This window comes from Larus michahellis, chromosome 2 (genome assembly GCF_964199755.1).
Source record: "Larus michahellis chromosome 2, bLarMic1.1, whole genome shotgun sequence".
NCBI lineage: Eukaryota > Metazoa > Chordata > Aves > Charadriiformes > Laridae > Larus > Larus michahellis.
In genome coordinates this window covers 139,961,320-140,033,408 of record NC_133897.1, presented here as the reverse complement: position 1 = coordinate 140,033,408, position 72,089 = coordinate 139,961,320, and the positions used below count along the sequence as shown (strand labels likewise).

The window sequence follows — 72,089 nt, the reverse complement described above, 5'->3', positions numbered from 1 at the left end:
AGTCTCATAGAATATACAGTATTAGATTTTGTGTGTGTTTTAAAAATACAGTGAGAGTGGGTTAAAATTTCACTATAACCATGTCTTGTTCTGGTGCCCTGGGAATTTTGCATCAGTTCAAGATGACTTCTCTTCTGCTTAAGCTTTACAGTCTCCATAAAGAGACTGTATTTGTTGTGGAAGGGAACCCTGTTACTAATTACTAGCAAAAAAATACTAGCAAAATCTTGCAATCACAATTGCAAACACTAGCAATGTTGCAATCACAACATATGTAATGATCCCCTAAGCCCCAGACAGGAGAACGGCAATGTGCTGAAGAGTTTCTCTCTTACTAACTTGCTCCTTACTTACCTGTTTCATTAACATTTGTTGAACTATCTGCCCCCAGGTGCCAGTACTTTTTAATGTTTAATAAGATTCCATTAAAACCACCATTAAACGAGTGGTGAGGCTGCAAGGTAAAGCACTCACTAGTATGTGGTGTCAAAGGCAAGTTTGCCCGTACAAAGCTTTGCGCTTTGCATTTGAGAGGCTGGACTACAGTCCTCCACAGCAGGACATAATCACACGCCAGGTTTCATTCACAGCATCTAGCCAGAACAAACACAAGGGCAAAACTGTTTGTGCTCAGTGACCAAAGTGGTCTCCAGCAGTCACTTTCATCCCCTTTGTCCAATACCCAGTGACATGGCTCTCAAGCATGTGCAGACTCAGGAAAATTGGGGAAAGCTGGGGAAAATCCCAAGCGAGCTGGATGGGGAGTACCACTTCATTTATCTGCTAGGGCCCACGCTAAGCACAATGAGCCCCTGTCAGGGCATCAGCCAGGGCAAACCACCCACCATTCGTGGTGCTGGTGAGGCAGAAATGCTGATATACCAGTTTCACTCCCTCCACACTCTCCAGTGGACTGTCTGAGCTAATTAACGCTCCGGAGAAGTGTCCCTTAGGCCTGACACGCTGAAGAAAGTGGCAGTCCATATATTTGTGGATGGCTCACTGTTTTATATCTTCAGCCTCCCAACCCAAGAGCTGCTGGTGTGCCCAGCTCCCCAGAGCCGGGGAAGAGGAGGGGGATGTGTGCTTTGGGAGAGCGCTGGGGCTGGGGCTGTGTGGTGCTCCTCCTTCTCTTGTAGAGCAGCATCCTTCTGCAGGCTGCACAGGAAGAGTTTGGGACTGCAAAGACAGCATAGGACACACTTTGGGAATACCATTGCTATAGTGCTGTGTATTTATTATTATCCAAAACATGCGATGATGAAGTAGCATCATCCTGCATTTCATAATTGACAAGGGTTTCCAGTAATTCCTCTCTTTTCAGAGTCAAAGGATGGTAACCCTCACCACAGGTGGCTGCAAGTTTAAACCATTTATTTGTACTACACTTGGGAGATATTTGAATCTGACTTCAGACACTCTGACCCTCCTGATCAAAATTCTGAATCTAACTATTATGAAGTGTAGGGTCCAGATAGTCAGTTGTACTGGTTTTGACTGTGATGGCGTGAATTTCTTCATAGCAGCTGGTATGGTGTTATGCTTTGGATTTGTGTTGATAGCACAGGGATGTTGTAGCTAGGGATGAGCAGTGCTGTCCAGGTGTCTGTGCAACACACCACTTACTAATACACCATTGGGGGCTGCCAAGCAACAGTTTTCGGACTAGCAGAGACAGCACCAGGATACACCCAGTGGTTCCCCCTGTCTCCGTGTGTAAGGAAGGGACACTGGATCCCATCTGCATGACTGTCCTTCCAGCCAGCTCAGAGAGCTGAGCCTGCTCTACTTCTCTGCTGGCTTTTCCTTTGAAATTTTGAATATAGCAGGCAGATGAGAACTATTATGCTTTCTTTCTCCTACTCCATTTTCCGATCCAGCTGCAGCAGATCCCTGATGATCATCCAAGGGAGTTCAGTCCTGCAACTTACATGTTGTTATAATTATCTGAGTTTGAATCTCCCTGCCTCCCTCCAAGTCTTCCTCCATCTCAGGATAAAGGATCTATAAATTAGAGAGGAAGGCAGGTGTAGCTGTTGCTTAATAGTTCGCTGTGTATCTGTGATTCTAAATAAGTAAATACAATTATTATAAAAGATACTAGAGACTTTAAAAATTCAGCAATTTCAATGAGAATACCTATGACCTTTAATGTGCATGTTTGTGTTTATATATATGTGTATTTACTTTTTTAATTGCAATCCACGTGGCCCACATGAAGTGAGATGACAAATGTGGCCATGCCAATGCGGTAATTCTGCTGGCAATAACCTGATCTCCCATTGCTATGTTGATAAGTGTCTGAGAAGAAAATTTATGTCTGGGGTTTGTTATGCCATGCACTATATAAATCACTGTACATGTCAGTACCAGGTGAAAAAAAAGACAGAATTATAGTTAAACACTTATTTGATCTCATTCTTTTCCATCTGGTGATCACAGAAATGCTTTTCTACATATATATATTTTTTTTTTAAATGAATGCAAGCAATATATAACCGGCACCATACATTTGTTACCCCTACTGTTATACCTGCCCCTATCCTCTGGAGCACGGATCTTTGTATTCTGTCTATTGGTGAACCTTTGCATCCCCTGTTTCTGGTCGTTCCATAGTGACACTGAATATATGCAAGTCCTTACACATTTTTAGGAACAAGTATCTAGCTTCTCCATATTATTTTCAGAAAGCTTATAAATTGCTTATAGCAAAGGAAAGTATATAAGTATTCCATAAGGAAAGTTAACCATTTTTAGGTACTGCATATTACAGAAACTCTCTAAGCCCATGTCCCCAGTTTTTGCCTAGGAATCTTTTATCTGAAAATTCACCTTCTCCCAGCAGTGCAGATTGGCTTTCTCATGTTTTGCAGATTGCACCTATCAGCATTTTCTAACATAAAAGAAAACTAATGGGAGAAGAGGTGAAATGGGCTGTGTGGAGCAGAAACACATCAGAACAGTATGGGGTGGAGTGATCTAGAGCTAAACAGTCTGGCCAGAAGGTGATAGTGTCCACTTAAAACACTGGAAGTCAAGTACTGAGGAGCCCTGAGGTACTTGTGGATGTTCCTCCACTTTTTTACTTTATGTACAGCCTCTGCCTATGGATGAGTCTCTGGGTGCTTTACCATGAAAGCAAAGAATGCAAACTAGGCAAAACATTTCCTCAAAGATAGACTTTGTGAAATGCTTGATATACACTTAGTAAGACCTAAGGAACGTTTACAGATGTTGAGGGGAAAAAAAACAGACAGTGTGTCAGTAATCCCCAACCTTTCTATAAGAAGTGTTGCACTTCATTTGTAATTGCTTCCTTTAAAACAAAAGCCTGCAGAGCTTGTGCACAGTGTGTACTCTCTCTTTCCTTAGGTGATTATTGCCATGCTCTCTTATGGACTCTCTTGAATGCTGCGCTTGCTGAAACTCCAGGCTCCAGTCAAGAATGACAACCTGATCAGAGCTGTCTGGGCAAATATGTTCTGGCACAGCCTGCTTGGAGCAAGCCAGGAATGAAAGTTTGACCTAAGCTTGTTTGTTTTTATCAACTCCTGACTCAGTCACTGTGAAATTCCTTCGGATTGGTGAGTCTCCTCTCTCAAGGCAAAGCTTAAGTTTGACAGATACTGACCTTCAGTTGTAGTCTGAAGGGAATACAGAGTCACACTGCAACAGCTCGAAGAAGGGAAATAGAAAATGAGGGATGCAAAGAACTGGGATGAAACTTCAAGGCCAGGAGTGCAAGCAAGGCTGTCACTCCTTCACAGTCCTTAGCACCAACTTAATTGTCAAATCAGGCTTAAGATCATGATGCTTACTGAGACTAATAGAAAAATAGCTTTTTCTAAACTTAAGAAATGATCACAAATACTAATCTATTCCTATGATTTACCAGTATCTGTATTTTCTGTCAGAGGGAGTGTATCTGGTAATTTTCAGAGCGACGCCTGTTAGGAGGCATATAGAATTTATATGCAAACGTAAAAGTAACCTTTTTTAGAATAGTATGCCAATTCCTGTGTCCTCCCTACCTTTTTGAATGCGGAAGGCTGAAATATACCAGAACTGAGACAGTTCTAGAATAGCTGGTAGTAAGAAAGTGAATCCACATTCCCTACTTGCTATGGAAAACCACTCAATGTAATGCGCTCCTGAAGAGCCTAAGAACAGAAGAGCAAAAACCCAGCATTTCTACAGGTGAAACTATCCACTGTATGTGTTATCGTTACAGAGAAGCCATTTTAGACAAGTTATCACAGTGTGGATATGCTTGAAATTCATTGCACATTCAGAGTTTGCCACTGGAGCATGGAGGAGAACACTCCCAGAAACCCTGAAATGGCCTGAAATGGCTATTCTGCTTAAAGGCCTTCTCTTGGACTGTGCTCAGGAAACAGGGGTTGTAGGCCACTAAGCAACTGGGTGCTAATATCTAGATTTTATTCATCTTCATGGTGCAAACAATTATAAATGCACATCTCACCTAGACACAGAGGCCGTAAGATCCATAAACTAAGAGCTTGTTGTAGCTTGAAACAAATACAATTGCAATTCCAGTGAGTAAGGAGAGATCGTTTCCAGTCAGCTCAAAGATAAATTTTCTTCTCATATACTTGTTCTATATACCTAAACACCACAGAAAACTGAGTCAAACATAGGTGCCTAAGTAGAAAATTTAAATAAAAAGAATGCTGCAAAGCAAATAGAGAGGCCTTCATATCTGGACTGACAGTTACCTTGACACCTAAAATTTCAAGAGAGTGCAAATGAATATACATATTCCAGGCTCAGAATTTTGCCATATTTCTTGCTTGACCCAAGAAGAAGCCACATAGTAAGCATTGTGCACCTAATAAAAAGTGCAGAACAAAACCTTCTCCAAATGCAGATTTTGCCGCTGTCCTTTAAAAGGATTGCTGGGACACTGTGCACGTATGAGACCTCGCGGTTGTCCAGCCAGAGGGTGTCCAGACTAAGAACTTTCATCAGCCAAGGTTAATATGCTAATAACTTGGTCCTGGGAGATTCTTTGTCCTCCAAGAATTGAAGCTGCTGAGTTCCTGAAGAAAAATTTGAAGTAGAGAGAGAGGGGAGAAAAGGAAGCTCAACTCCCCCATGAGGACAAGTAGCTCACCTGTTGGGAATTTCACATGGATATGAGGAGACCCATGTCGCAGTTCCCAGGGATGCTGCGTTCATTATGCTCAATGGCTGCTTATCATAAGTCATTCCTTGGGCCAAGCGTTGGCATGACTCTAGATGCCTTCTCCTGGGAGAAGTTTCTGTGTTCCAGCTTCCAGATGAAAAGAAGAACCTGCCAAAGGCCATGAAGTACCTTAGTGGCTTGAGCCATTGGACTCTACTGTTAGGGTGAATAATTTTGCAATGCAAGACTGATATCAATGTTAGGCTGAGGACTATGTTACACTCCGTAACGATACTGTAGGAAACGCATCCTGGCCTGGCTGGACAGAGCGAGACATTGAAGTATCTGAGGTGAAACTCATCTGTATCTCTTCCTAGGTCTGCCAGAATAAACAAAGGAATATATGTCAATTATGTGGCTTGTATGTAGAGCAAATATACACTTAATCTTCTAGTGAATCACCTTTTTCACACAAAGATCAGAAGTGATCCCTAGCAGAACAGCTGCTCAGACACATTCGGCTCTGGCCTCAGAAACCTCCCACACCAATGTCATGAGTAAAAAGCTATAAAAGAGCTGGTCTGACAGACTGGAGGGTCAGATAGCAGCCTGTAAGTGCTTGTAAAAGGGGAGAGCGTGGCTACTGATATTCATTCCTCTTTCTTAATGGCCTTACGCAGAAGTAAATAGTTAGGAGAAAAATTTTTATGAGAAAGTAAAAAATAGGTGACCTTCACAAGAAACAAATCATTTCCATCACACTTGCTCTTTCATATCGCTGTAGTATGTGCCTCAGCTAAGAATTTGCCTTGATTTTATTATTATTTGTTATGAAAACAATATATATTGGAAAGTGTCAGTTCCCAAAACACTGATCTAGAAATATCTGCCTATTATCAGAGGCTCTTCTAAAGAATCTCATTATTTTTATTTCCTTACAAGAGAACCAAGCAGGGGGTAAATGAGAGTGATTTAAAAATCTCAATAGCAAATAACAGGAACTTACCAGTTTCAAACAAGAATCACTAACTAAAACAAGCTCACTCTTTATTATAAGCCATTGACTAAATGCATTATTTTGTGCTTTGTCTTCAGCTTATATCTACAGAAGTCATATAATTACAATTTGAATTCATAAATTTTAGCAAAACAGTAAGCCCACAGAAGTAGTGACTTTATCACCTTATAAGAGATAGAAGCATTTTTGCGATCATGAAATTTCATGGGGACTGGCTCATATTTCTCTGTTCTTATAATGGCCATTTTGATCTTTAAGGCCTGACAAATGAAGTTGCTTTGTTTACCAAAACAAAATGTCCTTGTGCATATCCATATGTGCGTGTATCTGGCAGTCGGCTCCTCCTAGATCTGTTTGAATCTATTGGACAAATTTGATAAAGGAAGAAGTTGTTTCAAAGTTTTTATTTCCTGCAGGTTGCATGGAGCAGTCAAGAAGAAGGGGAGACTCATGTATGTCCCCTCTGGGGAAGGGCTACAAACAGTTCTTGGAGTTCAGGGAATCCACCGAGGGATCGCACCTCCAGGCGCGGCTGTGGAGGACACAAAGCTTCAATGGTTTTGCTGCTCAGTCATTTGTTTCAAAGACAGGCCAGAAGCAGTCATTTCCACCGACAATTCTCACAAGTCACAGAGGCTCCTGAAATTTCTGCATAGTGGATTTTACCCTGATTCACTGCAAAATGAATTATTCATAAATGGCCCAACAGTGTTATCCTTCACCTGAGATGTACAAAAAAGTAATCAGTACCAAAGCAGTAAGGAAGCGTGTAAGAGTGGGTTGGTCACCATGGGGCAGCACTGGCAGAGTGTTTGGCTGTTTGTCTGTTTCTCTGGTTTTGTCTTTATCATTGAATGGGTAAAATAAAGACACGACACTTTTAACTGTATATACAGGTACCTACAGTATTTTTCCTCGGGTATCTCTGCAAGTATCTCTTCAGATACTCTTTCTGAAGCTTATTATAAATTATTTTTGAACTGAGACCTACTTTACCCACTTTTAATGAAGACTATTAGGAATACCGACACACATGCCAAATTGCTGCAGGAGGGAGCTATCATAAGCTGAGTGACCAAACTAGTCAATTTAAGTAGAAACTAGATAGGTCAAGAGGTCACAGTTACTCTGCAGCCCTTTGCTTGTTTCATTAAAACCATCAAGGATTTCAAGCAGCCAGTTTTCTAATAAGGCAACTTCCAGAAGAAACATGATAGCAAAGGTCAGAGCATTTCAAGGAGGAAGAGCATCACTGCTAGAAGGTTTATGAACTTTCAACTAAGTAATTGACTTATCTCCCACTGTTTCAGGTCCAGACACATGACAGTCATTAAAGAAAGTAGCCCCTTCTCAACTAACAGTATTTCTATGTCCTTAGCATTTGAATGGGAAAGAAGGCAGAAATAATTGAGTTGAGATTTGCAAAACTGGCTAAATGAACTTGCAATTTTGAATATTCCTCCTATATGTGATTTGTCTGGGAATACAAACGAAGGCAGTGGAACAGGAAAGACAGAGTAAGGATTTCTGCCTCCAACAGGAGATGATGCTTAAGAACATGATCCCATACAGTAATGCCGAGTGGTAACACCCCAAGAAATGTGGTCTGAAGGTGCGATAAGATTTAGTTTGAGAGAACAACAAAATCTAACCGAAGGACAGGTTGGGACTGTTAGAAGAGAAGCTAAAATTAAAAAAAAAAAAAAAAAAAAGTAAGAAGAGCAATTCTGAAATGAAATGGAGCAAGGAAAACAGCAGCATTGGTATTTAGATCTGAAAACATTGGAAATTTTGATATTCCTTTTCTGCTGTTCGTTTTAAAATGAAAACCCAACATAATAACCATCTGATCACAACCAGGTTAGGTTGAATAAAGGTTAAATATGGAGCTTTACTTCACATAAACTGTATTTGCATAATGATCATAAAGATTTTGATGATATAACATAAAACGTGATTTGAGGAGTCTTTTTTTTTTGCCTGACAGATTTATGTCAAAATATTGTAAATACAAGTGACATGAAAAATCAGGTGATTTATTGCTAATGTGATATCTTGTCTCTGAAGAAATTTCGTTTGGAGATGTTCATCTCCTCTCTGCACGTGCAAGATACCAAAGCAGGTGTGCGTGTCAGGCACATTAAATGCTTGCAGTAGCTCTTGCACTTATCTGCAACACAAAGCAAAGTCCTCCATACACAGGGCAACCATGTGCACCACTTCTGTCACTTTGAAAAGGAAACTGTTTAGCCAGAGTTAAGACTCGCTCATGTCCCCTGCTTCTGTGAATATTCTTGCCTGACATTAGCTTACAAAGAAGGAAATTTGGAACTACTTAGCTTTTCAAGGGTTGTGTTGAGCAAACACACAGCGTCCTCCTCAGATGCTTGATGCTGATCTTGACGGTACTTCTCTGTATATTAGTTCAGATGTAACAAGATAATGTTGTACCACCTCATCTGATCTGTTTATCTCTAAAGATCAGGTAATGTTCTAATGGGATATAACACAGGCAAAAACAGAGGCAATATTTTAAGAATTAATGGGGCATAGCACCTTCCCACATCACAGTTTCGAAATGTCATTAGCCCCGCTGAAGATAATGGGGCTTCGCACTTGAATGAGACAGGGAGGATATGGACTTGTGAATTTTATTTAAACATCTTGGCCCAGAAAAGAATATGAGGGGATGGAAAATTACTACTGTACATATGAGGAAAGCTACAACTTTTTGTTGTTTTAAGATACCTAGCGTTTATATGAGTACGAACGAGGTATGTCGCACTGTGTCAGGCCGCGAACTGCCATCACCAAGGTATCAGGTTATAGCAAAAAACTCACATGCGTGCCAAACTATGGAAAATATCACAGACATGTATGGAAACCCCAGCAACAGCCAAATACTTTCTGGAAGATCTGCCAGAGCAAAAAGAACTCAAGTCTGGTTCTGCAGGGCCTGTCTGCAGAAGCGTTGTTAGCTTTCCACCATAACTACCTGAGAAATATCTGACTGTGTATTTCCTTGCTTTTTTCTCCTTTCTGCGGCACGTTGAAAGGTAACACCCAAACACCCAAAGGTAACACCTAACACCCAAAAACTCTGGAGTGGGCCTCTTAATATTGTAGATCTAACAAGACCTAAAGATGCTGTTAGTATGGATGCTGTGACATTAATATATGTCATTGATGAGACTATTCTCAGTTCAGTTAGGCAAGTGAAAATTCAGATGCTCAGCACTATGTTGTCATGCACCAGATGAACGCTGGTGAGTAAAAATCCTGTACCAGCAGAGAAATTCTGTTATTATCAGAATAAAATAAACACGGCACCAGTGCTGATCTGTCTTCGTCTGTAAAATGAATCAGTTCAACACATTATAGAACTTCCATGTTGTGTGTAACCACATTGGTTACATACAAACAACATTTAATGCCAGGAACTCCAAGACTATTACAGTTTTACTAAAGTAATTCACTTGCTGTGAAATTCAAATCTTTGCCCAGGAATGGGAATCTGAATCTGTATCTCTTTTTAAACATTCAGATACAGTCTAACTGGAAAAAAAATAATCGAGAATAGAAATTTTACTATTTGATTATAAAAATTCAGGTTGCATCTATTGTGAGCTTTCTTCAGACTGATATTTTTTCTCTTGTGAGATATGTTTGATCTTGACCCTGAAAGCCTAGAGCTGATGTTCAGTCTCGGGCCCAGAACACAAGAATATTCAAACACCTGAAGTTAGTTCTAATAAAACCAAAGAAATAGTGTGGTAGGTCCAATAAGATCTAAAGAACCAAAGCTTCTGTCGGAAGACAGTATCAACGTGACAGCAGGAGAAAAGTCTTAACCTGGCAGCACAGCTACAGATGAGGAAATATTTGCCTCTTACCAATGAAAGTCAGTCAAAGATAAGATAAATATGGGATAATGCACAACAGTGAATACTGCCTTAGCTGAGATTTTTAGAAGTTAATTGCTCTGCTTCCTTTTCAAAACCAGTAAGTACTGCGTTGGCAAGAGCAGCAGCGCTCCTTATGGTCTTCTTCCACTGGATATTCTCCTATTCTCCTTTATATTTGCCTGGAAGGAGAAACTATCTCCAAGAAGGCCAGGAAGACATACTTCCTGTGGTACCCACTCCTGCATAAGGCAACTAATGCTATCCATGCATCTGTATGAAATTTTGTCCTTATCCAGTTCCATGTGTCGCTTTTCTTGGAAATTCCAGAAAACTTCAAGAGTCCAGAAGAAGTACTACTGAGAACCACCCCTATTTGAAACATTCACATACTGTCAGGAATAAATACAGAGAAATGCTTGGCCTCTCAATGGACATTCCTGTCTTGTATTTCACACCATCTGACCATTTGATGGGCTCCCACCAGAAACTACCATGCTCTACCATCAACCGTGCACAGATACAGAGAATATACCTTTATTTCGTATGCGGTAAATAAGTATCAAATAAAAGAACACACTGTAATTTTGACTGGCAGTAAAACTATCATAACAGGAGGAAAAAAATTGCAAAGAAGTATGTATACTCCTGTCTATCTCCCACGCTCACATTCAGATTAAAAGTTTGACCAAACAGACTTGTTCTGGGTAAATGGAAGGACATTCAGGCTAGCTATTAGAAAAAAAATCTTTCTCTCTTGATCCTAAGGGAAGCTTTCACAACAAATGTACCAATTTCTCCAGGTATACACAAAAGACCACAGTTCAGAAATGCCATTCTCTGGTGGTAAAATGATTATTAGGAATTAATAAGCATAAATGAACAGTATCACGGAACAGGGTAGATATATACCCTACCAAAAATAAAGCCATCAAACACACATAACGTACCATGAATTAGTATCAGAAAAGACAGTTAATATATTAAGATCATCACATTTTTATTATTTCTGGTGAATTATATACAATGGTCAGACCATTTTGGACATGAAAAAGAATGATAAATTAAAGGTCTTTTACTATCACTTCTGGGTAACGTGGCCGATCTAAGAATTTTTAAGAATTAGATTTTCTTCTGTTGATACACTGAGTATAAAGAAGGTATATATAGTTCTAAAAGCTTTTCTACAAACCTCATGGCTCTTTTTCATGTTTATATTGAACACATTTTCCTTATTTCCTACCTAGCATTTCTTGTGTGTGTTGTTGTCAAGTACTGCTGGCTACTCAGAAAATATATGGCTATAGATTTTTGAAGTACAAACCATCTGTACTTCCCCAAGGAGTTATTCAGATGAAAAAACAGACCAACACGTCTTTTTCATTGCAAAACTGCCAAATAAACAAACAAAAAAAACCCCAGGACTACACAGAAAACCACACGATTTAACTTGTGTTTATTAGTCCTCAGTAAAGAGATCTCCTGTGATTTGTCCCTTGGAAGACGCTCTTTATCTCCTCCAGCCTCTGTAAGGGGCTTCTTGAAACTCTCTAGCCTTTTCCCCTTTCCTTCTCCCTTACACACCTCTCATATATGCAAATCCAATTATTATCTCTAAATATCCATTCAGATGGATAATCTTCATGCAGGCATGTCTTCTGGCCAAACAAAAATCTTGTCCTGTTGCCAGATTTCTGACTACTACCTTCAAGGTCAGCATGGGAAAAATGGTATTTTAACACCATCCTTGGCTTAAGAGGGCTAATACCAGTTACCATTAATAATTCAGGCCTATGATCCAAGGCCTTATCCAAGCTACATGTAAATCTTTCCAGTTCCTTCTGTTAGATACTAGGGCGCAGAGCCTATTCATCCAACCAGCTAAAAATGAATTGAGGCTCCCAGTGTCTCTCACCCCCTTGCTGCAGTGTCCTTTCCTCCAGCGCTGACAAACACAACCTTTCCACAGTTTGCTAAGATTATTTTCTTGTTCTGTCTTTGAGATTGTGTCATCACCTCTTTGAAACCCAAGTGTCTTCTTTGTCACATTAAACACACACTTTGCTTTGATTTTCACGGTCCTTTCCTCTTTCTCCTGACCTGTTAGCTGAAACTGGGAACAAAAGTGCCAGCTCGTGTCTCTGATCAGCATGTGTCCATTTATGTTTTCAGGCAAGCATGAATTTAGGCATCCCTTCATGCCTGGGAGAAGATCTACAAAAACCATTCAGAAAATTCCTTGAAACTGGCCTTAAATGAAGCTTATAGGCTTCTCTTTTCTGATTCTGCAGCCGATTCTGATGGCTAACGCTGTCCGTTGTCTTCTTTCACGTCTTCGCTGTCTCTCATTTTAAATGTACCATGATTCGATAGTTTTTATTTTAGATGAGGAATTATCTTCTCCTTCCCTGTGTTTCTACATAGTTTAACACAACAACTTTCTGGTCTGTGACAGGGCTTTTACGCTATGTCTAGGTTAGAAAGTAGCGTGAACCAGTAGGAGCTGATATGGCCAGTGGAATCTGTAGCTGCCCTCCTGCCAGGCAGGTTCGCTCCAGCTTTCACCTAAAACGACTCCACAATCGCAGCCAAGGAGCAGTAAACGGGAATGGCATGGAGATTCATTTAAAAATGACATTCCTGGTCTGAAGTACACAATTAACGTAGACACATCCTTAATGTCACAGGAAAAAGAAAAAAAGTATGTTACAATCTATGCACGTGGGAAGTTGACTGCTCAGTCATGAAGGCCTATTGTTTTGGGGTGATTATTCTCTCACATATAAATTTGTGTTGCTAAATAATGCATTGAATAAACAGGGAATTTTGGGAAGATAGCAGAAGCTACACTACTCATTAATTCTACAATAAAAAACTTTTGAATAAACTACAGGAAGCATACTCCACTTGCACACAAGTATTGTTCTAATGTCTGGATTATTTGAAGACTACTGCAATCCTCATATTTTTGTGTTTTTTCTGTAGTATCAGCATCTTATTATTTGAATCATGTCTCAGAGCTCCTTCTCTAGCAGACTTTAAACATTTGGGGAACCATAAGCCAGCACATAACTGGAATACATAATAAATGAATAGAGTTTTAACAACTGAAAGTATCATTATCTTCTTTGTAGTAGTTTTTTTTGTAATAATGTCAAATCTCAATGAGTAATAATGACTGTGAATCTCTCTGCTGCTGGTATGCGGAAGTTGACTTGAGGACTTCTAGAGCACTAGAGTTGACTTGAGCACTTGTGTCAGACTTCATAAAGGAAAACCCCACCCAAGCTACAGAGATCCCAAGTGGGATCGTTACCCTAATCAGCGTCAGGCACCTCTGGGAATCCCTAGTTCTGGCTAAGGGAACAATGCTCCCCTCTGACGACAGCATAAATCTGTGGCATATCAGACGTGCTAAACGGTCTCACTCCCTGACATCCAGGGCTTTTGTCAATGCTTTTGAAGCTGTGATTAGTAAGTGCCCTAAGGGGAACTATTTTAATCCTCCCTGCTTCTCTTAACTAAGAATTGTTTTTCAGCAGCCTTTACTACAATAAAGACATAAAAGGAATCATCTTCACATATTTTATCAGAAAGTCCTCCAGAACTATTATCTGAAAGCCAGCAGCAACATTTCACAATAGCAAGGTTGATGGTAAAAAAAAATAAATTAAACGTACAGAATCCTAGAGGTGTTTCTCATTAGGCGGGCTGACAACCTGGTCCTTCTTTCTTTCATACAGTGTTCTCGGCAATTACAACACCATTAAGTTATACAACTGTCTCTTCAATTAACAAAGACTAATATTTCAGTCCACATCCTAGTTAGAGTTATAGATCCTTGAATTTTTGGATATGAGGATTAGCAGCCCTACTACTGATGGGATGGATAGAGAATCTGACCAAATGTGGCGTTGGCTTTTGGGCCATAACCATGTGCTTTCCTTTGCTATCAGGCAGGACCACCGTGGAGACTATCTGCAGCTGCTCATACCTTATTCAAGAATGTATACATACCTTGTATACAAATTGGCTGCACAGCCTTTGAGAATCACCTCCTGGAGAAGGGAAGAAACAAGTTTTAATTTTATTTTGGGGCATGTACCAGTTGTTGCAAGGCCACTTCTGCGTCTTTGGAGTTGAGGCCGTGAATTTCCATCTTGGTGAAAAATTGCTTATCATCCTCTGTTCAGGCATGCATGATCAGGGCTGTTCTTCATTCAGAGGCCAAAAGCTGTCCTTCTATAGTTCTAAAGTCGATGTCAAGTTTCTGATTCATGAGAAGTACAATACTTACTGTAAAATTTAGTGTGAAATGGAGTTAAATGCTCTCCTGAACTTACGTGGCAAGTTTATGGTGTGAGAGGAAGAAGAGTTCTGAAATCAAATGATTAACTTAAAGCCATTGATGAAAACTTCATATCAGTGATAGTTCACAGGTTGTTGGGCAGCATTTGGTTTGTCAGAACTTCAAGTGTGGCCTCTGTCCCAAGGTTCAACACCTAATATATGTGCTGCTGGATAATCTAAAGCCTAGTCTGTGAAAGGAAGTAAAGCAGAAGGCTCTGTTGGGATCGATACACCCATTAACCTCTTATTCTCCAGTATTACGTGTATACCATGGTGCCTAGGCTCAAGAAAGTTGTCCTCCTCTTCTCTCAAGTAAACAATTTCATAGATTGACAGTAACCAAAAAATCAACATAACTTTGCAAAAAACCCTTTTGTCTATTTCCTATTGCATGTCCCAGTTTATTGGCTGTATCCACAGAGATAGCGTATTGTCCTTCAGCATTCTGATACTCACAATGATCACCCATTTTGAAAGTAAAAGCTTTCTTATTTTTGGAAAGCCACAAAAACGATCTAATCATTCACTGTGAACTGCAATAATTGCAAGGCCTCCCTACCATATCCCATAATCCTTGAAATATTGTCCAATGCAGAAAATATGGGGGCTAGAGCTTTCCGAGTGTTTCCAGTGGAGACTCGCTGACGTGGTTCCACAGATCTCCGCTGCCATTCTCTGCATCTTCTTTAGGTAAAGAATCACAAGCTCTAGACAACGCTCAGCCCCGCTACTGAGGAGCAGAACACATATACTGGCATTATGAGAAGGAAACCCAGGAAAAATGACCCTACCTTTTACACACACCTCTTCCCACAGGAATACAAGGCGAAAATGCAGGACTAATTAATCACCTAATGAACAACACTCTCTGCCTCATTATAAAATGTGTATTTCAGCCAGCCACGGGCACTGTGCAACTAGGGGACCACCTCGTCTATTTAGATAAGTATGAGTGTTAATCCAAGCTGCCCTGTGCCTGCACGTGGGACCACAAAGTCTTCATCTTGCTGTGGCATATAAAGAATGAGAGGCGCAGCTTAGCCTGATTTGCTCAGGTTCCCTCAAGTGGTCTTTAATCAGTCCCATGCCATCGGTACAGCCATGCCACCGCCTACCAATGAGGTACATTCCTGCTTTTCAAGAGACAGAATTTGACCGTTTCATGGTTCAGGAATCCTCACCACCTTCACCAAACAGTGAATTCTGCCTTTGCATCAGTTCTGCACATCACACTGGTCACCTGTAACTGTTTGCTATCTGCCCAGTCTTCGCCAGCTCTTCCCTGAGGCCTTCCACCCATGCGGTTCTTCATTGCCCTCCTTCTTGTATGAGCAGCAGGATCTAATTCTGCGTCTTTGCCTGTCCACACAGCTCTTTCAAAGTTAACACTGCAGTTTGTAGGCTGGAAAGCTGACGTGGTAATTAATGGCCCCAGTGACCTCAGAAAGAAGAAAAGCTGCTCCAAGCTGATGAGTTTCTTTTGTTCTTGGAAAAGGAGAGAAAGGGAGTTGTTTCCTCAGCTGCTTTATTCTGGAGGACAGCCAGGTGTGGTGGCAGCCAGCCAGCCAGAGGCAGGTTTGGTAAACGCAAGACTAACTTCACTAGAAGGATGTTTTTTCTCCTATGAGTCTGAAATTAGTTGTAATTTCAGTCAAAATGCTTACCCACAGTAACAGAATGTGTATTTAGACAGCACGTATGTGTTTTGTGTATGTATTGATACATATATATTTACTCCTCTACTCCGCTCTGGTGACACCCCACCTGGAGTACTGCATCCAGCTTTGGAGCCCTCAGCACAAGGAGGACATGGACCTGTTGGAACAGGTCCAGCAGAGGGCCAAGAAGATGATCAGAGGGCTGGAGCACCTCTGCTATGAAGACAGGCTGAGAGAGTTAGTGTTGTTCAGCCTGGAGACGAGAAGGCTCCAGGGAGACCCTATAGTGGCCTTCCAGCACCTAAAGGGGGCTTACAGGAAAGATGGGTAGGGACCCTTTATCAGGGAGTGTAGTGAATGGATGAGGAGCAATGGTTTAAAACTGAAAGGGGGTAGATTTAGATTAGAAATCAGGAAGAAATTTTTCACTACAAGGGTGATGAGACACTGTAACAGGTTGCCCAGGGAGGTTGTGGCTGCCCCATCCCTGGAAGCGTTCAAGGCCAGGCTGGATGTGGCTTTGAGCAGCCTGGTCATGTGGGAGGTGTCCCTGCCCATGGCAGGGGGGGTTGGAACTACATGATCTTTAAGGACCCTTCCAACCCAAACCCGTCTATGATTCTATGATCCTATGATTCTATATAGACAGACAGTAAGCTATAGAAACACAGAGGCACCCGTCTATTCAATGGGAAAAAGGCTTCGAGGCAAGGGAGTGAAACATCCAAAATGAGCCAGACTTCAGCATGTTCCGTTAGAGGCATGATGTGTCCTCTAATGACCACGGCTAGGGATTAGCTGCGTGTCCTTCTCAAGGGATGGCTTTCCCCAGCTGACAGACGGGAGAGTTCAGCCCCAGCGAGGCATCACTGCTGCCACACGGGCAGCAGACAGGACAGAGCGTCTGTGCCAATCTTTTCTTGTGATCCCAAATATTCCCCACAGGATGCAATATTTTCTTGTGATCCCAAATATTCCCCACAGGATGCTTTATTACAAGGAGCAGAAAAATGCATGGCGACCTGATTCTAGCCGTAAGGACTACGGTTTTGATGAAACCTCTCCTTTTTCTTTCAGCAAAACAACACAACCCCCCCCAGAATTTGGGGAGTGAAGTTAGCAAGTCCTATTTTGCAGCATTGCTTCGGACATTACTGTATAGTCACATTTGTTTAAATTGCCAAGATTCCTTCACCGTGAGGAGAAATTGGAACTTTTTTTCTTTTTTCAATTAAATCTGAAATTTGGGCAAAATAATTCAGAATTCTTCTCATGGTCTTAACAGCCATGCGCATAGTTTGCAAAATACTGTCTTATTTAATATAAAAGAAGGGCTCTAAAGATCTGCCCATTTTTGTATAGATGACTGTAATGAAATTTCCAAAGCATAAATTTGAATACAGAATAAATCACATTTAATCAAATGCAGTCCTGATCTAAAGCAGACTTGAGGAGCCTAAATTCTTCAAAAATATCTATCACCTGAATGATTTTGACTCTTCTTCCCTACTAAAATCCACATCTATTCTTATATAAAATTTCAGATTGATACTACATCTAACTCCTCTCGCCTGCCTTAGAGACCTTCGTAAAGCAAGACTCCTAGTTGATCATGCTCAGCTGCACACAGGTAGTTAACCCCAGGATCCCAACAAGCAACATGAGAAAATGGACTTCCCACACATTTACCATGGATATCTTTTAGTCTGACCAAGTTTAGACGGTTTAGATCTTACCTAAAATTGACGGTAATTCATTTTCACTGTTGATGAGCACAATCATGTCTCTAGTGCTATGGCAGCTCCTATTTCATTCCACATGCACCTTCTTTCTCACATCCAAGACTGCCAGTGATGTAGAAACAGGTACAGCCATCCCTTTAAAATGTTTCATGTTTCGGGAGGACTCACAGCACCACAGAGCTAGGCCAAGTTGAATTATTTTTGACATCTGCAGCAGATGAAAAGTAACTTGGAGAAGAGGCTGTCAACGAGCCGTGCAAAGTGGCTGCACGTCTCAGGTCTGCGTTTCTGTTTCAGAGGGACTGCTCCTAATTAGCACTCATATCACCAGGTATAGCCAGGCATACATGGTGTGTAAAGCCAAATATAGTAGTAACTCTTTGTTTGCTACCCCACCCAGATGAAAATTTGATGTCTTCCCTTTTTACCAGGTACTTCTGAAGCCAGGGCTCCCTGCTCTCGCTCTGCGTTGAACACACAGTGGAAATGTGCAGGTAGAAGGGAGGTGTGTGGGATGTTATTACTACAGTGACCTGCAGTGACCTGAATTCAGTCACACCAGTGATTAATTTTTCTTGTACTTAGAGAAAGCTGCAAGCTAAAAGCAAGGGGGAACCTCTGTCAAATAACAATAAACGCAGCCAGAGAGAAAAGAAAATTGCATCAGACACAAACACCTTCTAATGCTGACCCACACCACCCTACACTTTCTCCCCTGCTGCTTTCAAAACGTTCCCTGATCTCCTCACACTTTCAGCTTACAGCTCAATTTACAGTGCCCCTGAAGTGCCCCCCCATTCTTTGCCTCTTTGTTTTCTTTCTACTCCTACACTTTCCATTTTTTTCCAATGCCTGCTGTACCATTTTTTTCTCGAGCCGTCATTGTTGCTTCAGGCAGTCCCTTAAACATTGGAAGGGGGTCTGTAAAACAACAGCCAAAACCCATCTTCACACACTTTCTCCTATCTGCAACTGAGTCAACACAGACCAGACTCTAATTTATTCTACCTTTTCCTAATTCTAAATACAGATATTATGCAACCAACTGCATGAAAAAGTCAAATGTCACTTTCTTTAGAAAGATTACTTCAAGTTTAGAAGTTAATAAACATGGCTCTAGAGGATGAGGCTGAGCTCAGCTTCATTTCCAAACCCCAGACAGCTCCTTTGCAATGTGTGACCGGGAAACCACGATATCGCTAAAAACCCCCTGAGATTACAGCTCCCAGTTTTGCAATATCATAAATTGTAAGAAAGATAAAGCCTGCTCTAAGCTCTACGATATACAATTTATTTTAATAAAGCCCATTATAAAATAACTTACATTGTAATTCTCAGCAAATTACATATTTAAGAAAAATAATTTTTGCTTCAAAATTCCTTTTTCTAATGAAGCAACGTATAAGCAAATAGATATGTACTGCAGAACTGACTGGAGAAAAGCAAGTAGAAAGCAGGAAGGTGTTTATAACATTGTTTTCTTGTATTTTCACACATCAGGAAATTGTCGTTTTCACCTGAAGGCAAGAAGCACTGGGTAGTCTATCGGAACCCCGTCCTGCCTGGTCAATGATGTTCTGTGACTTGCATTCCTGTTCAGAATAACATCAGTTACCAGATACAGAATACTTCCTGATGTTGTTTTGCATACTTACTTAGAAGTTTATGAGATAAAGAAATGTTGATTGATTAAACCTTCCTCTAAAGTATAAAGCACAATCCAGCAGCTTATTCTTATCCCTACAGCTAACACTGCTGGGTACTGACGGTCAAACGCAAAGCTATGCTTTGAACGGTCCTGGAACGACCCATCGGGGAAGAAATTACATTTAATGAAGTATTTTAAAAAATATATGTTTTCAAACATAGGGCTCTGCATAGGCTTTACTGGTGTAAGTCATCCATCTGAGTAAGTGAAAGTATGTACATGTAAGATGATCTGTGCTGAAGTCAGCAATGCGTGACTGCAATGCAAACAGGTGTGAACTCATCTGAATCATTTCACAATGTGGCTACAAACGAAAAGTGCAAACGCAAACAGCACAATGCCATCTGTTTGGGAAATTTAGTTGGGAAATACTAACAATGACTATGTGAAATTTCCCAGGCAAAACACTACCTATTTGAAGGAAGAAAGCAAAGTGAGGACACGGTACAGAACCTGTCACAGTGGGGAACCTGCGGACAGGGAATATACCCTCTGTCTCATCACCAAGCTCAGCAACATCTTCCTGCCCTACAGCATGGTAGAGAAGAGTCCGGTCACTGCTAGAGCAGCAGCTGCTCTGTATTTCCAGAGCCCAATGTAAATTACCATTCAGATTAATTGTTTTAGATTGAATTTCTCCACTGTGCAATCAACTTGGGAAGGAGTTGATTCATGTGACACTACAAGGAAGCCTCTGTCGGAATAGGGTGATCTCACTAAAAGAATAGATGTGGATGTCTCAATGATGTCGCATATTTAAGATGCTATTTCCTTGCTTGCGGTCACATGAAATATTATCAGTATTCTGGTAGTTCAAACATCTGAAAAAGATACCATCCATCATCAGTTTCCATGGAGGTGTATTATAGAGGACATTGACAAGTCTTTCTTTAAAATTCTGTTATTTTTACATGTTTCTACAATTGGAAAAAAAACATACAGAACAAAAATTCTTAAGTAAATGTATTTATTATTGTCAGAGTTTTGATGCAGAAATACTGTTATTTCAAGTATAGACTTAGAATTCCGTTTCATTGTTCTTTATGCCAAAACAAGGGACAAGAACACCCTGGTCAACTGCATTTTGATCAGGAGGGTCAAGTTGTGGTTTCAGATATTTACGCACAAATCTCATTGACGGTAGGATCAATTATTTGCACATGAAGTGAGAATCTGCCTCAAAAAAACCCACTAAAAAGATTAAGAACTCTTGCTGTCTTAACACCTTTTTACACAGAAAAGCCACTTACATACGTGGAGAAAACATATATTCAGGACAGGAGGCAAGTTCTCAAAATCCATGTCATTTTCATTGCTACGATATTAAAATGCAAATCAGTCTTTTAATATGGACAACCATTTGTGACACAAACCGAAGAAACAGCTCTTCCCCCATTCCATAGTTTTAACGTCATATAACTCAGTGAATACAATTTTCAGAATAGACCTCTGTTTCACCTGTCCATTGTTTTGAGAAGCTAAAAGCTTAGTTCTTTATCAATGGTAATGAAGCAAGTTTCTGTCTTTTCATATGTTATGTGAGCATCAAATACCAAAAGAGTGATCTCATTTATTTCCAAGAACGCCTTGTGCATTAACTGGTGCAGCTCAGAGCAGGATATGGATAATGCTGAAAACAACTACTGAAAAATAAGGTTTTATGCTGAAAACAATTACTTCTCTTAACCGCAACCTCTTTAGCATGGGAAAAGGCAAGCATCAAGGGACATGTGGGCAATAGGAAATGGTTTTGTAGTTGTTAGTAGCATCTTCTTTCTTCCTTTGTACTACGAACAAAAGCTAATGTTAAAGAAGTTATGAAGAGAAAAACAGATTACTTCTATTTTAATGATAGGATTTGCCTAAGTAAATGTTATCTTCTGAAAGTGAAATTCCCATTTCACGATTCAAAGTTTCAGCCTCTAGACCTACAGCTTGAGTTCTGTCTAAATGCAACAGAGGACACAAAGCAAAACCATCTCTTAGTTCTAGAGGTCATCGCACTCAAGGACACCCAACCCAAGCCAGGTCCTAGAGGAATGATGCGCTCACCATCCTGAAATACCGAGGCTGAGTCGGGCGCCAGTTATCAACCAGAGGGAGATCAGGTTCATTCTCAGCATTCTTGGATAGGCTGCGGAGCTTCGCCATCTGCAGGAGAGCAAAAATCAAGGTGTCCTGATGGAAATCCCTTGGGATCAAATCCACAGCCCAACAATTAAACCAAGAAGGCTGGTCCAGCTGGGGAGAAAGCCTCCTTCAAAGTTGTCAAGATGTCCTTCACCCCATCACCACCAGAACTGTACTCATGTTCTTTTCCTATCAGTAATATTATTAGAAATAGTCAAGATGGAAAAAATGGGTCCTAGCTGAACAGAATTGTGAAAAGTACTGTCATTTATGTCTACAGAACTGCGTATAGCCACAGAAGCTGTGGGAAGTCCTCAGAAAATGCAAATAGAACAGTCTATGCCCTAATAAACCCCTCCTACTCTAACCCTGCCTTAGTATCTGATTGTTAAGAAGCCTCTGGAATGGCAAGGTGTAAGGATATATTCTGCTGCAGTCACACAAAAAAGTCCATTATTAATAACAGAAATGTAACTCTGGGTAATGACTTGGTCCCGGTTTTAATCTGTTTGTAAACAGGGTCTGCAGCTTGACTCACTTTGGCAATGTTTTTTTAACCAAGGTATGTTTTTTTGATGGATGCCATAAGAAGAGTTCTGCCCATACTCTTAAAAACTGTATAATGTTCTTCCTGTATTGCTTTCTGATTTTCAAAGGATGCAACACATATACCCACTTACAGATACATTATGTTCATTTGTGGTCACTGCCATGCACAACATTAGTCAGAAAGCGTATCCCCTGTGATTCAGACACTTGACATTTCCCTGTTTGAATGGCTTCCCATGAAAAGGATGCACATGTTTTCCCTTGAAAATGTAGCCCCACGCATGGCACTCATCAACTTTGTTCGCAACTAGCTTCAATACACTAATATAACTACCTTTTATGGTACAGAGTTCAAGTCCAACAGAAGCAGAACTTCTGTCAGGGCTGTAAAAGCTGGGTTCACTGTGACCGTACTAATTCCAGTTTACGGACTGAGCTATCTCAGGCTTCTCAACATTGCTCTTCGCTACACAGCACAGAAGAGCCAGCTATCTCGGTCTGCCTGAACAATGATGAGGTCGCATTTATAACCTGTATAGTATGCATCTGAAATTAAATTTCAGTTTTCAGATGAGGAATAATTTGTATGGGAACAGTAGGAAATGAGAATAGTTTGTCAATTTTTTTAATACTGATAAAGTACTGTTAGAGAAGAGATTGCTGGTTTTTATTATTATTTGTGGAAGATCTGCCCTGCTCGGTGAAAAAAAAAAGGGTGCATATATTCAGGCTATAGCTACATAAAGGTGAAAAAATTAGTCTGCAATGGGATAGAGTCACTCCACAGCTAAATTCCTACCATTTCATTAAAAGTAATCTGAGCAGCTAGGCCACCCACTCTACATCTCACTGGGATTTCTGGTGAATTGATTTTTCCTGCAGAGTACTGATTCGCAGTGACTGCACTTATCCTTGTGGCTAACATACTATTACCATCTGGCTGCAAAAGCATCCAAGCGATCCACTGTAAATGCACATGCACTCAAAATAATTACTATTAATGAGGCTGCCATGGTAGTACACTTTCTAGGATTAGAAATAATTGGTAACACAATCCTCTTTTATGAATACACTATTAAGACTGCAGACACTCTGGAGTGAGGAAAGTCTTTCTATTGCATTTGTATAGAGTACCTCACATACGCTGCCAATTCTGCCTGAAAAGCAGTTATCTCAGGATAAGAGCCAATGTCCCATCTATATGTAGTAATTTCTGTTTTACTTTAAATGCTCCATTTTTTCTACAGTAGGGCCAGTTAGAGGACATTGTCCACGCTTCCCAAAACTCACTAACTTTAGATAAGGTGAAAAAAAGGCCATGACCCAAATACAGAAATGATCAAAAAAATCTTTTCATGAAGCTGGTTCAACGATGTGATTAGTTATTCCTTTAAAAACACATTTTAAATCAGACATGCTCAGTAATGACTACACTTTTCCCAACAAAATCTGTAGTCGATCTTCTGTAATATAAACTTCTAAGCAGATTTATGTTGTGGAAACCAGTCAAACCATATTTGCACCAGCTTCAAAATAGCCCACATATTTTAATTTTCAGATGGGCAAGGAAACAGGAAGCAGATCAATTCAATAAGCTGTGAAAATTAAGCTGTAAATTATACGAATACATTACCATATTTCATCTCTTGCCAGCTAAGGTTCCCATCATACCTGAGTTCTATTCTTTAAAAGATAAAGAGCCACATAAATACAATGTACTAGAAGATCAATACAATGAAACACCTTATCACCTTGAGAACCTAAAATGAAAAGTTGTGTTTCTATATATAATATCTACGTAGGATATCAGTCACTTGATTAATGTTCATGTTCTCACTATCCTGGAGTTATGAAATTTGTGATTATCGTATCATTATAGTCTGCTGAGCAGAGGAATAACCTCAGATAAGAAAACTGACTTGTGTAGCACAAGTAGAATCATAGGCTGAAATGTGATGAAAGAGGGCCTTTACATTTTTATAAATGGGACTGGCAGGGAATACGGATTAACACGAAATACTTCTTCGTGGTAAGTGACCAGAGAAGGCTTTCAAATTAACACGAAATTATAGTTATCTTATGCTGCTCCTGTTTGTGAAAATGTTGCTGGTATACCTTCTACAAACATGGGTATCAAGCACCTGACACAACACTTCCATAATTTTCTTGGTTATGTGATGCCACCTAGAAGGTGGGGCAGACAGAATCACCAATCCCACTGAATTTGTGTTCTGCTAAAAGATGTTTTTGAAAAAAGCATACTATAAGAGACACGTTTTCAAAGCAGAATGTTGAAGAGTTGGAAATGACTCCTGCTTCATTCGGTGTGCAATGTAGTTAAGGTATCTGAAGGTCCCACTGCATTTCGTTGCAGGTGGTCACTTTTTCACATCAGCTTTATTTCATAATTTTCCCAGTAATTACTCTCAAACATTCATCATGATAAGCAATGAACACTTTATATGAGGAAGCTTGACACAATATAAATTGTTGTAAAAATCCTACATGATCAAAGTTGTTGGTGCAAACCTAACACAAGCTTTAGCTAAATGTGTCAATGTTCTGATTTAAACGCTTGCAGAAGAATACAAGTTAATGGCTTGCGATTTCCTACATGGGCTCTTGGTGTAATGCAGCGCTTTGAGCTCTGTGTAAAATAAAAGGTATGACCCACATCCAGCTCCATCCTTTCCTACTAGGAAGAGTTAATATCGTGGGAACACAAGGACTGGGAAACAAAAAGAGAACTGCTCTTTCCTTCAGTTGATGTTGCAAGAGGTCTCTTGCCCAAGGGAGCAAGAACTCTTAAATATAGTAACTCCTGCTTGCTGTGTCACACTCCAAACTGCTACGAACTCTTGCCATCTACACTGTGATTTATATGATTTTACTGATTTATAAAGCTCTCTGTTGTCTGTGGATTTGAAACACCATGATGCCTAACATGGGCTAGGAAACAATGAGCAGTTCCACGCAGAGCAGGTCATCAGCCCTGCCCAATTAGTTGATGTAGGAGTCATGCAGAGGCAGATAAAGATGTGTGTCTAATAAGTTGATTGATTGTAGACTGCAGTTCTTTGAAAATTTGTACAGGTTCCCTGTGGAGTCCCAAGGTATTCAGTTATAGTCTAAGGCATTCAGTTCTTCACTGTCCTTTTAATTACGCAATTTCTCACAGAATCCAATGAGCATTTTCCTTGTCAAAAGATAAGATCAGGTTATGGCGTGTAACTAAGAAGAAGTGGGTAAAATAGCATCTATTTGAAGTTTACCTGGTCTGAGCTGACTATGATAGGTTCTCTAAGAATAATCCAGGTGATGCACTCTTCACAAGGTGGAGTAGTGAAAGACCCATGGTATGTCCAGTAGTCACGAGATTTCGGGAAAAGAACTGAAGGATCAAAGTTGGGAAAAGGAGCTGCTTTCCCCTGAAAAAAACCCACAACAAAACTAAACAGAAAACTCTTCAACAGCTGTAGTCAAGATTAAGTAGAGATGTAGCTCTGGTATTTTAAGAAACAGCGAGTGACTCCAGTACTTCAAAGGTACAAACTAAGGAAACTGAGCACATATCTACACAATACATAATGATGCAGTGTAAACATAAGTGGACTGAATGACCCTCACAGATGGGCCCCGAGAAGCACGACAGGGCATACAACGCCATAATGCTACTTCTTGTACCTGACCCTAACTCATGTGAAGTGGCATCCAGTACCAATGTGCTTCACTCACTTCTGTGCAGAAATACTCCTCCTTCTGGCCTCCTTTCTTACGGAAATTCTGCCTATCTATTGAATATTGGATTACGTCACCGTATAATAAAGTGAGACAGGTACTCTAGATTTATAATATTTGTGCTAATAGCAAACAAGACAACCTATGAACTATACATTGATGGTGAGACTCTTATCACGTAATGTTATCTGAGACACAGGTGTCTAGTCAGTGGCATTTCCAAGTTCCATAAAGCAGCAAATTTCAAGACCGAAATGTCCAAAGGTGCCTTTCTTTTATCACTGACCACTGAGGGAATAAGACTCCATGCCTAATTTTTAGATGAGTGAAGTTTGGTGAGATGACTCTCATTTTCACAAAATTGTAAGGCCCTCTACAGCCAAAGAAGGCTCATGTGTAAATGGAAGAAAGGACTTTCCTTGTTAAGGAGAAGCTACCCATGGTTTTATTCACAACTATATTCTGGCAATGTTGCAGAGCAGAATTTGGAAACTGGAAAGTTGCGCCTCTTGATTTTTTCTTGTCTTGAGAATTTGCAGCTATCTCCCTACAATGAAACGCCCAACATCGTTACCTTTGTTTTGATAGCATTTATTTCTTCAAGAATTCTCTTCATCTCTGGTTTGGGAGTTTTCCCTACCTGCAAAGAAGAAAGCATGAGCTTACCAAAGAGTTCTGCTTAATCACGGAATCATGGAATCATGAAATTTTTCAGAGTTGGAAGGGACCTCTAGAGATCATCTAGTCCAACTCCCCTGCTAGAGCAGGATTGCCTAGAGCACATTACTCAGGACTGCATCCAGCTGGGTCTTGAAAATCTCCAGGGAAGGGGACTCCACAACCTCCCTGGGCAGCCTGTTCCTGTGCTCGGTCACCCTCACCGTAAAGAACTTTTTTCTCATATTTGATCGGAACTTCCTATGTTCCAGCTTGTGCCCGTTACCCCTCGTCCTGTTACTGGGAACCACTGAAAAGAGTCTGGCTCCATCCTCCTTAAACCCACCCTTTAGATACTTACAAACATTAATAAGGTCCCACCTCAGCCTTCTCCAGGCTAAAGAGACCCAGCTCTCTCAGCCTTTCCTCATAAGGGAGATGCTCCAATCCCTCAGTCATCTTTGTTGCCCTACGCTGGACTCTCTCCAGTAGTTCCCTGTCTCTCTTGAACTGGGGAGCCCAGAACTGGACACAGTATTCCAGTTGTGGCCTCACCAGTGCAGAGTAGAGGGGGAGAATGACCTCCCTTGACCTGCTGGCCACACTCTTCCCTAGACAGCCCAGAATTCTGTTGGCCTTCTTGGCAACAAGGGCACATTGCTTGCTCATTGATAGTTTACTGTCTACCAAGACCCCCAGATCCTTTTCTTCAGAGCTGCTTTCCAGCAGGTCCACCCCTAACCTATATTGGTGCCTGACATTCTTCCTCCCCAGGTGCAGGACCCTACACTTGCTTTTGTTGAACCTCATTAGGTTCTTCTCTGCCCAGCTCTCCAGCCTGTCCAGGTCACGCTGGATGGCAGCACGGCCCTCTGGGGTGTCAGCCCCCCCACCAATTTTCTTCTTTATCCTATTTTTTTATATGAGCATCTAAATATATATCAACTATAAAACTACAATGCATTAACCCAACCTGTCACCCCTACCAGCTTAGTAAGCTATGTCTTCTGTCTGTACCTTCTGTCTGTACCCCAACAGATATTACGATCCAAATGAGGAAGTTATATCAGTTTAGAAACTCAGCATCACAAGTAATTTCACAATACAACTATTCCTGTTGACATTGAATTTTAGCCTAATAAAGATAAAAAACTCTTCAGACACAAGTACAGAATTTGGAAAAACTTTCATTCTAGTTTAAAATATAGATTTCATGGGCAGATCTACTGTTTGCAATTGCTGATCTCAACACGGATGTCCATCTTTCTGTCTCTAGTGAATATTATTAAACAAGAGAGAGCAAAGGCCAATATTTCAGGCTAAGACTGCATGTCCCCAAAAGAATTTTAAAAAAGAATGAGTTATATATATTGTTGGTGAGTTAGTTTTGCCTGGGAGAAAATTCATGAAAAGCCTAGGAGTGGTATCTGTCCTTGAAATCAGTCCATGATTATCACAGAAGACAGCTGACTGCCATTGGTCAGAGGGCCACTACTGACATCGTGTCCCCAGAACAGGGGCAAATACATCTGGATTTACAGCTTCCACCCACCACATAGTGACACAATGGTTGCTGGGACAAGCGTCTGTAATTTGAAATAACATGACTCATGCTCCATAACTTGAAAAGCATGCATTACTGAAAGTCAAGCCCTTCAATGTGGTATGATCCCTAGAAAACAAATTCAGAGGGTTTTGCTTTTTTAACCCTGTAAGAATAGAAAACTCCATGGTAGCAGTACAAAGAAGGATTGCATGTTTCTACTTACTTGCAAAAATATGGCCAAAACAGCTATTCCATCAGTTCTTCTCACAGCATCAAGGTAATTACTGTAGTTGGGATTCCAGTGTAACAAATGTAGCTGGAAACAAAGAAAAACATGCTAAAAAAAAATCCATTATCGAATAACAAGCCATCAGATGCTGAATTTAGAATTCTGCATATACATGGGAGAGTTTGGGGCAAAAAAGAATAAGGGCTAGGCCTTCAAAAAAAAAAGAAAAAAGGGACAGCAATTCATATATGAGTTACATCAGCCATATACTACCATTTAGACTTGTATTTGCATTAAAATAAACTATAAACATCTTAATATGGAAATTGCAAAAAAGAACAGAAATCTCATCTGAAAGCTGAAGAACACAGATAAGATGCTTAAGTAAGCAGGCAGGACATGCAGTTCAGAAGTCACCTACTGATAAGCGATTCACTTCTGTTTGGCTTTCAAATTACAGCAATTCTAGCAAAGAATCCATATGAATGTAAGCTCTGTATGTTATTAGTCTACAGTTCTCATCTTTCCTTACAATCCTGTAGTGGTAGAAGATCAAGGTACCACATGCTTCCTCCTTTCTGTTGCTACAATTTTATACTTCTGCTATAATGCTATACTTTCACAATACTGTTTTAGTAAGTTTGCACTGCTTCTCAGTAATTCAGGCGTGTTGTCCTAGGTTGCAAGCCACATTGGTTTGAGAACATGGAAACTTTTGTTTCACATACTATTCTTCTATTCTTCTGCTGTGAGAATTACTTCAACCTGATACACATTTGTAAGGATTGATGGGAGTAAGAAGAAAATGTCACAGACAAATAAATAGAAAGAACTCCTTGACAAGTAGACAAATGACAAATTTTGTCCCACCTGAAAATGACTAATGTTTCTTTACACCCTATTTTAAAGTAAAAAGTGGTGAGTCTTACCTCTCCTGCATATCTCACTCCATTCACAACGTGCTCAGAGCCATGGTCGTCAGATGAACCCCAATGAAAGTGAAGCTGACGCAGCCTGTAGACTCCTGGAAGTGGCCCACCTCTCAGCACTGCAATTGATAATCTGCATCAGCATTAGACTCGGGTATCTTCCGATTTTTTACAAAGAAATACATATCTCTCTCTCTCTCTATCTCAAAAATATGTACATACATATTTACATATTTACTGTACAGATGTTCTACGTTCTGAGAGTACTGAGTACCTCTTAGAAATCTGCATTGATTTTAGCAGCACTTCAGGCAATCATCTTCAGCTATATCCACCTACAGGCAGATGAAAATATTTTGTGTCCAGGTTTCCATTATAGTCAATAGAAATCATTGGTTTAATACAGCTGCATAAATGTGTATCTAGTACCTTCTGGGATATGTCAAAGACACATACGCAGGACTGGAATATCTGATACGAGATCTGTAGAACAACTGGATTTTTCTAAAGCAGTATCTGGAGGCAGGGTGAAATACATTAGGTTATCAAAAATGGCATGTTTGGGTAACTGAAGTAAGACCTTAATTAGAACAGTCAAGCCTCGGGTACTTCTGCTTGTCTTAAGGTAGACACTCAACAGATGGTGACCTGAATTGCCCCTTCAACTCCATTGATTAATTATGACTCCATCTCTGTTGACTAGAATGGGAGTTTAGAGACATAATCCACCTACATTTAAAAGTCCACATAAACCACATAAATTTAGGTGTCTTAATCTCTCCCTGAATTCCTTCTAATATCTACCTATATCAAAGCCCACAAAAATAGCCATTATTAAGATGAACTGCGGAAGTGCTGGACGATAAACAAATTCCCACAAAATGCTACAAATTTTGTCTCTTACTGCAGGCTATGACTTATTTGGTTAAAAACCTATGAAATTACTGATGTTGCTTCTGCTATAACAGCTGCTCCCTCTGGCTATGGAAGAGGAGAAAGAAAACAGCAAATGAGCCAGAAAAGCAATCACTGAGAATACAAACTTATTTTCCTAAAAGAAAAGTTCAGCCTGTGATGAACAATACCCTTTATTCTAAATAATCTTAACATTTTTACATTATGTACCGAATGAAGGTGGTGTATTTGAAAGGATCTCACAATAAAAAGGGAAGAACTTTTTCACATTCACCAAATGCTAACTAACATTAAATTCTCATTCACTTTATTTGGAGGTAGAAGTTATAGCATTACTATAAACCATTCAGCAGTTCTCAAGAACAGGTCTTTATACGCTAGAGAAAAATATCCTTAAATCTGAAAAGGAATGAAATCCATGATCATCTCAAGAAATAAAGTACTAATAGTATTCTTTACTGAACATTAAAAGCAAGGTATTACTTTCAACAAATTCCTTGTGCTTGTTTCCACAGACATTCAGTCCTGTGGCCGATGCAGGCACCGTAACAGTAGTAGCTGCCAAGACCACCAATTCTTCATTAAAATAGATCTGTAAGACCAAATAATCCAGTTTAAGGTAAAAATGTGTCATTATTTCCACTGATGGGCCATCAGCAGACATTTTCGACTGGGCGTTAGGTGAAGCTCTGCATCACCTTGTGCCAACACATTCCTACTTCACTCATCTATAAATAGACAGTAGCTTTTACTTAACACACTTCAAGCAGACAGAATGATGCAAAGACTAAGATGACTATAAACCAACACCTCCTGGAGGACAAAAAGGTGTTTTCTTTCTTTTAATTGCAAGTGTGCAGTATAAAACATAGAAATACATAAAATGACAGTGTAAGAAAAGGAAATTTCCCTATGCTTTAAAAAAGTAAAGTAAATGAAACAGTAACAAGAATTAAGTTCTCCAACATCTGAAACATAAAAAATCCCAAACTATGTCCACAAGCTCAAAGTTGGTAAAAAAAAAATAAATCTTTATTTTTTTAAACATGTGGCTTGGAACCTATATTCTAAAGGTATCTTTATCCTTTTGGGTTTTTGTTTTCAGAAAACACTAACACACCTATATACCACTTAGAAAAAGAATATGAGGTAAAAGTTTATAAAAGAAACTATCGTATCTTTAAGTTGTTTTTCAGTGGCGTTAAAATACAGGTTTAATTTTTATATATTTACATATTTATATGTAACAGGGAATTATTCTAACTATTACATAGGAAATGTTCACCTTAAATATATGAAACTCCCGGTTTTGAGGCTGCGATAGCTATTTTCCTACCACAAAACACTTACGAAAGGATGCTTTTTTAGAAGGCCCCATGACTCACTATGAGCTTCTTCCTATGACACTGCATGAAATGAAAAGTGAGAGCTTTAAAAAAGGAGCCTGCGGGCTCACTCCCCGATATATGAGTAGCCAGCCTTTCTCTTAGCCCTCTGAAATACTGCATAATCCCTTTCACATGGCTAGCTGAATGGCTGGACTTACTTCTGATTATTGGAAAAGCGGCATTTCTGTTCTTGTTTCTGCTCTACAGGAAGTAACAGGACAGTCACAGGTGACTTACCAAAATGTAACTCCCTTGAACTTGCTGTCATTAAAGTAACACGGCCCAGCTGCAGGAATATACAAACCAGGCCAGGAACACAAGGGAGAAACGTATTTACTCCTTTTTGGTGCCTTATCATCGCAAACTCTCATCCCATTTCTCAGTGACTGACTCTTTATATGTGTTTGCACATCACCCTCCACCAGCCTGATGCAAGACATAAAAATGTTACGTCAGTCTGAAGCGCTTGCTCAAATTCCGTGTCCCTCCATCCACGTTGAAGAACGGTCTATCACAAAGCAGTCCTGCATGGACACTCACTCAGTTCCAGTAAAAACGCTCACCTTTTTTCTGATCTATCATAAACCGAGCAGCATGAGACAGAACTGGCTAATAAAAGAATGTTTTTTCCCACTCCACTTTACCTTAGTTAGCAGGGTGTCATTAACAACAGAAACGTGACAAGAAGGTTTTGAAACAAGTCCATCCACTCGCTGAGCATCTTAGATAGGGGTCTGGTTGTTAATCTGTGCTAATGTCAATTGTCATCAATCCTCAGTAAAGTAAAACTAACAAAGTTATGCCTACACAAACGCCTACCCCATTTGCTGTGAAGGTATTCTGTGAAAGTCAGGTGGAAAAACACAAGGAGCACTAAACAGACTCATGAGGTGAGCTGTGCTTATAAACACGAGAAGAACTAACTGTTCTCACAAGATTTATGATCCTCACATACTGCCAAATCCATAAAATGAACCGGTAAACCGCAATGAAATTAAATTAGTATGGTATTACTGTATGACAATTGAAAAAGATACATTACCTTTCTTAAGCTGCTTTATAAAAGAATCTAACAGTGCAGTATAAAACCCAAAGCTTTTAATATCAATGCCGCATTTTAGATGTTATAAAAAAGCCTCTGCTCACAAGAGGATGTCTGTACTGAAGCACTCTGGCCAACTGCAGGGATAAAATGTATTTCCTAAAAGCGTTTGGAACATTTTACACAGTTCTCAATGAAATTTTCTTTAGGCAAACACTGACCACATATGAAGAAGAACTACTTTTGTTTGCATTTTGAACTTTGTACTCTTACAGGGCCAGATAGGGAAAAAGACAAGTGTCTGACAAATCAGCGTGCCACCCACCCTCACCTGCACTTCAACACACCTTTTCCAGTTTCATGCCTATTGATCAGAGCCTGTTCATCAGTGAGCTCCCACATCATCTGTGCCTGTGATCTATGCTAGGGCTGAAAATCCCCATCCCATCACTGCTTGATCTAAACAAGTATCTGAGTTGCCGTTCAGGCCAAAAACCATAGCAGTGGTAGGCTGCCAAAGTACCCAAGTTCTGGTATGGGTTTTATTGCGGCCATCACAAGGTGGCACAACTACCTAGGAGGTTTTGATTTCAGCTCCCAGATCTTTCCTGGATTTTGAGACTCTGGCTGCAAGGATTTTACAGTGCTTAAGGTCCTTCTTCCACATAGATATGCTAAGACAGGCAACTGAGTTCACAACAATATGTTAACTTGCACAGAAAGGTAGCTGAGGCATGACACAGCTCCCAAAGCAAGTATCTGTCATCAAAGCCTTCAATCATACAGCAGATTCTTAAAGTCGAGCAGACTTTATAAATAGCTAGAGATAAATTCTCCAATTCCTTCCACTAGACTAACTCCAAAGATAACAGCAATAAGGCCTTTTTCAACGCAATATGTGAATTACATTGGATGGCACTTTTCCTGGAAGCTTCTCTCTAATCATTTGAGTTTAAGAAACTATCCAAATCATGAATATTCAAAGTATTCCTGGCAGAGAAGACGCAATGGAAGTAAAACTCTGAGACATAAAAAGTAATTAATTTTATCACTCACCTTTGCAATTTATTCAGCAATCTATTTCATCTACCACTAATGAAAATCTAGATATAACTACAGATATGGGTATGACTACCCTAACTGAAAAAGTTAGGAAAATACAGGAAGCCTGTAGTTTTCTGGTTAACTCATAAATAATTCAGATAGACAGACAGACTAATAGATAGACAGACAGACAGAATGTCTTTGCTCTAAAGGAACAAAAGCTTCATTCCTATATGATTGCTATTACATAGGTATGTATTATGCAGCAGGTGTTCCTTTACACAAAAAATAAGTCACTGTACATATCCTAAAAAACTTAAAACATGCTCAAGTCAGTAGGATTATGCACAGTGGAATCTGTCCTGCAATTCGCATTATGTTAGAAAAGGAATACCACCCACAGACTCTGCAGGCAATGGTATAACAAAGGAGACATAACAATAAATACTGAATGTTTCTTGCCTTCAAGGAGTTGAGAAATACACCTACTTTTTTTCCAGTGAGTCACTTTTTATTTCTGAGATCAGAATACAACAGTTACTGAGCAGTTCATCTGGAAAAAAATTCAGAACATTCCAAAACTTCCTGCTCTTTGCAGCCACAGTGCTGCATCCATGCTGTAGGTTGCTGTGACCATATACTCCCTCGCATGCAAAATCTGAGTAATTATAACAATAATTACTTTGATACTTATGCAGAAGACACAACCATTGATATGTCTGATGCTGTTCCAACAAATAAGAGAGATGGTAAAAAATGGTAAGTAATGGTTATGGAGGTCTTCTCATATGCCAAAGCTACATCTCCTTACTGATGTATTGTTATCAGACATTAATAATATTTTTATTCAAATAACACTAAAGATTCCCACTTTGCTAGAAAAGTAACCAAACTCTTGACTACATAGTCATTTGTGAGTTCTGGTAGTGTATTAACTAGTCCAGCTTACATACATTTTGATCCTCAGTTTTCATGAAACCCAAGTCATTCATTAAAAATCCATTACGTTAAATACATGCTTGTAGATATTTAAGATCTCAACCTATTAGTAAAATTCCTCCTACTAATTATAGCTGTCAATCCCAGTTATATTGTAATAGAAACTGGAACTTTTAATGCAGTTAAGAAATAAGTCTGTACACTGTGGAAGACAGACTTTTCAGTATTTTACTGAAATTGACATTTCTTTTTCCTTTTCTTACCATCTCATGTACTATAAATAATAACATAATTCTGTTGACCTTGATACAAGAATAAAGAGTGAGGTATGCATTTGATTTTTCCTTTTTATCTCAGTACTAATGCAATTTCAAACTTCTTTCAGTAATGTTTTTTCCTTTGAAATCTAGCCAACAGTATTAACATGAAATGTCAGTGGTTCTGCCAACATAAACTAAATATTTCTAGCACCTGTTACACAAAACAGACATATCTCTTCAAAATATATAACCACACTAACTCTTAAAAGCTATGCATTTTACATGCAGCACATTGTATGCGGTCGTAAATATGAGTGGATAAAAGATTTTGGACATTAAAGCTGAAACAATGGAATTTTTCAGCCCTATAAGCCTCATCAAGACAAAATCTCCCAAATGCCGAAGGGAGTTTTAACTGATTAAATACCATGACTTTGTGGCAACATCTGGTTCATTATTTCATTTATCAGAGATTATATGCATACAGTTTTCAAATATTGTACCTTCAGCCACATACACAGTTAAAGATGTTCTGCTGGGCATCTCAGATAGCCTTGAATGGACGAATGCAGCCCTCACAGACAAAGCCTGGACTCCATGCTCCTGGAAAACACCACAACTGCAATGGCTTTTGCAAGTGCAGAAATTTACCTTACACCTTAATTCATCCTGCACCAAGCTTCTTTGCAGCTCTCTCCATCCCCTAGGATTTTACCTATGGACTTTAGAAGTAGTCACAGGCCTTTCCCCTCAGTTGTGCAGGGCAGTGGAGTCACAGAAACCTGTACATCACATGCAGGCTGTACACAAAGACCTTCTGACAGCCATGAGCTCTCAGAGCCCACTCTGTCTTTCAACAGTCACTGATACATAATGACAGCTTGAGATGAAAACGAAACTAACCTGATCTATCGAAAGAATCATCAAATACAACTCTGCAGGTTTTCCCATTATTGAGGATGGTCTTAGCTGCACCGGGATCATAACTAGCAAACCATGGTAGCAGGGAGGGATCGTAATGCACTTCTTTGTTATTGATTTCAATAGGTGACTGGTGGCGTCCTTTGGCAATCGGGTAATTTTTGTGCCACTGATCCGGTCCTAGAAAACATCCAGAGAAATATATTGAAAACCTTTTCCAGATAGGAGTGAATTATACTTGATTACAATAAATGCAAGCTTAGCTTTGCTTAGCTATAGAACATCAATAAAATGAATTAATAGGTAGGTTACTAATCACCTGGTTGTTAGTCACGACCTATCAAGAGTCTCATTGTATAAAAAGCAATTAGATCATTGTAGTTGGAATATTAGACACTGAAAGTCATTGGGCTGAACCTAACTCTCACAGCAACCCCAGGACTTTACCTAGGAGGAGACTGACACTACACCAAGGAAGGAAACCGGAGGTATATACTCCAAGTCCAGCAACAGCTAGAAATAGGATGCGATATACCCAAATATGCTTTGAGCAGCCTGGTCTAGTGGGAGGTGTCCCTGCCCAGGGCACAGGGCTGGAACTAGGTGATCTTTAAGGTCCCTTCCAACCCAAACCATTCTAATGAATCAACTGTGGCACCATCTACCCATCCGGAGATAGAAAAGGCCACTGACAAAGAAGACGGAATGTGGATTTAATTATCGTCATGGTTTTATCAGGAACTCCACGTGGAAAAAGCCTGGAATAAGAGGCTGTGCTGTTCTGAGGAACAGGCCGCCCGGGCGTCCCACCTCTGCTGCGTCAGAGGCTGGCCTAAAGCTGGATTTTAAAGCTCTGTCACATTTTAAGTTATATTAGCGGCGGGGAAACTGACTTCATTTCACTTGGAGACCTCCGCCACCGCCTCCCCTTCCACCAGCTTCCCCTCTTTCCCACCGGCGAGTGGCCACCACCCGGCCGTGCCACCCGGCCGCGCCGCACCGACCCCGGCCCGCCGGGACCCCGTCTTCCCCTCCGGAAGAGGGGCCTTCCGTTCTGCCTGGGGTTTTGCTCCCGGAGCCGCTGCGGAGGGGGGAGCCGGGCCGGGCTCCACTCACCGTTGTCGCCGTCGTAGCCCCACGGGTAATAGTTGGGGTTGATCATGGTGGTGGAGCCGCCGTTCCCCGCCGCCGCCGCGCCTCAGCCTCTCCCGGCGGCTCTGGCAGGACGGTGGCCTCGTCTCACGGCGGCTTTTTATAGACTCCCGCCAACTCCATGCCGAGAGGGACGGCAGGGCCCCGGCCGCCGGGGGCGGGGAGAGCCGCGCTCCCTCACGCCGCCCGCCGCTGTGAGGCGACCCCGCCGTCGGCCCGCCGCCCCGGCGCCTCCGGCCGCCGGCTGCGGGGAGCTTCTCCTCAGAGGTGCCCGCCGGGGGACGAGGGGTGCGGGGACCCCGCTGTGTGTGTGTGGGGATGCAGGGGGTGATCCCGGTGTGGGAGACCCAGCATGGCTCCCCGGCTGTCCTGGGGCTGCAGGGAATGGAGCCCAGCCGAGACGGTGCTGGGGAGGCCTGGTGAGGCGTGTGGACCAAACTCCCTAAGGCGTACTCGGGTACGTGCTCGATAAATGGCCCTGCGAGTTCATTGAACGCGACCGGACCGAAAGTGCATCGTGCTGTTGTGCATCCGTAATCGTGGCAGTTTAATACAGTGAACGCAACCGGACCTGTAAGTGCCGAATTGAGCATCACTCAGAATCGAAGCCCAGCCGCCCCCAGCCCCTCTGGTACCTGAGGATAAGCTGGAACGCAAGGGGGTTTATTTTCTGCCAAATTCTGTTAACCTTTAACCCAACAGGGGAAAGGGGCTGCTGAAAAGGGGGTATGGAAAAGCATGAATGAACTAGATAGATACATAGAATCATAGAATCATGGAATCTTCATGGTTGGAAAGGACCTTTGAGATCATCATACAGGCGATGCGGGACTATTTTTCAAATTCAAATAAGGTATGTGTACATATACACAGAGATGGATGTACACATAAACCAGGAAGCTTAACCTGGCTGGTTAGGAGTTTAAATTTACAGGTCACAGACAGGGTGGCTGGGCTTTTTATGGTTGTTTAGAGAAAGCCTGATCGCCCTACGACTGCATCGGGTTAGGAGAGGCTGGGGAGTCCACCATGGCAATGTGTTTCCCCCACGATGCCCGGCACAGCCCTGCTCCAGAGGTCAGCTGGGGATGAGGGGATGCATCCAACAGCTTCTGCCTGCGAACGGCTATCACAGGTTCACACCCTTCCCTATGAAATTCCCACATGTGCCCTTGGGCTCCAGCACTGCTCCCTGCTGCGCCGTCTCCCATTGCCTTCATAAACAGCTTCCCTGCAAAAATTCGGTAGCGTTAATTGCCCCAGGCCTTTAAAAAGGTGCTGTTTCCTACTGCAAGGATTCTTGGAAATTGGAAACCATTAAACTAGCTGAAGATCCAGTTCCTGCCAGCTCCAGATAAAATCTTTTTTATCAAATTAAGCATAGGATCTGTTTGTTTTGCTTCAGCTCTAATTCTCCTTTCATTTAGCAGGGTGTTATGCATCGAATTGCACTTAAAATTGTAAGCATACTTGTGATCGTGCACACATTCCTTATGTGGCTCACATGTGATACACAGAAATCAACTGACTTCTAAAATATATTTGTTGTTCTGACACATAGGGCATTATCACGTGAGTTACAGAAGACAGACGTTGGCACCAGTGGTGTAAAACAGATGAAGGACTGACTAAGCAGAAGGCAAGACATTGGACTGAAAGGTGAATTATTGTGATTTGAATTTTAGTAGACTTTCTGAATAAAAAGAAGTGAGATTATTTTATTTGATAGTAATGAAGTGGGGACAAAAGTACAAGATGGTTAAAGAAAAATGCAAATGGCACAGGCTGGAAGTGTGGGGTTGTCAGAAAAGTCCAGTACCCCTGAATGCTGTGTGAACTACAGTGGGTGAAATTTAGTAGCAGAAAGTGCAACATGGTGATCCTGCACCATGGTGTTGTCTGATATATTTTTTCTGATCTGAAGTGGAAGTGAAAGGGAAGGAGGAAGAGTGGGATTCGTTGGTCATAAAATGTCAATAACCATTACCAAGCAGGAACTGCTCACAAAAAAACACACACAAACCATGGGCATGTCACTGGAGCTTGAGAGACTGGTATGACCTCCTCGGAAACAGGTCTGTTGTCCTTGTAAAGCTGAATTAGGATGAATTGGAACAGGTGCAGGGGAGACAAGGGAACTAAAGAGCCTCTTTTACAAGAGGAGACTATAAAAGCTTAGTGTGCTTTGCATAGCGAACAAATGGTAAGAAGCGAAGTGACAGCTGTCTGTACAAACACATCATCAGAGAGGTAAACACCAAAAAACAAGAAGAGTTATTGAAGCTAAAGAGCAATGTCAGCCAAGGAAAAACTACCCAAGGTATTCCAGTAACTTTGCAATATTAAAAGTGGAGACGTCGATAAGGTACACAGGAGCTATGTATTCATGCCCTACAGAGCACATACTATTTCCCACCTCTTCCTCAAATTTCACTGCCATTTCCCACCATCTTCTCACGGACAAATCTCCAGATCCAGAGCATCTCCCTGTGACTCAGTACACTTGCCACTGTTCCAGATGGAGCTATACTGGAAACATGACCGTAGCCTATCTGTAGTAACCCAGGACTATGCACCTCTATTTCCTGTCCCAGCATTTGCTCAGATGGAACCCAGCTCTCTTCACTTTTCCCAGTTTCTCAGTTTATTTTTATAAAAACAGCTTTGTCTTGCTCTTGAAAACCAAATTAGTGTTAAGTCAGGAAAACCATAATGAGAAAAGAAGAAGAGAAGAGGAAAAGAAATAAGAAACAGTTCTAGTCCCTTCTCTGCTCATGCACTGAAGTTGATCAGTTGATCTCGCCTGCCACATATAAAGCTTCACCACTCTCTCCATTTTTCCAATATGTGTCCTGCTCCCACGAAAAGAACCTCCTTGTCTAGCCTGAAGGAGGACGGCAAGAAGACAAACCCCTGGGCAATCTCATCTCATCTCATCTCATCTCATCTCATCTCATCTCATCTCATCTCATCTCATCTCATCTCATCTCATCTCATCATCTTCCATAAAATCAAAGATTTTATGAATATATCACAGAATCATTAAAACTCCCCCAAATCAAATGTGAAGGCACAATTTCACACCCACAGCAGGATAGGAATCATGCCGGTGACACATCAACCACAAGGCAGGTAGTTTATAAGCCTGGCAGGACATAAGCCAGTTTTGTGCATAAAGGTGTCACTTATATGTGCCAAATCCTAGAAGACTCCCATATGGAGGAGAGGCATCAGTACCAACAAGATCTGCAATGGAGGGAATATGGAAACCAGCAAACATCATGGATAAGCAAAGACAGGGATTAGAGCATTTTGAAATAAAAGTAGTAATGATCTGAACTAAGCTGGGGCTCAGCATGGACTATTTTAATATGTTACCTTAGCTACCAAGATTGTTTTCGGTATTGGTGCTAATTCATTTAAAGCTAGTCTCCTTTAACACTCTTTCCACTGTCTGTAATTGCACTCAAAGAAGCAACACTGATAGTTACTTATCCACACTTGAAAATGAATATTTTGATGATAAGAATAATATTAAAGAAAGAAAGAGGGGGGAAAAAAGAAACAAACCCACGATAGATGTTTACTTTCATTGTTTTAGAGCCATTAGTCATTTCTAAGGAACAAGCTATAGCCTCACCCAGTTTTCTTAATGAATAGTCTAATGTAAAGCACTGTATCTTTTACACCTACAAGGACAAATTTGAGGTTGTACTTTACTGCCTGGGTACAAAGAGACTCAGTAGATACTGAAATTCTGGTCCAGAGCTCTAAGACACATAGAGCATTTTTCCGGAGTTACTGTTTGTTTTGAACTCCCTGGCATTTAAATGTCCTAAAAGGGACTGTGGAAGGAAGAAGCAATCTAAGAAGTTTTAACCTTATACACTTTAACAGAGGCCTTTAAATCAAATAAGTAAATTACTTCAGAGTAAAAAAAAAGATATCCTTTGTGTACCTGCTTTCACTGAGCTCTTTTTCTGTGGGACTTGAGAGTCACCAAGAGTACCAAATGAGACATGCAGCCTCCTCCTGTCTTCTTCCTTTATGATCCTCTACCCCTTTCATCTGGATTTCCCTCCTTTCCCCACCTGAGTACACTGTGTCCTTCAACACTTCTCTCCAGGTAAAATGCTCACTCACTTCCTTCTCAGAAAGACCTTTAATAAAAGCACTGGCCTTACCAGTGGGAGATCTCCATGGCCTAAGTTCCCTGCATGTTATAGATAAGAGAAGTGCTTTAAGCAAATATACAGGTGGTGTAGAAGACAACAGTCAAAATTAAATTTGGTCTAAAGTGGAGGTTGAAATAAAAAAGCTTTCACAGACCAAAGTGATATTCGCTATTGGATGACAACATATCTGCCACAAACCACATCACGGTATACTCAGCTATGTTTCCAATTTGGAGACTACTGCATTCAATGAAATACATTTTCAGGCAATATGTCAATAAATGCTTTGAAAGTATGGATAAGATCTGGGAGAAAAATAAGCAAATACATTGTATATATTAACATGTTTTCTGTTTGATCTTTAAGGCACTTGAACAAATGTTTTCCCCTCAAATACTGATTTTTCAATGAGCAAAATGCTCAGATATGTGTCTTCCCTGTGAAATTCTGCGTAGTCATTCAGGTTTCTTATTCCTATACCACAGATTTTCTCTATATGCATTGCTAAGACTAGCATTTCTTCATAATTTTTAAAAAGGACGATGCTTTTTAATTTGACAATAAAATTCCTTTGGATCCCAATGAGGCTCCTAATTTCTTTTGAAAATGTGTATTATCCACACATATACTTATGGGATGTATTACATCGTAGAGTTATTACTGTTGGTAATTGCTCTTTATAATAGTAGCAGTCAGAGCACCTATCCTGCTAGATATTGTACAAATTTTTAATAAGGCCTTCTTCAAAGGCCTGAGAGACAGATGGGAAGCAGGTAGGCAGTCAGAAGCACTGAGAGTAGCTCATAATTATGAAGCAGAATAATAAGACAGTTAGAAATAGGATTCCTGTATACCTGATGATTCATCCCATGCACAAAATCACTAGAACTTTGACTTCCAAAAATTTTTGTTGTCCTAATTTCTTGATGAGATACAGAAATTTATTTCAGGGCAGACTACAGGTGTCAGTTTGGTGGGTCCCATCTGTGTGTTGCAACTAATAAATCTACTGCTGCTTTGGACAATGGCAAAATCAGATTTACAAAAAAACATAAGACGGACTTGGTGTCTAATTTAAAATCAATTTTAAGAATAATAGTTGAGTTCAGAGATGAAAAGCAGTCAAGAAGTAAGGTTAAAATTCACCAGACAACGCCTATCCATTAAAAAAATAAACAGGTAAATTCAACACACAGAATCCTATCAACTTTCTAGTTAGATAGCCATTACCGTGTTACTGTAAGTATTACCCAGGTGGCGTATATGCTGACATGTAAGTCTCCATTCAAGAGTGGAGCAATCTGCTCATGCGTGCTCTGGCACTGAGGCTTAGAACAGTAAGAATTTGACCTCATCTCTTCCTAAAAGCAAAATCTGAGCATGTCTGCTGTGAAATTCCCACAAGTTGGTGGTTCCTCTCCACTAATGTATAGTTTGTATTTATATTTAGTTTACATTGACCTTCAACTAAGTCTAAAGTGAAAAGGATTAGTCAAATGTTAAACAGGTGATTAAGTTTATTGGGATGTTTTTCTAAATCTTATACAAACCCTTTATTCTCAGTCCTTGGTATTAACTGATCTGATAAAATTCTTACTCTTAGGATTCAAATACATATAAGGAAAATCTGGAATGCACACTCTTTATAAACTTAAACAGCCATCCCACTTCCCAGTCTAAAATGCCCCAGCTCTCACTCTTTCTCTGACCGTGTTCACTGTAGCTTGTCTTTATCAGTAGACATTTATGGTTCAAATGCCTTTAAATATTCTATTAAATGGTTTAGATGTAAGACTAACCTAAGCAGTTTTAGAATTATGGTCCAGATGCTGCCCCTTACCTACCTTTTTAGAAGGACTGAAATATATCAAAACTGAAATTGTTCTACAGTTCTGCAATAGCTAGTGAGAGGCAAAGTCCTAGGACAGAAAGTGCAGCATGAATCCATGTTCCCTACATGTCATGGAGAAGCGCTCAACAAAAGCATCTTCTGTGTCAGTAAACTAAAAACTCTGAGGAGCATGGTGGGAGGGTAGATCTGCAATTGTGAGGATCCATCAGCCAAAGCCTTGATGCTACTGGTGGTGGTTGGGACAAAGATACAAAAATGACTTCCAGAAATAGATAAGAGGTTGTGTTTGCTCATGTTTCATAACCCACTTCCAGAGAGTGGAGGAGGTTGCCATTTCTATCAATCCTGACATAGCGATTCCTCCCAAATGACTTTATTTAGTCTTTGCTCAAGGGACCAGGAATCAGTGCAAGATCCTTGACTGATTAGCAAACTATCACCTCTAGATACTGTTTTCGTTCCTCATGGGTATTCACTTCTCCTTACAGATCTATAAGACAAAAGATCGTTAACCCAAGAGTGTGTAGTCTCATTTTGAACAAGTACAAGAATAATTCCAGTTCAAAGAGCCAAAGGCACATAGTTGGCCAAGAGATTTAGGCTGGGCAGTTATATTTACTTCTCATACATGTGCTTGGACTTTTCACTTCAGCTAGATATTTTTCCACATAATACTAATCACCATAGGGCTTTGTCAGGAGGGATGAAGAAAGGATTTGAAGCTTATTCTGAATTTAGGTCCGGGGTATGCAAAAAATGTTTTAATAAAAGGCTATGTACATTCAAAGTATCAATCTAAGATTTACTGTATTTTTCCGTAGCATAATTGTGTCTTCATTCTTGTATCTAGACATATGCATTTCCAGAACTCATCAAATCAGAATGTATAAATTTTGCTTTCATTGTAAATATAAAGGTATATTTATTCTTCCAAGTTATTTGCATATTTCACAGAAATCTCAGCAACTAAGATGCTTTCATCGCTAACTACCAAAATTTCCCATATTGCCATTTTGCTGAGAACATGAGAAATAAGCTATGAAGCTATGGCACTATGCAGCCACACAGAGGGTCAAATTATAGAGCCAGTTAAAAGACTTTTAATGTATAACCACAGAAATTAATGTAATTGCCAGCCTCCTTCTCTCATAACAAAAGATTAAAGCTTGTGAAATTTCTGTGGTGCTTTTGTAATTCCTGTTATGAGGTATAGGAAAAATCAGCTCCTGCTGCATTAGGTTATTACAGGATTCTTATCCAAAGAATCTTGTTCCTTGCATGTTGCATGTTTTCTTTTCAGAACTAAGTGAAGAAAGAAGTATAAAGAGTGCTTGAGAAAGTCCACTATTAAAACAGAAAAATTCCTTCTTCCATTACGAGGCAGATCAATGGCAATTACAATTAAGATCAGACTTAACTTTCATCACATGCTGCCACTTACATAGCATATCCCAGTCCCAGTTTTGGATTATTCATATAAATGCGGATACATACTGCATCTTCAATTCAAGCATTTTTTTCCAGGCAGTAATTATTTCCTTTTATCTTTGCCTCTTCCTCCTCATCCCTTTCGTGGAAGTGTTCAAGGCCAGGCTGGATGGGGCTTTGAGCAGCCTGGTCTAGTGGGAGGTGTCCCTGCCCATGGCAGGGGGTGGAAACTAGATGATCTTTAAGGTCCTTTCCAACCAAAACCGTTCTGTGATTCTATGATTCTATCCCTACATTGTTTGTACGAGGGAGAACAAGGCAATGGAAGAGCATTGCTTTTAAGAGCTGAACCTTTGCCAAAACAATATGCGAATATGCTTACTAAGACCATGCTTACTTCTCCAGGCTTATTATATTTGTAATACTGAATTGCTTCTGCAAGAGACTGAGATGCTAACTCACCCATTTACAACTGTTTCACCGCCCAAATAAACTTCTAATATAGTATTTACGCAATGGAAAATCACAACAAACAGAAGGAACAGATAAGAGACCTGTGGGAAAGTTATCAAACCTATCTGTGGTTCCCAAATTGACTATAGCAGGTGTTTCACACCATCTTCAGAGATTGCATCCAGAGCCTTTAAATGTGAAGTTTGGTAGCAAGGATACGTAACAGTTTAAGCAGAAAGAATTTGAGAGCTGAAGGTCCTCTGCTTCTAAAGAAAGCTGGCAAAGTTATCTATAATTTTACTTAGAGAAAAGAAAATGCACAAATACTTCACTTGTTTGACCTTTATTGAATATAACCCCACCCCAAATCTTGAAAATCAGCTGGTCACGCCTGAAAAAAGTACTTGGCTTAAGAAATATTAAGTAGAAAATATATTCCCTTTTGTAATTTCATCATTGTGGCTCAGCATAATGGTGTATTGATGTTAAAATGTAGGTAGAAATGATGCCATAAGGATTTCATATTTTATCTTCAAAAATAATCTGAAATATTGCTGCTGGCAATTACATGATCTTTTAAGGGAGTGAATGAGGCACTGCTTTTCAAAAGGATGTAGTCAGAAAGCGTCCTATTACTCTCATACCTATTAATGAAAAGAGTCCGAAGGGATAAAATCCCAGTATTTGTAGCTACAAGGAAAGCCCTCTTACTGAACTACAGGTGAGCTACAGTGCTACAGGTGTTTATACAGTAGGCATGTTATTCAGTAAATCTGAAAAATGCACATATGCAATATAATAAAAATATGAGGGAGACGTCTTGCTGAAAAAAGGGAGGCATTTTAGGACATACCACTTTATATATAAGCTTGTATAAAACTATCCTAGAAAGATCCAGCCTCAGAACTGCAGCACATTTCAAAAATGTGTTGGGATCGCCACCACATAAGCCAGTTGGCTAAGCATTATGACATCATCTTGGTGACATTTCTCTGTCTGTCTGCTTGGAAGTAATGCGATAACTATGGAACGGGTAGCACCGTAGCGCTCTGGCAGCTCAAATACCTCTGCACTTTTCTGCAGATCAAATAAACAGCCAGCTGGTCGCACCAGTTAATACCGTACTGCCCAGCTATAAACTGAGTGTTTTCCCTATTCATCTTCCCAATTAGGCATATTTATTGATAAATCACTGAGTGATTTATGGGCTGAGCAGAAAAAAAGAAGAGGGGAAAAAAGGGAAAAAGAGGGATACGAAGCTTCTATTGTGTGACAGAGAAAATAGCCGGGGCAAGGGACATATGGAGCCGTTGCTGTAAGGAGAATGGAGCCGAGTATGGGAAATGGATAACAGAGACTGATATAAATTCCTGGGACAAGCAGAAAAGTGAAAGGGGACTGAATAGGAAGGGGCAGCAGTAAAGAAAAAGATGTAAAAAGATTCGTGGCATGAGAATTATTTGCATGATAGTAGATAGGCTGGTTGCCAGGACTCCATAAAACAGAAAGAAGAAAAGGAAGGCAGCTTACAATGTGTGTGTGTGGAGAAGTGAAAAGAGCTGATGGCAAGGTCCATAAATACGTCCAGTAAAAGCAGTAATGCATTGGTACACTCCTCCAGTATACACAGAGTCTCCACTATTGAAATTTTGTACATCTACGATCAAAAAGAAAGAGGCAAGTCAAAGAGATTGTGCTAATTTAAATGAAATTAAGGTGGCTACTTATTCAGATACTATGAACAAGATTTGGTCCAGTAGAGTATCCGTTATTGTCCTGGAGTGAAATTTCATTTGTTTTATCTACTGGCAGAACTTTAATGACCTGAATGGTAGCACAAAATACACCCTCAGCAAGTTCAAGGATGAAGTCACGGTGTGGTATCCAGAGGAACCCAGACAGGCTGGAGAAATGGGCCAAGCGGAGCCTCTCGCACATCATCAACGGCAGTGCAAAGTGCTGCACCTGGGGAGGAACAACCCTCCGTCAGCAGGACGTGCTGGGGGCTGCCTGGCCAGCGGGCAGCTTTGCACAAAAGGACATGGAGATCCTAATGGACAACAAATGGAACGTGCGTCAGTGGTGTCCTCTTGCTCCGGTACAGGCTGAGCTGCATTAGCAAGAGCGTAACCAGCAGGTCAATGGGAGTGATAATTTTCCTGTCTTCAACACGCCTGCAACTGGTTTGGGAGTCCAATTTTGAGCCCGCTGGTACAAGAAAGACATTGAATAAGTGTGGCGAGTGCACTGGGGGGCCAGCAAGACAGTTAGTGGGCTGAAGCCCACGACAGGCAAGGAGAAGCTGAGCGTGCTGGATTTGGTCAGTCAGTACAACAGGATGAGATATGCCTGCTTTCGTTCTGTTTCACCTCAGTGCCTGACTGCAGAACGATTGCACCATATCACAGAACAGGTTTGGAATGGTTGTTTTGTGCCTAGTAAAAACATTAATATAATATATCTACTATTTCAATTAGGAATTTGTGAAAAATAATGCAGTAAAAAAGAAGCTGCAGAAAGCACCATATTGTTTTGTAGCTGACTGGCAGCATGCAAAAGACATTCACACGGTGCTTTTCATTGAGCATGCCATAGTTGGTGTGACATGTCACAGCCAAGAAGCCAGTTTGTCATATGCCTTCCACTTCGCTGAAATTCGTGCCAGGCTATGGAAAACATGGTAGGCATGAATGGAAACCTGTCAACAGCCAGATCTTTGTCTGCCAAAATAAAAAGAGCAACATACCAAGTTAAATTATGTTGCTATTATGTCACAATCCCCATTTCTTTTTCCACAGTTTCTGTTGTCAAAGAGCAGAATCTGATACTTACAGAGTACAAGTAGATAGCTCTATAAGACATCTTTCTGTCAGGATTTATTCTATTTTTATTGCTACTGATCTACAAAATCCCATAGCTGCCACGGCACACTTCACTGCACCACTTACCTTGTTTAAAAGTCCACACGAAGAAAAGTCTATACTGAAACAAGAAAAAAATATAAATTTTATTAGTATCAGTAATTTGTCACATTCTTAGGTGAAGATTTTTATATGTGGATGAACTAGAAAAAAACCCAAGTAAACACAACTAGGTGAATGTTAAAAATGTGTTGGCACTCTCGGCTGGAATGCTGGGTGCAACACTCGCCGTATTTCAGCATATGTTCCTGTCTACCCACTTTGCAACGCAGTGCAGCTACAACACATAATTGTGAGCTCATTTGGAATACTTTCTGAATGCCGTCCAGCCATTTCTGTCGACCACATTGTTTTGCCTGCTACCTTTCAACTCCTTTCAAAGCCCTGGAAAATATTTGCTTCTGCATACGCTTGCGCACACACCCCCCCACCCACCCACCACCCATGTTTAATTTTCAGAGCCAACAGGTTTGCTTCATTGAAAATACAACAGGCTAGGTGGAACAACCAAAACATGCTTAAGAAGTATATTACTAGGTGGGCAGAGGACCACATTAGGTTCAGGATAACAGCTTGTATCACTACAGTAGCGGTGATGGTAATGCAAGATAATCCAGAAACATGCATTTCTATAGAAAGATCTCATCTGCAAAAGTCTACCTGGTGCTCATGAGATGGGTCAACCAGACTGCTGCCTAGTGCAGGGAGCTCATAAAGTGCTCCAACTCTTTGTCAGCTTGCTTGTACAAAAAATCTAACAAGTCCACGTTTGCTACGCCAGTACAGTTTGCAGCCTGTGGTGACCACGTCCCATAGAAAAAGAAGCATGCTTTCCTGGACCAGACATAGGTAAGCAAGAAAGCGTCACCAGGAGAAAGACTGATGTTGGAATGTTCCCCCAAAATCCTGCCAAAATTTAAAGAAAAAAAATAATCATGAGAGCAAACTCTAGAATGGAGCCTGCTGCTAGAGAGAGCCACAAGTTAAGCAGTAAGATAGATAGCCATTGAGGCAGACTGGCAAGATACTCTGTAGATCTTATCAAGTACATATAGATAGAGAAGCATGAGGAGGAACCATGTCCACAGCAAGACCTGATGCTGGATATGTGACACTGAGCCATAGATTATTTTTGGAAACATAAGCGAGAGGGGTTTCTGGGCTGTGGCCAGTGTAATTATGTATATGGAGTTGGATTTATAGCTTCTGTTATGGTGAAGGCTGTGCCATTTCCTTTCCCAGGTGCAACCCGGGGCATATTCCAAGTGGAGTAACTGTAAATAACAAAGTTACTTGTATGCTTTACAAATATAGTGATGGAAAAACAGAATCAGATCATGAATTCCAGCAAACACTAACAGGGTACATGAATTATACTGAGATTCCTAGTTACAAGGAGTAAATGGGAAAGCTTTCTGCAGGTAGTAGTGCCTTGTGCCAAATCCATCTGGGCTGTTTGGCAAAACTCCACATCCTAGTTTAAGATTATGTGAATGTTCTCACATACTCCCTCCACCAGTTCCAACTAGGGAAACTTGACATTTTTTGTTCATTAGACAGACCAGACAGTGAGTCAGAAGCTGAGGCAAGGAGACGTTCAACAGCTTGTCTTCTTCTGACTGGTTATAATCATGCATTGCTATGATGCTTATTTATCAGTTGCGAATTCTTCTCTATGCATGCATAAATGGAAGTCATCTACTCCCTTTCCTGCCACATAAGGTATTCTTGAGTTCCCTTGCTGACATGGAAGTACGTGCACTTAACATTCAGGATGTGTATTCAGGCAAGAAGTTTTACAGGATGTCTTTTACTCAACAGCTCAGTCACAGTAAATATTGCCAAGTGAAGATGCTACTCACTTGAACAGGTGCATTATGAACTGGACCTTACAATCATATAATATGAAGGTATAAATGCAAGTATTAAGAAATGGATCCACTGCTTAACTTGACGTTTTGTGGTTCTACGTGTAGTGTTGCCTAGACGTTACTGTGAGGTTGTTCCGGGCAAATATGAATCATGGGACTTCATTTCCTGATTAAAGACATCTCAATACAACAGGAAAAAAAAAAAAAGAAAACTGAAGAGAACTCTAATGTAGTGCCGCTTTTTGTTCAGCATTTAGAGAATTACAGAGCAAGAGAATACCAGAAAGCTATTCAAAAATGGCTAACCCTTCAGCCAGATCCTGTGACAAGCGAGCACCTTGCTTCCAGCATGGATGGCAGAGAATAACTAGGACAGTCGAGCTCAGCAGATTTTAAGGTTTCCAAAAATGACTATTGACTGGCAATGCTCATTTTTATTAAATTTAACTTAACATGATTTAAATGGTTTTATACTGTTAAATATTAACCATTAAAAGTTCAAATTGATTGGAATATAAAACAACAGAAAACAAAACTCAGTGTAACTCGGATCATAAGGTCACAATCAGGGTCCAACAAGAAGATGCTTTTATAAAGAACTGCCAGGCAAGATTCTCTGCATTATACCTTTGCTCCCCATCACCTCTAAGAGGAGGATGAGATGCCTGTATCCACAGCAAATATCATGATTTTTGGTTTTTAAGGCTGTGGGAAGCACATATAGGAGCTATGGTTGCAATGTTCAAAATATTTTATGGGACTTCTTGCAGTGGCATTGAAATAGTCTGATGATGGACACCAGTATAAGAACGTAATTATTTTCACTGTTAATTAATACTGTATTGTATTCTTTTTAACCTAAGCCCTAGCATAGTTACTACTTTAAAGGCAGAAGACATGTTCTGTATCCTCAACTTCATTTGGATTACACTGACTCCACGCCTTTTTCAGAATTTTTCAGTGGTGGAAGTTATAGCAAAGTGCTCTAAGACATTAGGCATGGAAAGTATTGTTTCTAAACTTGCATCCCTTACCTTTCCCAACACAGACAATGAAATCAGTGTTTCAATTATAGGTCTTTGTTGTTGGGCAACAAATCAACTTTATTCAAGGGTCAGTAGCATTTGTTTAGCTATAAATTTAGGTATGCTGCAGACACTGATGCCATCCATTGCTCAATGATGTCTGACAAGAAAAATTGTTCCTTGATTATACTCTTTCTCCAACAGAGATTTATTACACAGACAATGCACAACACTGTGGGAGCTCTTAAATTAGGGCCTAATGGGGAGCCGCCTGCAGTGTTAAGAAAGAAAAAAAAAATAAATCACTGTTCTCTGAAAGAAGTGAATTTTAATGGAAATGTCTTTGTTGGTTAATTCAGCGGAGAAATCATCATAACCATGAAGGATGATTGAGACGTCACGTGCAGCGAGAAAAGGGATATGTAGGCTGAAACAGCCAGGCAGACAGGCTATCACTAGTAGACAGAGCAATTTGTCCTGCAGTCCTGGTCTCATAATTACTCAAATCGGCAACCAATTTGGTGCATATCAGTGAGAGATTTTCATCTGTACCTCCTCTTATCTTGTGATAGCGTTCTTTGGGACTTTAGGAATGTGATTAGAGATCCTAGCTGAACTTTTCTCAGCCTACAGAAGCAAAAGCATTTAAATACAGAGGCTTTGCAAGTGTAAACATGCAGGCAAAACATGAAAGCTTTTTACATAGAAATGGATACCAGTCCGTTGTTATCAAAATTTATTTAAACGCAGGATCTTATAGCTCAAGAGTAAATTGGATAAACTGCATTCGTTTCGTTGTTTATTTAGTTTCCCCTGCTGGACTAGAGGAAGGTCTAGTTAGGTCTCCTGTTAGCTGCAAGTGGTGTCAGAAACGTGACTGTTGAGGAACTGGCTCCACCGTGTGGGCTATGGAAGATGAACATTACAAGTCCAGCAAGAAGAAGTATCCTTCACTTCAGTTTTCAGCAAGGATGTTTGCGTTGTCTGTGGGATAAAGGTAGGATGAATAGTGGGAATGTCAGTAAAAAAAGGAAAAAAAAATGCTGGAAGGAATTTGAATAATTAAAAAACTTAATCCAGTAAAGCTTTATTATTGCCACCATACAGTGGGTCTGAGAGAACTGGCCCATGGTCTCACTGGTCTAGCCCAGGGAGGAGGCTGGTCTAACTCCAGGAAGGAGTTTCGAGTTCTTCAACAGTTTTCTGAAAGATCTTCTGCAAGATATTAATAAAGGTAAAAGAGTGTCAGTGTGCTACTGAAATGCACCAAAGGCATATTTTCTTCTTACACCTGCTACGTGTTCTGCTTACCGATAGCATGACGGAATCGCAAAAGGATGAGTTAATGTAAACCTCTAGCTTGGAGAATTAGTGGCACAATCAGTGAGACTTCCTTTAAGAACTCCTGTACAGATACCATTCTGCATAAACACTCCTGCTTGTGCTAAGTCCGGTGTGGTTCAGTAGTACGACCACTTCTGCATACCTGATGGCATCATCACTTCCAACCTTCCTGTTGGATTTTCTCCTGGAAAGGCAGGATGCAATCTCCAGGGAGATCTTGTTAAATAGAGCTCTTAAGAGAAGGGTTGCAATTTGCTATGCCAATCTTTTCAGTTTTCTGAAGCAAGTCCTTCACCTGGATGGAGTTCGCTCTACTGTCGTGCTTAATTTACCATCTCACTTAATGATAATTTTCATTCTCATACATATATTCCTTCTTTGTTTGTGCCCATATTCTTCACAGTCATCCTTATTAAAACTGAGGTATTCAAACAGACCGTGGACTTAAGAGTATATTTGCCTCATCCTTATTGCATAGAGCTGCATTTCTTTCTTCTCATCTTCCCTTTCATGGCTGATTTTCCACCTATGTATTTTTTTCAAAAGGAAAAATCGACATGACTTCTGACTAAGTTCACTTTACTTATATGATCTCTGGCATCAAAGATATACTTTCCTCAGCTAATGATGTGTCTTTTCATTTCTTACTGTTACTTACTCCCAACAGCATTTTTGGCCTTTATTCATCAGCAAGTGCAGTGTTCCTTTTCCATGGTTTGCAATGTAAATTCCAGAGATTTCAGAGTTTTTTGCTTTAAAGAATAGCAAGTGTTTTCCTCATTTAAGTGCACGAACTGTTTCAGCTCACTTCACTTCATCGAGACGAAAGGCAGATAGGTGAGATGGAACACGCACTGTAGAGCTGCTTGCTTTGCTGAGGCATGGGACAAAATGCCTCAGGAAGAAATAGATGTTGTTTTGTTTTGCTAAACTCACTGACAATATGAACATTTTTTAACTCAGCAGAAAAACACCAGCAAGCAGAGCCAGGAGAGTCTTTCTTTAAGATACAGTAAAAATAATATGTATTCTTTTCCTTTTGTAGTAGAAATGCATAACCATAGCTGGTCGTACGCCAAGGCTCGTATCAGGAATTCACAGTTCAGTTATGAATTTACTCCTGACTGAAAGATGGCCACAGCTGGTGGGGAACTTGTTTCAGTTAATAAAAAAGCTTTGGAACTGTAGGAATAAGCTTTAATTTTCTAGTTACTGCTCTTGTGAGGTGTGGGAAGCTGGGAGGATTTCAGTGTCTGTCAAAACCTAATAGGTGGTAATTAATTTCAGTCATTTGCTTGCCCTGTTGAAATTAATATATACATTATATACATTAAAGTTGTCAGGGATTTAGTGCACCACACTGATTAGGGTTATTTTTACTTTTTTTAAAATTCATCAGCTCCCAGTGGCTTTTTTCTCTATTTAAGATAGATGAGGCATCAGGATTAGAGTCCACATAACATATTCTTAGTTTGTTACCAAGGTAATCAATACAAAGCTACACTATTCATCAAAAGGAGAAAGGCAATGGAACAAAACCATGTACGCGTTATTCTTCAAGAGAAAAACAAAAGTGTAAAGCGTATTTGCAATGAGGTTGACGCTTTTGTGTAGTAATAGTTTGAAGACAGAATGGAATCAGAGCAAAAGCATGAGAGAATAATATAAATTTTGGACTGTATTTTCCTTTGTGCCAACATACAAAGCATGTGTTTGCTGTTGGAACCAAAACTACTATGCCAGTAGTTGATAATATTCAGCCTATTCTGCCTTTCAAAAGCAGTAGAGGAACCATGCAAATAAAGCAAAGTACACCCAGTATCTGATTTCGTGGGAAATTAAGATATCATTTCACTTTAGGAAGGTTAATTTGTGTGCTTAAAAAGTATAAATTAATCAGGAAATTTCAGAATGATGTAACACTTCAGCTAAATGATCCATGTGTTTTTTGCAAGAAACCAAAATTCACATGCAAGTTAGTGATATTCAAGATCATACAGGAATGTATGAATTTTGGGAAGGTGTAAGAGAATGTTTGTGTCCAGGCAAGAAACAGACACCTTTTTTGTACCTGAAAACAGAGGACAAGTGCTACTGTTCCAATGTCTCATATTTTTGAGGATCTGTTTGATTGGATACACCAGGCTGAGATATTAAACTAAAGTAAAACAGTTAGAAAGGTGATTACTAGAGTGTCTGTCCACCCTTGTATTACAACCATATGTTTTAAAGGAAAGAGTAGCAAGGTTTTCTAGTAAGTTCTTACTACTTTCAGTCATCACTTAGCATGAGTAATAAAACCAGAAATCAATTTTTTATGTAAGTCAATTTATTGGTTCTCTGAAGACACAAAAGCTGTTATTTCAAGTGCAGGCAACTAATCTTGTTTTATTGCCCCAATAACAAGAGATTAAAACATCACAGTCAATGGCTTATAAAGTAGAAAGACTCAAACTCTTGTCTCAGTTATTTGTGTTGAAATTTTCTCAACACCAAGATCAACTGCATATGGATATGAGAAGAAATTTCACATGTAAGACATAGTACAGTAGAAAAAAAGGTTGCTTATGAGCTTTCTGTAGAAACATTTTTATGTGTTGAGAAGATGTACAGAGACTCTTAAAATCAATACCGTTGCAAGTGCTGCACTCGTAATATCAAAAGCTGATCTTCTGATAAGATTAAGCCAATGCCAAAGCATTTGTAAACAGGATTCAATCAATACTTTAGTTTCTGCTGACATTAAATCATTTTTTAAAATGAAACTGCTTTATACTAAGCAAAATACACGTCTAATAAACTAAAATATTAATTCTGAATGGGAATTCAGCAATTCTCCAATGAATACAAAGCATACCAAATTCTGCACTCAGTTTCATTCCTGAATTCTGACTGAATTGTGCTGGTAATAACAGCAGAATTTGTCCAATGTTGCCCATTCATTACTTCCCTGTTGAAGCACCGCTTTTCTAGTAACCGTGAAAAGTGAAATATTGAAGGAGAACTGGGAAATGCCAGTTCTAGCCATGTGTAACCCTGCTTTTTTCAGACGTTGACATATCCCTTATAAAAGTTGCTGTCAACATGTTTGTGGCAACATCTCCAGAAGAACGCCCTCTGCCACCTACTGATGAGTTAGAGGAATACAGAGAATCCAGAAGCTTCATTTGCAGCAGGCTTTATGCACCACCTTTGACCACCCAATCTCCTGTATGTACAATGCTCAATAATCACCCTGATGGAGGATATAACACAGCAGATCTTTACTCACATAGTCTGCATGTGGGTTCAACCTAGATGGTACTTGTGTTATGCTGTTTAGGAAGCATGCTGAAATGATAAAGTTTACATGATGAAGGACAGGGGAAGATGATTCAGAAGTTTCTGTCTGCCAGTGGTTCCTTGCTCAGATCATATATGCGAGCTGATGTGTCTCCCCAGAAAGTAACAGAGCTAAACAGACTCCACTTAGAGTCTTGACTACACAAAGTCACAATAAACAAACACTTAGGTGACTTAATCTGGATTTTTCAGTAGTGGGGAAGACAAATGACACATATGAATCATCCACAAAGACCCTCTCCGTATGCAACAAAATCCCTCATAGGTGAAATTATTAATATTCAGACTAAGACGTCAAAAATAAAAAAGCCAGGCAGAGCATCAAAACTAAAAATCCGTCATCCTGGGAGGCAACATAGTCAGAGCAGCAGAAGAAAGGCACTTCCCCCACTGCAATACTAAAGTTGCTATACTAAATGCAAGGCAACATGATACCAGCAGCACTCCACCGATGGATGGGTGAAATAAGAGCAGTCGTGAAAGGAAAAGATCAATGAGCAGCGGCAGGATATGGCAAAGAGAGCAAGCACTGAAATGACAGCAAGGTATCTTTTCTTCTTCGCACACAGAACCTGAGTGTGCCTGATTGTATTGCCAGAATACTAATCTAATCTTGGATAACAAACTATGAACAAGAGAGGGAGGGAAAAATCCAGTGTGTTAAAGAGGAACTTTTTCTTTGGATCTTCACACTGGAGGTGGGATATCTGAGGAAGATCACCACTAGAGATGCTGTAGGAGCTGGCATTATACATCCTGTTCATGTAATGTTGACCCACTGTTATTTCTGCTATCCTGAACTACTGGTTCATTTTTCTGCCTTTACTACATTTCCTTTCAAATTAATTTTAAATATTGAAACTGAGCCCATTTTTCTTCCAAGACCACACGGCAGAGAAGTGACACTAACACAAATGCTGTGGCATTTGGTGGTCAAGAATCATGTATATCTCACATTTCCTCATTAAGGTTAGTATTTGCATACAGTATTTTTTCTGCTTTCAAAATCAGATTCAGTTTTACCACTCAGAATTTCAAGCTGAGAAACACAGATCTGGATCCGGAGGAAAAGCAGTAGACAGCAAAAACTAACTACGCTTTGGGATGCAGGGATTTCCTCACTCAGGTTCAGCAGAGTGAGACTTGAGACTTCACTTGAATGAGGCTCTCACTATCCTGCCCTTCACAGGCTGAGGTGGGCGCCAGTTATCAACCAGTGGGTTCACAGGTTCGTTCTCACCATTTTTGGAAAGGCTACGGAGCCTCGCCATCTGCAAGGAAGAAAAATTACAGTGTCCATGTGAATTCACCTGGAAGCAGTGTGGACCTTGATGCCTAGAACAAACTCTGAGATGGAAAAGGAATTTTCTTATATAATGACAAGCATACTGGTAGAGATTATTGGTAGAGATCACTGTAGCCCAACAGCTAGCACTCTTTCTGTGGATCTTCACACTCTTCATCCACAGAACAGTGCATCATCTGACCCTTGCTTGGGCTTCTTTTGGAGTTTTCCCTGAGCCACGCTCGCAATGTGGAAAAAGAGTAGGGGCCTCCTGTGACCTGTCTGGAGCTGGATTGCAGTCAAATCACTTGTGAAAATATGGCTATCCATGAAGGAGGATGAACATCTAAGTTATTGCAAAGTATTCTGATAGAAAAATCTGGCCTGCAGAAGTTCATATTCTGTTCTCTACGGCAGAGAAATGTTATGCCAACTGGACTATTAGGTTCAGTCATGAATTCAGCACTTAGCCGTTGTTCTCCAAATTAAATTCTCCAAAGTGAATTCAGTGTTGCTTTGTTAATTGTTACCCTTTCATCAGAATGCAAAATAAATCTGTTCTGAAAACAGCCCAATCAGTAAAAAGGCTATACCCTAACTAGTACTGCTGAAGCAGAAAATATTATAAATAACTAAAAGTTTTAATGCAAGAACTAAAAAGAAAGTCACCTTATCCAGACCGGCTCTCTATTCTTTTCCCTGTGTAGATGCACATTTGAGCTGTATGAATACAATTAGTACATTAATTTTTATTAACATTTAGGTTTGCAGGTTCTAGCTAGTTTGATCCTTCTCACCAACAGCTTTTAGGAAGTCAAGATCCAGACCAGCAATTTCTTAAACTGGGAAACCAGCTAAATGCTGGTCTCAATGTTGAAGCACAGAGAATGAACTGAAGGTGCTGCAATGGCTGGATTTTGTGGCTCGGGGGCACTTCTGCCTATGCAGGTTTTCAGGATCCGAAGAACACTCCTGCTAAAGCCATTCCAGGAGGTGTCTAGGAAGAGACCCTGATTCTCAAGGTCAGTTTTACAGTCCATTTCAACAGCCCATTCTGCAGGCAATTTCAGCTAAATCTTTCCTCATCAAAAAATGCAAGGTAACATAGGGCTTGCAAATCATCACATCGACATATCGAGACACTGTTGGGAACTGGTAAAGGAGTAGCAGAACTAGCTGGAGTTTACCTGGTCTGAGCTGACTTCAATCGGCTCCCTCAAGAGAATCCAAGTGATGCACTCCTCACAGGGGGGTGTGGTGAATGAACCGTGGTAAGTCCAGTAGTCCCGAGATTTGGGGAAAAGAATTGAAGGATCAAAGTGCTGAAAAGGAGCCTCTTTTCCCTTAGAGAAACAAAAAATAATTATCTGCAGTAACCCTAGGGATATGCATCTTAAAAGACATCAGCATCTATGTTATTATAAAGGTAGTAATTAAATATCAAGATATATGCAAGAGATCAATCTTCTTCCTGTCAAGCATTTGCCCTGCAATTAATAATAACTGACACTGATTCCATTAATAAATTAAAAGAAATTACTAACTGAATTGTATGGGACCAAAGCAAATTCACAGTTACATTTTTCTATTTGGGAATTATCAAAATTTTGGTTTATTTTGTGTCACTTGGGATAAAAGTTAAAGACTGTGGCACTGCAGGTGCTGGTACCCTTTTTACGCAATCAAACAGTGGCCAGGAATTTATCCCAGATTCGTTACAGTCTTCTCTATCTGGAGGAATTTGAATCTGCATCTCTCTCCTCCCCAAACTGTGCTCTAATTACATTGTCACACTGTCTCAATCTTTTTGTTGGCACTATTACACTTAATGTAAAAAATTAAAATATTTCCTGGAAAAGTACTGGATCTTGAAAGTCTTAAAACTAAAGGTGATTATCACCAGACAAGGGAGAACAGCAGACACCAGACAACATTTCCTGAGAAGTTTTTCTTTTCCACCAAATAGGATTCTCAAGAGAATATCTCCACAGGACTGTGGTGGGATGTCCTTGTCCCCTCGGGGTGACAAGAATTAAACAAGAAGGTTCAGTTCCCTACTGGTATTTAGGATGTAGTTCTGGAAAGCAAAACCTGTTATTCCTAATTCCTTCTCCTATCATGGAGAATCTTCTCTGGATGGGAACAGAGTATTACCCTACCAGGTGCGACGGGAGGAGCTGAAATCTTTTCCACACATCCTTGCACAAAATGTGGGTAGAAAGAATAACATCAAGACTCCAAATATGTCTTCCTAACAAAATCATTCCGTAAGTTCAATATGAGTTTTCAAATAACTTCACAAAATTGTTCTTTTTCAGTAAATACAGTACAGCGTCCAAGAAACTCCTCTGCCTGTAATGCATCATAGTAATTGAAACTGCGTGGGCTATAAATACAACGGTGATACCATCCATTAATCTTTCCTGAAAAATAAGTAATCTTGGTAAAATGCCTGTGATGACAGGAAAGAAAATAAGTATACGAGATAAAATACAAGATGTGGTTGTTTGCATACGTGCCTATCTTTCTCTGCTTTTCTTCAACTGTTGCTTTTTCCAGAACCACTGCAGAGAATATCTGTATGTAGGAAATCAGACTACTTTTTTTTTTTTTTTTGCTGTTAGAAGTCATAAAATCTCCAGTTAGGCAGTCTCAGATAGAATGTAGTGGAGCAAATATCACTGCCATCGTGTCATCGTTGTATGACACAGTGTTTTATAGGGTGATTGATCAACCTTTTATGAACTGTGGCAGAACTCTTCTGCATGTAAATGGCCAAAAAATGGTACAGGCATTATGAGAGAAAGCTGAATCTGTATCAAGACAGATATCATTGACACAGCAGGGGAAGTAATATGTAGGGCAAAAAAATGACCTTCAGTTCCCTCGGCAGCAGGAACTGAATTGTATTGGAAGACTAAGAAGAGGTTGAAAAAATAAAATTAGTACGAGACTGAGTGAGGAGAGGGCAGGCTTCAGGCTCAGACCCACACATCAATGGCAGCACATACATACTTAAATTAAATTAAAGACATTCTGCCAAATTTAAAACAAAATGCTTACAAAATTTGTAAACTTCAGTCCTGGTGATCTGGTGGTATGTTCAATGTCAAATAAAAAAGGGACTTTTAGCATCATTAGAATCATGAAGCTTATCGTGAAGAAGAATTGCTAAAGTATACCTAGAGCTTAGGTTTATGTCAAATAATAATGTTAAATAACAATATATGCAGTATCACAATTCTCTGTGAAGAACTCCCTTCTGCAGTTGTACCTATGCAGTAAGTATGGACTTTGGTCCTTAGACCATTCATTAAACTGAAAAACAGTTTAGAATAGATTTGCAATGCTATTTGTGCTAGTGTCATAGGAACGCAGAACCCAGGACTCATGCAGAAACTGTACTGTGTAATCCCTTTCACAAATGAATTCAGTTCTATCTTAAAACTAATGAAGTCTTTAATCTCCCTTACACTGACTGGGAGCTTGCTCCATCGTTCCTATTAGTTTCTTCTCATTTCAGGCTAACTAAATTTCTGACTCAATTATATGCCTTTGTTTTGGCCACTGCTGTCCTCAAATTCAAAAAGCTTTTCATTTCTTCTTGATGTTTGCACGCTAGCAGATTCTGACAGAGCAGTATCAATAAGGCTATCAATTGTGCGTGCAAGGATTGATACTAAATTCTCTACAAGAATACTTACAAAAGTGAGGACTTATATGTTTACTTAAGTAAAAGAAAGAGTCCTGCTCCACAGTCCAACGTATCACCTCTGGTGCTACTGATAGATATTAGAATGATACCAAAAAGCAAATCTGAATTTCTGATCCCTGCTTCTGCTCCTCTTCAACTACATTATATCACAAAAATTGTTTTAATACCTTGGTCTTAATGTTATCAATTTCCTCAAGAATTCTCTTCATCTCTGGTTTGGGAGTTTTTCCAACCTGTAATGCAAAGCACAAGTACTGTATTTTTACATCATGTTCCACAGCATTAGAAAGAAATTCAGTACATCCCATCTGTCAAGTTAGGCAGCAGTACTCTCAGAGCATCCGGTACAGACTGACACAAAATTATGTGTGTTAAAAGAACATCCAGAATAGCAGACTCAAGTAACTGGCTTTGCAATTCAAAAATGTGTTGAAGGCCTCTACAAGGCATCTCCCACTGTCTGAGGAACAAACTGCGCGCTCAGACAGTGTCATCTACACCCTCCAGGGCCTAGTCCTTGGCTCCTGGCTTGAAAGCAACCCACAACCACTGTGGGACGTATGAGCAGTCAGCAAAGTGCTGATAGTCTGAAGAGCTGGAGTTCCTGCAGACAATTCAAATATTCTTCAGCACATATGCTGTCCGATCGGACTTGATATAAGACATATGACGAGCTTTATGTCATGACCTCCTCAAGCTACGGGGTCACTTGATTGCTTGCGTTCATGATGTTCAGCACCTCCAAAACCTTTGACGTGGCTCTGCATCCCAGAAGAGTGAAGATGGTATGCATAAGAGATGCTGTTATTGCCATGTCTTGCTCCAAAATAGATATTCAATCTCTATTTCAGTGATACCCAAACCCCCCACCATGGAATATGACAAACCCAGAGCAAAACAATGGCTCCTATGCCAAAGAGCAAGAAGGAAAGAGGGAAAGAAGGCCAGAGAAGATACAGTGATACATCTGACTTTTCTAGATCTTTTAGCTGACCTTAGCATGGTTAATAGGAATATAATGTTATACTCTATAAGTTGTGTTTTACAGGATAAAGCTTTAGCCTCAAATAGACCAAAAGAAATGACAAAGTAAGAATAATTGAAGGACACAGTCACAGGGGAGACTTGTTCAATACCACACGTGCTGTGTGCCACTGGTGTCACGAATGGTGTCAGTTGGCTCTGAATGGGTTAGTGCATGGAATCTGGAAGGGCCAAGAACATACGTGACTTCAGTCTGCACATCACTTTGAATGTTTTCCTGTAAAACAATACAGTGCAGGGAAAAACAATGGGAATTTTTCCCTGGCACTAGAGAATGATGAAAAATACAGAAAATTATAAAGAATGAATATTTGCCACTTACTTACTTTCAGAAAAATGCCCACAACGGCCACACCATCAGATTGTTTCAAAGCTCCGGCAAAATTTCCATGTTTTGGATTCCAGTGCACCATATGTAACTAAAAAACAATGACACCTCAGTTATAAATGCAAGAAATTTCCAACAGCACAATCTTACAAGCTTTTATCTTAAATTAATAAAAGTTTTCAGTACACAGTAGGTAAAGGAACGACATGAAAAAGAAAACTATTAGTAAATATTTCCTATTGCTGTTCCCCTGCTTCCATACGCTCACGCTTTCTATAAAGCATCACTTAGCATTTAATTGAAGCATAAAAGAAAGAAAATGGAGCTCACCACACAATACATTTAAAAATTAATCGAGTAATTCAACTATAAACAGTTTAACCCAAGCACGTGACATGCACACATGCAGGGCACAAAACACCTACTAACATGCACTTCGTCTCAAGCAGACTTTTAGATCTTCAGGTTATGCAGATAACAGCTCAAGGATTTATGCTGAGTTGTATGTAGTACATATGTTATTGCTTTGTATCTTTTACTACTCTCATCCTATTGTACTGGAAAGGAGTGGAGATAGTAACCTGACATTTCTTTCCCATTTCTACTTTCAACAATGCCGTATTTTCAGGATATATTCCAAGTTTTTACATCTTCTTCCAGAAAATCTCTGGCTCCTGCACATAGCTAGAAGTTCTGCAACCAACAGCGTGGAATCTCAAAATAAGTAGTCTCTGGAACATAGTGCCATACAAAAAAATAGAAGTCTGGTGCATATTTTGAATGCAAATTTTTAACTGTTTTGTTTTGTTTTGTTTTTAAGCACAGTAACAATTATTTAAAATAAGAACAAAATAATTTGTCCTGAATATAAGTTAATGTATTGCTCCCTGTTTCTTTTCTCATGAGGATAAGGATATCATTGCTAAGCATAAAGGTGGAGCAGCCATATATCTTCGGTTGCATTCTAGCACAATTTCATACATTCCAGGCTTTCTCCTCCTGCCAGTAAATATCTGATACTGCAAACAAAAGCAAAGTAAAAAGTCAGTGCTTGACCTAACCAAGAAATAGCTTGAGGAAGCAGAATTTGTCTGTTTAATCAGACAAAGAGAGTAGAACACCAACATAGGTTGTCTAAGGAATGGGGAAAAAAACCCCAAACCATCATGCACAGTCATCTCTGCAATGTTTGTGAATACTGACCCTGCAAAATATCTGCCTGAATTTTCTCCTATGACAGGTGGGCCAAGCCCCTGTAAGCTCTGCACCTTGAGGCGATAGGTGTAAGGCAAGAAAACACTGCTGCAGACTTTTTGTGGGCATAGGCATATATTTTGAGTCTATTCTCAAATAAGATGGAGGAAGGAGGTAACATTTGCTAGCAATTCACTAGCATCAATATTGAATTCACTTATATGTATTACTTGAAAAAGTCTTCAGGGCCTAGAGCAGCCATTAATTTTAGCAAATTTGGACAAGAGTCCAGTAATTTACATTTATAAAACAACCCCAAACATCTGTTTTCCACAGTTCTGAAAAATAAACACAGAGATTTTAAAGCACAGATGTTCAGAAACAGAAGATGCTCTTTACTACTCTGAATCAGTTTTAAGGTGGATCTAATTTGGAATATCAGTTTACCAAATGTGCTTTTAGTGAGTTTTTCTATTCATTAGTAATGCTTTCTGAAAATAACTTAGTAATTCAAGTTAAACCAAAAATGGCTCAAAGCCAAAAAACATCATCAGAAAACAGATCTTCCTATTTGTCAGTAACAGATTGCTTGGTCTCAAATATTTTTAAAACATTCTAAAATACCAGCAGAAACTCTTGCTTGAAGAAGCAAATTCCATGTTAGTATATACTTGCAAAAATACATTTGTTGGCAGATGTAACTTATCCCACTGCACGCTGACGAGTATTCACAAGTTTTAGACAGATTTTAGAGAAAAATCCGTAGCTAAATACTTAGAATCATAGAATCTTAGAATCATAGAATCTTCATGGTTGGAAAGGACCTTTGAGATCATCGAGTCCAACCATACACACACCAAAAAAAAAACCCCAAAAACCAAAAACACAAGCCACCACAAACAAACAACCTACAATCTCTGCCACTAGAGCATGCCCTGAAGTGCCAAAAAGGAGAATGGTTAATCTGTTCAGATGCACAATCAGTCCAATTCCAGTTAGTACCGAATACTGCTATGAAATAAGTCCTACCTCTGCTGCATATTTCACCCCATCTATAACATGCTCAGAGCCGTGGTCATCAGAGGAGCCCCAGTGCAAGTGAAGCTGACGCAGCCTGTAGGCTCCCAAGAGCGGCCCTCCTCTCAGCACTGCAATTGATAATCTGCATCAACACTAGCCTGCAAAACGCTGACATACCCGTTTATCGAACGGGGACCCGTCCTTTGAAGGTGTGGAACCCCTCTTCTAAATCCAGCTGATTGCGGTGGGGGTCACAACGCTCACCGGTTTGCAAGATTGGGGCTGAATTCTGTTATCACTCAGCAAGAGTCCTGTTTGATGTGAGAACTGTGGAAGCTGCTGTGAGTCAAGCACAGAATCAAACCCCAGAAGTCCAACTTGGCAAGTGGACACGCTATCGTTCCTGACGTGGAGAGAGAAGGAAGGTATTCACAGCTGACTCTTGTCACGAAAACCGTCTGTTGTGAAATGGTTGGGGATAGGACTGTGAAATTAACCCAAAGGTGTTTTGAAGTGCACCTCTAGTCCGTGACTGGCATACCTTTTACAGTTCAGATAACTAAACAATGGTTACAGCATAATTTGCTGCTTCTAAAAAAAAGGATCTATTTCTTGAAAGTGAAGGAAGAGAAAAGACTTTAGGTCAAATGGGTTAGAAAAGTGTTCTTGAGTAAGCAAAAGCTATATTCCACACTAACATTGCCACCAATGAAACAAATTAAGAAGCTACTATTTCTGATGTTCTCAGCCAAATAATGCTGACCACGCATCAGTCTGACAGTTTACATCAACTTGGACTTTCCAAACATCACGCCTGCTCTTTCAGTTTGGGGATTCTTTTGAGCAGGGACTGCTTAGAAGATAAGCTCTCAAATATATTTTTCATTCATTACCTAAGGCAGGAATGAGACGTGTTTCCTTACACAGAAAGCTGATAATGCAGTTCGCAACTGCAGTGCCAGAAGACCTTGTTTAAATAGCACTCGAGTTTGAACTTCTACCAATAGCTTTGAAGTTCAAAGTTAACATTGAAATAATATTTAAATCCTCTTGTGCCCAATGGTCTCAAATTAATTCTTGATATCATGTGTTTTGGAATACCTACGCAGAGCAAGAGGTTTCTTTTTGGTTGGTAGGTGTCATAGCCATTGGAGGGGGTGTGGGGGGCAGAAACAAAGCACTGTGTTGAGTTTTAGGCATGAAGTTCCTCTTATTTTTTGAGTTTGTTCATACATAAATAAATTATCATAACTAACTTAATACAGTATCGAGTAAGTCTTCTGTAGAAGACTTCAATGGAAAATACGTCACTATTTATTATCATTATTATTATCATTATTTCACTTTTGAATGTCAGAAAAATAAGACTCCAAAGCCCAAATCCTCACAAGTATTTGCTTGCCATTTCACACTGGAATCAGTGGGAGGCAGGAACTTTCAGGAGCTGAATTTATGTGATCTACCTACATTTACAAGCTAGATCAATATCAGAGTTGGAAATTCATTTAGCAGTCATTTCTTACACGTGGCCCTTTCCAGAGCTCAAATACTGTGCAGCATGTAGAAACAGCGCTTCATAACAGTAAAAAAAAAAAAAAAATATCTTTTTAACATTCAAAATCTTCCATGTGATTAGATCAAAAAAAGGCTGACTTCAAGCTAGATTTTTTTTTTCCAATTAAAATTGGATCTGACTACTACTTATCCTCAGCTGCTGCCACTGTGGAAGCCAACAAACAAAGGTAATAAAATGTTTATGAAAGGCTTTCTCGTGTGGTTTTCCAGAGCTGTCAATTGTATTTGATTCCAATCAGACACATCCCTGTGAAAGGCTTGAGCCCTAAACTAGTGCCCGGTAACCTGCAGAAAGTTAGTAACAGCAGCAGGGAGTGAATGTGCACACTGCGTGTCCAGGGGAACAGCAGAGATGATGGAGAGGGGAGAGGCAGGGAGGGAAGGGAGGGAAGATGATTTAGGGGAAGGGCTGCACCAAGGGCTGCGCTCTGCTTGGCCAAATCAGGGTCTTTCTCCAACACAGCTCCCTGGGCAGACATAGAATCATAGAATGGTTTGGGTTGGGAGGGACCTTAAAGATCATCTTGTTCCAACCCCCAACATGTTCTTAAGCAGCCTCTGTCTAAACATTTCAGCCTTTAGGAAGCTGCAAAGAAGACAGAGCAGAAGTGCCTTGTGAAAAGTTTCATAATCAATTTACTTCCCATGCTTTCACTCAAGGCATTGATTTTATGCAGCGCTTGTGGAAGAGCATTCTGTGTTGTAACAAAAGGGCAATTTCTGATTTGTCTGTTGCCACTGTGTAGAAACTGGAGTCATAAATGCTAAAGCACCACACAAATACAGAACAAAGAGATGGTCCTGTCCCAAATAGTTTAGATTCCAGCTGCGAGATGTGGAACAACAACAGGTAGCTGTAATGGTAAATAAAGGAGTTCAAGGAACCAATGAGCCCATCGGGATAAACAAGACAGATAGTGATCTTTCAATGTACTGCAGATGTATTTCATTAATTATATAGCTTACTAAGAACAAAATCCCAATACAAATGCCATCAAACCAGATGCAGAAAAACACAGTGGGAAATAACTGTTTTCCATTAATTAGATTGCTTTGTGTCTTCATAAAGGACTGATCAGTATTGCATGCTTTTGAGATGTCTTCACATTATATGGTATTGCGGATTTAGTATTCATTTTGACTGTTGCCTGTCTGCATTTGGAGCAAGACACTGATACAGCTCTGGAGTCATGTTTTGAAAAATTTGACTTTGAGAAGTGAGACTGCTCTCTCTCAATTAAATAACAAAACCATTTAATAGCTTTCCAGAAGCTATGAAATGCTGTTTTCATAAATGTTATTTTCATAGCTTTTTCAGGCTGTGGAGGATCTGGAGAATTCCCATCCAAACAGAAGAAATTAAGATCAGTGGGTGGAAACATATGAGTTTTGTGTTCACAAAACGCCTCAGAGAGGGCACTATACCCCTCTGGGTGATGCTCTCTCCCCTTAGACAAAACGTGAGGATGCTGCGTCTGCACTGAAGGAGGTGACTTGTGGAGAAGTCCACCTTCCAGCTGAGCCTGTATTTCAGGAATGCCCCATCAGTCTTGTCCCACCTGTGGTGGCCCTAAAAATGGATGGGTCCACCAGAATAAACTCCAGAACCACCTTTTTTACATACCCAAATGGCTTTTCTCTGCTAGCCTGTGTAGGCCGGGTACCAAAGGATGCGTTTCAATTCCCAGCGCTTTGCAAACCTCCCTTCCTAACAACCCCTAAAAGCCAAACCAAAAACTAACCTGATCGATCAAAAGTGTCATCGAAGACGACTCGGCAGGTGCGCCCATTGTTCAGGATGGTTTTCGCCGCCCCGGGATCATAGCTGGCGTGCCAAGGGCTGAGACAACTGTCGTACCGCACGTCCTTGCTGTTGATCTCAATGGGTGACTGATTGTCTCCCTTGGCCATGGGGTAGTTTTCATGCCAGCGCTCGGGTCCTGCAGGGGAAAGACAAGGAGAAGACGCCCTGGCTCGCCCCCAAGGGTCCCGGCGGCCACCCAACATCCCCACTCACCGTTGTCGCTGTCGTAGCCCCACACGGAGTGAGCCATGTCTGCCGCTGCCCTGAGTGCTGCGCTCCTCCTCCTCCTCCTCTTCCCTCCCTCTTTCTCTCTTTCCCTCCCGCCCCAGGGTGCCTTTTATAGACAGCTCCGCGGAGGGGTGGGCAGGGGGGTGGGCAGCCGAGGGGGCGGCTCCCCCCTCTCCGCCGGACGAGGCAGAGGGATGACAGCGGGACCCATCGGCTCCCCTCCCAGGAGTGGGAAGGAGGGGGCTGCGCAGCAGCTGGGGCCGAACCAGCGGCAGAAATGGTGGGAGCGACCTGCAGTCCCCCCCAGGGAGGGACACGGAGCCAGGGCTCGGGTGGAGGAGCCGCTGTGTGGGGGAGCCAGCCAGAAGGGAACTCAACACTCCAGCCGTGTGTTCCCCTCTGAGGGCTGTGCCGCAGGTGTGAAGTCCGCCTGGGATGGTTTTTGGGCGAGCTCCAAGGGCAGGAAGGCTCCAGAGCTCCAGCTTTGCTGCTCTCGCAAATGCTCCCGTTTAACTGCTCCAAAAGACATTTTGTCTGCCTGAAAGGAAATCTCATAACCTGCAAAACCATGCCGTTAGGCAAAACTAGCCTCCACCTGCCCCCAGTTCCTGGCTATTTGGTCAAATTCGGGTTTGACGTTGTCCAGTCGATTCTGCTTTGTGCAGGGAGCTTTACACCAAATGCGTTTCTCGTGTTAGGAAACTTAACAGTTGATATTTCGGTCAGGAAAACAGCTGTTTTTGAGTTGATGGAGAGTTAGTGATTGGTATGGTTGTGTTAGTTGGCTTTGACTCCACATCTATGTTGAATACTCAAAGCTTTTCTTTCAAATGCCAGCTTCACTGCAGTCTCCCTTGGCCTTGTCAGTCTGTGTTATCACTGCTGCAACTGTATCTACCTCGAGCTAAATACTACCTCAAACTACATACCTCGAGCTAAATAATACCCCAAGCTAAATATTTGGGAGTTAGCCAGGAAGCATGGTGAACCACAGAGATTTCCAACATAGTTGCAGTGAACCTGCTCAAATGCTCCTTGTACCCATCAGCACTGGAAAGTAGCATCGAAATAAATCTGCAGCTTCAAGAGGTTGTAAACCTTTTGTATTGGTGAGGTACAGGGAAAAGGTTGAGAAGCTGCAATATACAGAGCCTAAGGTTAATTTGGTCGTATTTCATGTCCCAAAACCAGCTGAAAGATAAAGGTTCCCCTTCTAGCTTACCTATATAGCTAGGCTAATAAGTAATAAAATATGGACTTTGTTTAGGGTAACTACAATGATTTCTTTAAACTTGTTCAGTAAATTCTTCTTGCTCTGAGGTTAATCATAAATAGACATTCCTCCTTTGAGAGAAAGGTAGGACAAGATCTCTCACTGAGAAATCTGCGTGCAAGAAGATTTATAGAGAAGTATGAAGTATCTTTATATAGAGAAGATATGTCAGATTAAAACTCACAAAACCTTAGAAACTTGCATGATATCATAAGAAGCATTCCTCTTACTATATTTAAAGATACAAAGATGTGCTCAATATCAAAGTGTCCTTCAGAAAATGTAGTTCCTCATATCTTCCTTAGGCAGAATTCAATTAAAAAAAAGACTAGGAGGTGATTCAGGTGCAATGGTATGGAAAATGACATCTTTTCACTTTCAAAAGAGAAATCTGAAAGAAAAGAAAATGCAATCTTTTACTCTGTCATCAATCAAAAGGTTAATGTCACGTTTGTTGCAAGGACAGGCATGTAAAATTGACACCTGTTGCAATTTTAATTCAGAAAGCTTAGACATTAATCCTTTGAAATGGTTTCTACCTCATCTTCCTAGAGAGAAACATTTGTGAGCTCATGAAATTCTAATTGGAGCAGCTCATTTTCTGTCTGTATAAACAGACAGCGTTAGTGGGCTTGTTTATTGAAGGCTTGGAGACACTTTTTATCTACTTTTTATACACAAGGAATGCTTATTGGAGCCATTGATGGAGGTAAGGGACGCAATTTGCATAACACAGAAAAAGGTGCAAGTCAGTTCTTTCCCTAGTGTTTCAATTCATGGCCCTACGTGAGAATTTACACAATCTTCTCCGTTAAGGATCTCCATGCCTAGAGCAAAAGTCTTCATATTTTAGCTTTCCAGTGAGCTGGTCCTGTTGCACCCGGAGGAGTGACTCTTTGTCACCTTCTGCATGTTGTGGCTTCAAGGCACTGACTTATGCGTAAGCGACGAATGCTAGGATGGATCGACAGTGTACTATTGAAGGTACTTGGAGTCAGCCCCAGGCGCTGAGTCATATCGCAGTGTCCCACTGACTTGGTGGGGGTGGTATTCTTTTCCTGTTGCTTTCATCATCAAAGGTAGAGCAAAAAGAGAATGTAGTAGCTTTATCTGCACTAAGAGATAATCACAATAAAATTATTTTTGCATCCCTTAGGACCTACCTTTGCATTTATCCTTTTCTTCTGATATTGGCTCAGAAATTCATTATCATCTAATTTGCATGACATTGCTTTCTCTAGAAAGTAAATTCTTCTGTTATGGAAAAGCCATTATAACTAAGAAAAGGCCACAGGTTTAAATATTAAGACGAGTGGTGTTACCTATTGTGTTCATAGCTGCATTGCAGTGGTTTGTTTCTATTTTTTAAAACTCTGACATGTTTAGAAAGGCAACAGCCACCAGGAATAGCAAAAGCGAGAGCATAACAAGATCAGCCTACATCATTCCTGAAAAACTTCAGGATTTCTGCGAGCCCAGCTGCAGTACCTTCACCCACAGTATCGCAGTATGCCACTAATCATCTTCGCAATATCTTTTGAAAAGAAATGATATTATACCATTGTTCAGATGTACGATTGATGTACAATATTTTTAAGGATTGCATTCATAAAAGTCATCCTACATCTCTTATACATATTGAAAAATCCTGGTTGTAATTGTTTGAGTAGGCAAGAAGACTGAAAAACAGCAGGGAATCCAATACAGCCCTCCTTACTCTATGCTTTAATCAGGTCATACTCGCTCAGGAACATATCTGCATGCAGTAATACTCAGTAGCACTGTAAGACGTAGCAAGCTGACATCTGTTTCATCAAAAAAATGTTTGAGAAATCACGGAAGGAAAGGTAAGAGGAAAACCGGGAAATTGAATCAAACTGACCAAAGTGATTTCAGCAGCTTCATTAATGGCTGAGGCTAAAAAGTATTAGTAAAGTCATTATCCGTGATTTTGGTTGCAGAAGAAAAGCTGTGCATTTGTTCATAGTGTTCTGATTTTGTCCTTAATGGTGGAAGTGATCTCAGTGCCAAATGGAGTTGCTGGGTGAAGTGCAGGCTGAATAAATACTAAATCTGGCATCTCTCAGACTGTCCTATTAGAATGATCCAACAATACAGCACATATAATGTAAGGACTTAAGTGAAAAGCAAATGACATAGTAGGGAAAGTGATGTCATTAAAGAACGCAGCTGAAGTTTCAGCTTTGAAAGGTACCAGCCAGAGAGCTTCCTACCCCTGCTGTATCTGTAAAAATGTCATACCAAAAAGTAGCATAACCCAAACCCAGTGGAAATAAACCAGGAGTCTTCATGGTAAGCTGCTTCTCTGTTATAGTAATAAAACCACCCATGTAAAGCGGACAAGGACATGCATCACACATGCCTGTAACTGAAAAGAAATGTGGTGGGATGAAATGAGACCGAAAGTGAGAGGTTTTAGCCTACATGGCCACGGCAGGCACGCTTTTGTCTGAAACTGGTACCCGATCACAGGATCACAGCTGGGCATCTCGTGAGAACAGTTTACTTTAAAAGCTCGACACTCTCTTTGAGAATGGAAAGCAGGAATAAGAGGAGTCTGGAAAATGGCTCAGAGCCATGGCTTTACCCAGAGCACGCACAGCACATACAGGAGAGAATGATGCATGGAAAAGTGACTTACAGCAGCCTTGGGCTCTGCCAGCCCTGAGTGGCTTGGTCAATGCCTTGACATAACTAGAACAACCAAAGCGCTGCTCCACCTCAGCACGCCAACTTCCAGCAGTCTCCAGAGGCCAGTGTGACGGCTAGGAATGGCTGACTGTAAGGAGACACACAGAAGTAAATATGCCAGCAGGATGCAATTCAAGAATTCTCCTGCTTGAAGCTAAGCTTTCCAGGTTCCACCATGCTCAGGGCTATTTCCCATGGGTGATTTCATGCAAAGGGCTCTACCGGAGCACAGAACATGCCCACAATGAGGACATTGTTAAATGAGCAAAAGAATTTACTCAATGCCTGTGGCCAATCTAAATATAATTTTTTTTCCACTATATTTAATAGCTTGTGGAAGAAAACAATGCAACAGAAAGGAATCTGATAACACACAATATGGAAGGGGCAGCAATGTGTTTTGACATATTGCACATTGCGTGCCAGGCAGTGCAAGAAAGGCATGTCACTCAGTGCTTTTGATTGAGGGATGCCAGGGTGGCATGCTGTAGCCAAAAAGCCAAATTGTCATATGCCTTCCACTTTACTGAGATGCCA

General features: G+C 40.4%; 2 protein-coding genes across 3 annotated transcripts; both read right to left on the bottom strand.

The window, feature by feature from the left end:
• Positions 1 to 20,479: 20,479 nt before the first annotated feature.
• Positions 20,480 to 37,038, bottom strand: LOC141739658 (carbonic anhydrase 3-like). The gene is made up of 7 exons (XM_074577375.1): positions 36,928 to 37,038; positions 35,794 to 35,991; positions 29,303 to 29,421; positions 28,368 to 28,460; positions 26,516 to 26,581; positions 25,476 to 25,631; positions 20,480 to 21,675 (listed from the first exon to the last, which is right to left on the bottom strand). The coding sequence occupies exons 1-7, from the start codon at positions 36,971 to 36,973 to the stop codon at positions 21,556 to 21,558; spliced, it is 798 nt and encodes a 265-aa protein (XP_074433476.1). The 5' UTR covers positions 36,974 to 37,038; the 3' UTR covers positions 20,480 to 21,555.
• A 17,362-nt stretch (positions 37,039 to 54,400) lies between these two features.
• Positions 54,401 to 67,811, bottom strand: CA3 (carbonic anhydrase 3). 2 transcript variants are annotated; one of them, XM_074577374.1, is made up of 7 exons: positions 67,553 to 67,811; positions 67,278 to 67,475; positions 63,970 to 64,088; positions 61,745 to 61,837; positions 60,542 to 60,607; positions 57,847 to 58,002; positions 54,401 to 56,645 (listed from the first exon to the last, which is right to left on the bottom strand). In XM_074577374.1, the coding sequence occupies exons 1-7, from the start codon at positions 67,587 to 67,589 to the stop codon at positions 56,526 to 56,528; spliced, it is 789 nt and encodes a 262-aa protein (XP_074433475.1). In that variant the 5' UTR covers positions 67,590 to 67,811; the 3' UTR covers positions 54,401 to 56,525. The 2 variants fall into 2 exon arrangements, with proteins under 2 accessions (XP_074433475.1, XP_074433474.1); XM_074577373.1 differs by lacking the exon at positions 67,553 to 67,811 and having other exon boundaries at positions 67,278 to 67,542.
• Between the last annotated feature and the right edge of the window lie 4,278 nt (positions 67,812 to 72,089).

Excerpts from the sequence above, each read along its gene's own strand:
- LOC141739658 (XM_074577375.1), bottom strand. The coding sequence starts at position 36,973 with ATGATCAACCCCAACTATTACCCGTGGGGCTACGACGGCGACAACG. Across the intron at positions 28,461-29,302 it reads GAGTGAGATATGCAGGAGAG|CTACATTTGTTACACTGGAA; the intron begins GTAAGACTCACC and ends CTTTGTTTCCAG. Across the intron at positions 25,632-26,515 it reads TAAATGCTATCAAAACAAAG|GGGAAAGCAGCTCCTTTTCC; the intron begins GTAACGATGTTG and ends GGTTTTTTTCAG.
- CA3 (XM_074577373.1), bottom strand. The coding sequence starts at position 67,542 with ATGTTGGGTGGCCGCCGGGACCCTTGGGGGCGAGCCAGGGCGTCTTCT. Across the intron at positions 64,089-67,277 it reads TGACACTTTTGATCGATCAG|TGCTGAGAGGAGGGCCGCTC; the intron begins GTTAGTTTTTGG and ends TATCAATTGCAG. Across the intron at positions 61,838-63,969 it reads GGGTGAAATATGCAGCAGAG|TTACATATGGTGCACTGGAA; the intron begins GTAGGACTTATT and ends ATTGTTTTTTAG.